Below are 72089 nucleotides of genomic sequence, written 5' to 3'. Positions count from 1 at the left end.
CTGACTGTCACCAGGAGTAATGAAGACATTTGTAACCTGAGTTGATGACACTTTGGAGTTGGGCTTCAAGGGAACATGCTGCAGGTTAGAGACAGTAACCAGTGGATTCTGGGCTCTGGTGATAGAACAAGTTCTTCATCAAAAGTCTGTGTTTTCTTTAATTTCAGTCTGTAGATCTTTAACTGTTATCTGCATGGGTCCATTTTTTCAGTGGTCCAGCCTGAAGTGCTTTAGTGGGGCTGGATTTTCTGAGCAGCAAAGGTGCTGCGGGTGGAGTAGTGCCCCGTTTATGGCACTAGCCCCACAGAGTTCGTGAGAGACGATTCACAGAGACGCTAATGTGGAATTGAAAAAGAGAAATACAGGGAGGAAATGAAAACCCAAAGGAGGGGAAATATACAGATGTAAGGATATTTTTCCCCCCACGGGCTCTTAATAACGGATAACCTAATTACTAAACGCTCGGGACATTGTTCTGAGAAATTGTCATATATAACATCTTTGAATCTTTACAACCAACTTTGAGGAAGGATTATTATCCTCATTTAATAGATAAGGAAACTGAGGCATAGGGAGGTGAAATAACATGCCTCAGACCATATAGTTAATAAATTGCAGAAGTGAAATTTACTCAGGCTAATTCATTCAAGATATCATGGTATGAAATATATCTTACCCATTTACACTCTTAGCTAAGACTGGTATCAACACTGGGGATGGGTTGTATTGGAGGGCTGGAGAAAGGTGGGTTATAGCAGTGGTTTTTGTAGGGAGCCTGTAGGCAAACTTAGTTTGAAGAATGTCCTTGTCACTAAAAAATGATTTACAGACCCTTGTTATATTGGTGGTGTAACAAACCTCAAAACATAAAATAGCTCAAATACAACAGAAATTTATTTCACACATAAATTTGTCCTGATGTCAGATTGCTCTCTAAGTGCCAGGCCATCTCGTGGCTCATTCATCTTCAACACATGATGGTTTCCAAAGCTGCTGTGTTCATCTCTGTCAAACCGGAGGAAGGGAAAAGAGCAAGAGCATGGGAGGGTCTTGTGGACCAGTTCTGGAAGTGGCGCACCTCACTTCACCTCACATCTTATTGGCTGGAACTCAGTCGCCCCACTGCATCTAACTGTAAGGGAGCCTGGGAAATGTCGTTTAGCTAATGCCCAGCCAGCCTGTCTGCCAAACTGATCTCATCCATGACATGATTTCTCTCAATTTTGCTCTCAGAAGAACTAAACTTTAGTTTGGGATAACCTTGTTTTCTTTCTTATGTAAAATTTACATTTAGGTCAAACAGACTGTGTGACTCAGTTTGCTTACAGAGAAGTTTTACATTCATTTCTAGAAGATTTTTAAGTAAATAACTCTTCTCTGATAATGTAATATATAACTTTTTCTATTACTTCCTTTTTCATGATTTTAACAGGGCATTACATCCTGTAGAAACTTGTAAAGATCTCACATTTATAAAGACTTCTCAGAACTTTAATTGACCAAACATTTACAATCTTGTTATGTTTGTCTCATTTATTGATACTTAAAATTTTAATGCCCTGATATGGGCAAATATATAAAAATGCCATTTTCACCTATTGCAGTTTGCATATTAATGAAGAAGATTAGGTGTTTGTAAAAGTAGTAAGGATAATATCCTTATAAATAACTAATTAGATTGTGCTTAAAATTTCAGGGATGTCCCTTTATCTTCTCCAAGTTCCAAACATTCCCTGTTATAACTCACATTTTTACTTTGTTTTTCACTCATGATTCTGCCTCCACTTCCAATCTGTGGGGATTTTCCTAACACTGTCAAGCAATTCTCTGACACCAACAGGGTGTCCTATAATTCAACTCAATTCTGACACTACCTACCTGGAGACAGCATCCGATCCCTCAGGTTAAGGAAGGGCTCAGTCCCAGAGGACTGTCTCTCCCCTCACTCTGATGCCAGTCACAAATTCAGGTTATCACCTATGCTTCCGACCAACAGGCTGTAAGTTGGAGCTTCCAGTGACACCTTCCTTGGGTTCAATTAATTTAATGGAGCAGCTCACAGAACTCAAAGAAACATTTTCTTTATTCGATCACCACTTTATTATAAAAGGAACAGCCAAGTAGGAGAGATACATAGCACAACCGACGGGGAAAGGGCTTAGAGCTAAAAAATCTACAAAAAGATCTTGAATCCAAATGGGAAATCTTCCATTCCAATAAACCCTCAAGTTTCCATATTTATTGAATGCCCACATAGGTAATCGGGTGTCGGTTCTCTGGTGATGAGAGACATCTGACCAGCAGCTGAAGACTCACCACATCCAAAACATTCCTTCTTTCTTCTTTCCAGCATGAATTCTCTGGTGTAACACAAAATATGAACTAGAATCAAAGGTTTACCTCTACACTCATTACATTCATAATATTTTACTCCTGTGTGGTTTCTATAATTAAGACCGGATTTTTCACTGAAAGATTTTTCCACCCTTGTTACTTGAATGTAGTTACTGTCCAGTATGAAGTCTTTGATATCTAATTTGAACCAAAAAAGAATGAATATCAAAAGAGGCATTTTGGGGAGGTTATGGTTGCCAGGGGATACATATTGTGATTCAAGATGTTTTTGGTTCTTTTGATGTTTTCTTTGTTCATCATGATGGTCTGATCCTAAAACTAGTCACGTGTACACAGGGGTCTACAGGAATCACAATGGTACCAAACTGAGGTTTAATACAGGACTCGAGAGGCTTCGGTAGCTCTTTCTCTTTGCCATTTCAGTCCTTTCCGGGGCATAGAGTTTGATGACCGGCACGCAGGTTTGTTGTCAGTGTACACTTGCTTCCTGCCAGGCCTGGAGTCCTCGTGCAGGGCACATCCTGTACATCCGTCCACTGGGTCCTTGCAAGCACATGGTGAAGGAGACCTTTCAGTTTCACCCAGCTCCACCCACCGTAGCTAATCCAATGATTTCTGAACTTGGTCATGAGGAAGGACTTTGCAAACTCAACCTCTCCCGAGTTAACTAAAAAAACAACACAAAACAGATGGGCATTGCTGACAGCAATACAGACAAACTGTTATCAAGAGACGTTGTAAGTGCATTCAGTCCACAATTTCCATTGTCCCTGTAATATTCTAGTCTTCCATACTAATCCTGCTTTCTAGATTCTAGGGTGTAGGACTTTAAAAACAAAACCAAAACAGGAAAATAATCACATGTGGAAGTTGATTGGAGAAAATGGAGACTCAGAAGTAATTTTGGCATATTAGGTGGATGAGGAAAAAAAGAAAATGAGACATTGGATAGTCAATACCATCTTTACGGACTAGGCTGCACTGAGCCAAGACACAGAACGCAAGCTTCTGATCTCCCTGCAATCAGCCAGTGTCTGCAGGCCACCCATTAGGGTGCTCAGTGCTGGAGTACTCATGGTGTACGACTCTCCAGTGTGAAGACACTTAGAGGAAACTTCCCACGTAGGCTGTGCTGCAGGCTTTTTCTCCCTGCTGTTAGCTACATGTTCGTGTGCAAACTTAAAAGAATAATGTCTCATGTTGGTGCCTCCTTGGTATACGTCTGATCGTAGGGTATCATCTCCAAGGAAGTTTTTACCTTAGAAGAGATACCAGATCCAACTTTTCAGGCTTCCTAAATCATGCGAACAACTGGACAAGATCTCTGGTTGCCCTTTATGTAACACTAAGTATGAAGGAATTTTCTGGCAAAGGAATCAATTGAAAAATACAAACTATTAGCAAGTAGTCCATAAACAATAAATACAGATTCTCGGATCCTTGCTTCAGGCCTAGGGAATCTCTAGGTGTAAGGCCCAGGAATCTGCATTTTTTAAATGTTCCCTGGTGATTCTAAGGTAGACAGGCCATGAGACCCACCAAGCAGATAAAAGCTGCCCCTAGTAACCCACTCTGGACATGTCCACATTGGTCATTTATCTTAGAAACATTTGCGCATGTCCTAATGGAGTTCACACCCTATTGAGGGGCAGGCAGTAACAAATAAGTAAAACAGCCATACAGCTAGTGTACAGAACACATGGTGTGAAGTTAGTTCTAGGTGCACAGATAGGGTAGGACATGAAGATAAAGTACAGTGTGAAGCAGCCACTGGCCCGCAGTGGATGAGACAAATTCACACGAACTACTGAGGCCTATGGAGGAAAAGGGACAGCACGGCCACTCTCTCAAGGGGAGAGCGCTCCAACCCCTGACTTGACAGGCTTTTATTGCTTTTCTGGGCACATTACATTGAGTATCGTTCTCATTTACTATGCACAGGTTCGCTTTAGGTGGTTACCTTTTACAGAAAACAAAGGAGGGTGTTGCTAATTATATCAAAAGGGAAGGATATTTGCAAATGAAAAGGGATAGGTGGTTGAATTGGTTACACTCACCCTTGGAAGGTTTAGCATAGATTTTAGGAAATTACTTTAAAGATACTCAGTAAACATTTGCTGTCTCAATTCAGGGTGAGGGTGTTTTAGCAAAAGCAAGTCTCAAAGCATCCCACGTGCAATGCAGGCCTGATTCCCCATGAGAGAACCTGTCCATGGGCGTGGTTCCTGTGTGCCGGACCTCGCTTCCCACTGGCTTCTCCAAGTGGGAGCTGGGCCCACGCCACGCAGACCGGTCTCCTATAACAACGGGCTGAGAGCAAGGCCATGTGGCCATTTTAGGTAGGGTGGTCGGGAAACCTCTCTGATGTGATGATATCCCAGCAGAGACTGAGAAGAAGTGAGAGACCAGCCATGTGTATCACTGAGAGATGAATATTCCTGTTTGAGAAAACAGAAAATGCAAAGGTCCCGAGGCCAGTGTGGCCTGACCAGAGTGAGGGGAGCCAGATTATGGGGGCCTTATGGCAGTGGTAAAAGTACCTTGGCTTTTATTACCAGGGAAGGTTTTGAGCAGAACAGTGATGTGACCTAACTTACTTTATTAAAAGGGCATCCAACTGAAACAAATTTATGAGTTAAAAAACTCATGAACTTGTCCTATTTATGACATGAAAATATGGAGAAAGTTGGGAGTTTTAAAAGTATTCATTTGACCACTGATTTAAGTGTTAGTAAAAAGCAGCAAATAATAAAATTTTTTAAATACTAAAAACAATACAAGTAAAATTGGTTCTACCATTGATTTATAGCCAAGCTTCTTAAAGTGGCAGGTTTGAGAGTAAGAAAAAAGGAGCTAGGCTGAATTTGCAGTTCTGCTATCATCTTTCTCACTAATAAAGTAGAATTATATGTACTTTCCAGGTCACTCTGAAGTTTAATGAAGGTTATATATTCCTAGCAAATAGCAGGCACTCACTGAAGGGTAGCTATTATGATTAGTATTATTTTGTCTACCTTGCCTGAATATTCCACAAAATGGAATAATATCGGTCAATACAAAAGGGAGCATTTGCTCATATACTGTATCGCATGTAATAACTGCTTATCATGTTCACTTAAACATGAAGCAAATCCAGGAAGTAACTCGGTGTGGTAAAATCCATAGGCTATGAATCAATGAATTTAAATTCTAGTGTCAGCGTTGCTACCAATGGTTAAATATTTTAACCTTTGTGGGCCGCAATTTTCTTGAGCTTAAACTGGAAGGTTACTGCATTGCTTTCCAGCTGTAGAACAATGCTCACGTTCAGATAAAACTCTGTTATGTGAAGCGTGGGCCCTTCCGTCTCCATCCCTTCTGCACCATATACTTCCAGAAGCACGGATGCACCACAACTTGGGAATCTTTCTGTAATTATGGCATTGTGAGATACTTATTTGATAGCCCAGCATTAGATTTTTTCCATAAAAATCTGTTGTCTGTGTAAAAGTTTTTGTCACATATAAAAGGGACAATTGTTACAATATGTCTTTTCTCAAAAATAACAAAAAACCCACTGCATTCTTCCCCCACAAATATAGCCAGTTTACCTCCCTATAAGTAGAAATAAGGGATAGAGTAATGGGATCCCCTGAAACATTACCAGAGATACAATTAAATATTAAAAAAGAAACTCAGAAGTCGAGTCTTTGAGTCAGAGAAGCTTTGAGGTAAGCTCATTATAATTTTCTATTTCATGTTCCTTGGAGGGCTGGCAATGAGTATTTCCTGATGGGTTTCTTTCTCCCTTTGTACATCTATGCCTATTTTTACCCACAATGAGTACATTTGTGCGTATTTTTCTAATTAAAAATGTTCCCTTTCCTTTAGCCAGCTTCTCCAACCAGGCTTCAGGCAGAACTTGAGTGTAGAAATGGCTCATCTTGAAGGTCTTTCTTGCCCCTTTTTACAGGGAGAAGAATCTCCTCTCTGGGGTAGCTCTCCAATCTTTACTTCCTTTTCCTTTCTTCAATGGAAAGGAAATGATTTAATAAAAACAGACAATAGGATGGCTGTTGCCAGGGGCTGCAGGGAGGGGGAAATGAGGTGATATAGGTCAAAGGCACGAATTTTCAGTGGTAAGAAAAACAAGTTCTGAGCATCTAATGCACAGCGTGGGGACTGTGGTTACAGTGCTGTGGTCCTGAAAGCTGCTGAGAGGGGGTCTTACACATTCTCACACACACGGTTAACTGACTACCTTAACTATGTGAGGCGATGGATGTCTTCATTATGTTCATCTTAGTGTCCTTCCTACAATGTGTATGTATGTCAGATCGTCATGTTATGCACTTTAAATATATACAGTTACATTTCTCAGTAAAGTTAAAAGACTGTAGCGGAAAGGATATAATTGCAGTCATTTGGCACTTTGGTGTGAGCTTCAGTGAATAGGTTACATTCCCTGAGACTGTCTGTATCTTCTTATCTGTAGCTTTCTCATTCACTGCAGAAATAAAGGCTTTATCTCTTTGGTGATGACATTTTCTGATGTGTTGAATTCCAGGCATCAGAAAAGCCTGTCTAGTGAGACTTTAAAATTTGTTCTGACCACTGTGGGGGTGGGAGGAGGAGGGTGGTCCCAACAGCACACCCGGTTACACGTGTGGCTCGTCACAGCCCTGCTCCTTCACGTGAGCAGAAGCTGACTGGCTCCAACATCTGGAGGGAGTTTACTTTTTCACTCCCTCCTGCATGTTTGGTGAGGACATTTTTACAAAGAAAAAGTCATTAGAACCTTAGAATTTGGGAAATGAAATTCATCAGAATGAGCGGCCATTTTTTCCCTCTTCGCTACACTATTCATAGTTACAAATCACCTTATCGATACAGCCTCTCCAGGGTGCAAAAATAAGTGTCCTCTCTGACACAACCAAGCTCCTCAGTATGCAGATGGGGAAAGAGGGCTGGCTGGGCTAGACCCATGCTTGTGGACAACTTTACACAACTAGGGGATCTTCTTTAAGTAAAAGAATTCACAATTATGAAAAAAACATTAGGCATACAAGCAAATATCTACTTATAATGAGAATTCATTTTGTCTTCCACTTTGGAAATGAAGGACGAAAGACTCTTTCTGTTGCCACTGGTTAAAATTTATCAAAAAGTTTTAAGCCCTGACCTGTGTGGCTCAGTTGGTTGGGTGTCATCCTGCAAAGTGAAAGGTCACTGGTTTGATTCCTGGTCAGGGCACATGCATGGGTTGCGGGTTCAGTCTCCTGTTGGGGTGCAGACAAGAGGCAACCCATCGATGTTTATCTCTCTCTAAAATTAATAAATAAAATCTTTTTTTTAAAGTTTTAAGAACAAAGATTTACATTTGATGTGACTGTTCATCTCTAACACTGAAACCTAGTTTACGGTATTGTGCCTTGGGTGAGTGAAACAGTGGATGACAGCTGTCAGAGGAAGGGGCAAATCGCGGGTAGGCAACTGCAGCTATTTCTCCAGCACTGGTCAGAAGAGAATCATCCTAGGTACAACAGACCCGATTATTCGATATAACAACCCATCATTAGAAACATGCAACTCGCTCCCTTCGTTCTGATTCCCCACTCAGAAAGTGTCTTCTCTGGCTTCCCCCACAGGTGTGCTCCCCTAAAGCACATCTGGTTCTCAGCCCAAATTGCCCATCAGAATCACCCAGGGAGGTTTTAAAAAATAATGGTATAGAGCCTCTCCTGAGGCCAATTGAATCAAAATCTCTGAGAGTGAGGCCCAAAAATAGCATAGTTATTTTTGAAAAGCTCCCCTGGTGATTGTGGCGGGGGGTGGGGGCTCTGCCTGCAGAGTAAGTCTACCAAGACATGATCTGCTTGGGGAAGAAAGGTGGCCGATCTCTCAAAGGAGAAGGACCAAGAGCCCGTTCCTCAATCAGCTTTTATTGGGTTCAATTTGCACAGGAATACAGGTAAAGCTCATCAATCATTGTCAGGCAGTACGGATCAAACAATAGATAACATACAAAGAACTCTAAGGGCTTATTCTGAGTCAGGGTCAGTTAGCTAAAGGGCCATAAAACTTTGGGAAACAAACTCATTTCATGCTGGGACCCTTATCAGAAAACTGAGGACATTCTTAGCAAAGCAGGTTTCACAGGATTTTATGCATTCTTTCTTAGGCCTGATAGCCCCAGGGAATCCGCCCTTTCCAGCACAGGGCTGCACCACCCTCTGTCATTGTTTCAGGCTTAAGGCAGGAAGGGGAAGTAAGGCAGCCAAGAGATTAGGAGACTTCTTGCAGACAGACTGAGGACTCAGGCTATGCCAAAGCCGAGGGGCGAGGGGGCGAGGGTCCATCACTCCCTTTTTCTATAGTCCCCCAAGTCCTTCCCTGAGGGCCCCTTTGTGACTGTGCCTGTCTTAGGTCATCCCTCTCTTGAGGAATCTTACCCATCATTGGCTAACCAGTCATCTACGAGGGGCCAAGCAGGGTGAAGTAAAGGGGGCAGAGGCAGCACCCCTACTGGGAAGATAAGCTTTGTCTCCTTAGTGGCTTATGGTCCCAAGGTCTCTCACTCAGCCTTAGCCATGGGAGGTTACAGTTTCTGAAACCAGGCGGGGCGGTTCCCAACAGGTGATTCTAGAAGTAGCCAAGGTAGAAAACCACTGGCCTACTGGAGACAACATGCTGATCAGATTTCACTACTCCAAATCCTCTAATGGAATAAAATCCCAAATCCTTACCGTAGACTACAGTGCCCTGTAGGATCTGAGCTCTGTCTACCTCTCTAAGGTCGTCACCACCTTCTCTTTGCTCCCTATACTCCAGCCATACTGGCTGGTTTGCATAACAAATCACCCCAAAATTTAAAGGCTAAATATAGCAAACATTTATTATGACAGTTTCAGTGGGCCAGGAATCCAAGTATAGCTTGGGTAGTACCTGAGGTTCAAGGTCTCTTACAAGCTTCAGTCAAGGTGTTGACCATGATTTCAGCCTCATCTGAAGGCTCATCTGGGGGAGGATTCGATTCCAAGGTCACTCACATGGACTTAGTGGCTGTTGGACTGAGGTCTCAGCTCCTCCTTGCTGGCTGTAGGCCAGAGGCCTCCTGCAGTGCTGGGCTACCTGATTAGCTCTCTAGTGGGCAGCTCATTGCAGCTTGCTTCATCAGAGCAAGTGTGTTGTGAGTTCCTAAGACCACCCCACATTCACAGATGAGCTAGAAGCACTCATGGAACTCACCATGTAGCTGTACTCACTCTAAGATTTAACAAAGCCACATAGAAAAGATACATAACCAGATCATAAAGGGAAAAGGCACAGGCAGAGCCTGCAGGAATCCATTAGCAGTCTTCTTTCTGCTCTCACACTCCCATGAGGGCTCACACAGATCACACTCTTCTCCCAGCAACACAATTTCAGCGACTTGTGTGCAGTGTGTCTGCCTAGGGTATCCCAGTAATGACTCTGCACCTGAAGACTTTATAGGGAGCTGGTCCCACAGGCAGCCTCTGCCGAGTGTGTACTAAAATTCCAGACTCTCAGCAGAAGGCAGGAGCTCGGCATTAGCATACTGTTTGCACGGTCTAGACATAGTGAGCCACACTTATCATTTAGGGCAAATTTTATATTAGTGCAGGGAACTGTTTACCAGCCTCCTTTTCAGATGCCAGCCACGAGCCAGTCTTATAAGCTGGCCTATCTAAGGATAGCATCCTCAGGCTTGCTATGTTAACTCTTTGCTGCAAAGCGAGAAAAGAAGAGAATGGGGGGGAAAAGCACTCAAGGTGGAGGCCGCCATCTTTTTGCAATCTCATATTGGCAGTGACAGCCCATCACCTGTGCCACATTCTATTCCTTAGATGCTAGTTACTAAATCTACTGGACAGTCAAGGGGAGGGTGTTTCATAAGGGTGTGAATACCAGTAGCCAGAGGTCACTGAGAGCCATCTGAGAGGCTGCGCATCACACTGGCCTGCTTTTTATCCCTGAGGCATCCCCAGGATTATTTCTACCTCATAGCCTTTGCATACAGTACTTCCCCTGCTGGTATATTCTTCTCCCGTTTCATTTAGGTTTTAGTTTAAATGTCCCTTCCTCAGGGACACCTTCCCTGATTATCCAATTTAAAATAATACGTACCCTTTCCTAACATTTTTTATCTTCTTATCCTGCTATGTTTTTCTTTGGAACAGTTATCACCACCTGCAACTTTATATTTGCTTGTTGACACAGGTGTGCAAACTGCGTGAGAGTGGCAATCTTGTCTGTGTTGTTCACGGTTTATACAAAGATATAGCAATATCTGATGCATAGGAAATGCTTAATCAGTATTCATTAAATGAATAAACAAGCAGAATTCCAGACCACCCAAAAGTTATATTTCTTAGTGGAAATAAATATGGCTGTACATGAGTTTGTTTAGGCTGAATCTACCTCCAAGAGAGTTGTCACCGTGGGCTAAGGTGCAAAATCTAGTTCCTAGGCCTAGAGAGCTGAGGGCCAGTCCTGGACCAAACTGCCTCACTGAGATAATGCCAACCAGCCACACACCTGAGATGGCATCTCTGTCTCATCAACAAGCTCACCAAGCTCTCCACAAATATTTGGTAAGGGCCCATCTGCGTCAGGCATTATGCCAGAAAATAATCCAACCGTGAACAAGGCAATTTCTGCCTTTAAGAAGCTTTCCATCTAGTAAAGAGTCTCAGATCAATCAAGATGTAGTTCAGAATATTAACAGATCATTTCCAAAAGATACACCAATAAAGGCAATATTAAATAGAGCTCCTAAATGTGGAGCAAAACACAACTCCGGACATGGGTGTTTTTCAAAAATCAGTATTGAAGAGATACTTCCCCCAAGATCACACAGTTAATGAATGGCAATGTTGGGCCTCTGCTGGGCCTCGAGCTCAAGTGTATTTATCTCCAAGGCCATATTCTTAACTAGAATTCTGTGCTCCCACTCCTTGGAAGAGAAGTTCTTTCCTGGAAATGAGACAGCTTTGCTTTATATAAACAGACTATTCCATCGGTAATTCCAAATGCAATCATCTCTAAAGCCTCTTTCTTAGTAGTAAAAATTCCCTAAACATATGTTATCTTCTTGTATGTGATGATAATGTTACTGAGAAACCAAACACAGTACATATTTTCTTGAAATTAATTTCTAGTAGGGGTGACAGATTCACACTGGATTGTGCACATACAATTATCCAGAGTCCACTATGGCAAAAGGCATGTGTAAAAAAAAAAAAAAAAAGATGAAGTCAGCACAATTGCTATGATTACAATGTAACCATGACTTGTGACCGTGCTACAGTCCCAACTATAACTGACCTATATTTGGTTGAGCTCACAGCTTAACGTTATTCCTAAACAAGCCAGTTACTGGCTGATGTTATCTAAGAACAGAATCCTTTGGCAGCCATTTGCTCACGCAAACATTTTTTGAATGTACATTTCATCTCCTTTTTATTCCAAGCACTGGGCTGCATTAGGAATTCTGCAATGAGCAAGCGGTACAGGAAGTGGCAGTCTAGGAAGGGGAGATAGGTCAGCGTGGATAGACCCCTCTGCCTGAGCTCGGGCCCTCTCATATCTTGCCCAGTCTACTAGTTTACACCACCTCTATCCTGGACATTTTTCAAAGAGCGGCCACATGAATGAACTTTTTAAAATGTAAGTCATATGATGCTCTCCCTGTCCTCCCTTGGCCCCTGCCACAGTTTCCAGTTGTACTGTGAACACTATCCAAACTCTTTACTGTGGCCTATAAGGACCTAGGTGGTCTGGTGCCTGCCTACTGCTCCAAACTCAACAAATACTCTGTAATCGTTTACGCTGTCTCAGGCACAGTGGTCTAATTCTTGAAGCACAAAACATAGGGTTGCACTTGACATTCCCTCTAAACGGAAATGTTGTGTCCCCCTGACTCGCCTGTGGGTGCCTCTGGCTTGTCATTCGGGTCTGGGTACATATGCTACCTCTTCAGAGAGGCCTTTCCTGGGTCACTGCCAGCCATCACCACCCACCAACCACCCTTAACTGTCTTGTTCTTGAGTATTTCCTTGGTGCCTAGGATGGTACCTGGCTTATCATAGGCAGTGTAAAAAAATTTTTAATAGATGAAACATGAACTGCAGAAATTGCCTAGGCTCTTTCTCTGCCTTCAGACTTGCTTGACTTGACCCATCCACCACTCTCCACCAGAGTCTTTGTAAAGCATAAGTTTAATTGAATTTCTTCTCCTATGAAAGGTTTATAATAACTTACACAATGAGCTAAAAACTATTGAATGTGGCATACAAGGCTGAGAAATACCTGTATGTGCTTTGATATGGTATTATTTATACATTCATGCATGTGTGTGCTATAGTGCTTTATTAAATTTGTTCTTTCGTTTTACTCCACTAAGTCTCGTAAGTAACTCAAGGGAAACAACTTTGGCAGATTCATCTTTGTATCTAGAAAAATGAGTAGAACACCTGGTATTGATGAACTTATTCATGAAATTCACTCATTCATTTACTAATTCATTTCAACGTTCAAGAAGTAGTCGTTAAGCTCTAGGTTCTACTATGAGCTAAGCACTGTGTTCTGGCCCCTGAAGGTACAGCAGTGAACCCAAGTCCCTGCTCCCAGGCAGTTTACATCCTGGTAGGGAGACTGGCCATAAAACAATACACAACTAATTATGTAATGTAATGCTGGATAATGCTAGGTGTCTTGAGTAAAATGAGAAAATTCAGTTATTCTGGGAGAACTTTCCTTTATAAAAATACACGATGCTGCATGAGAAACAGACCTCGCTGGGCTTACAGACAAGGGGCGGGGTGGGGGGGGAGACCAGGGGCTAAAATAAGATTGGCAAGCCAGAACACAGGAATGACAGATGGCTGTCCCAAAACCAAATGCCAACGACAGCGCTGCAGCACAGGAGCCCTGGACTAGCAGCAGTGTGGGGGAGGGGAGGCTGGGACTTTCAGGCTAAATTGAGATCCCAAAAGGGAACTCGTGTGGTGCCAAGTCAGTAACACACCTATTTCTCAGCAAAACATCATAAATCCTCTCTAAAGAAATTTATCCCCAATGTGCGGCCTCCTATCATTCACAGTAAAGTTCATCAAACCCCAACTTCACACACCACGAGAGTCCGCAGAAACAACAAACGAATTAAACCCAATGACTATATATAGCGGATATTAGACATTAGGATATAAAAGCCATATATAAAATACTTGAAAAAATAAGAAGAGAATCACAAAATTGAGCAATATATAAGACTACAAAAGTCATTTGAAAAAGAACCACATAGACAAGACACACATAATTATTGTAATAAGAACTGAATAGTTAAGTTAATTAGCAGATTATACATAGCAGAAAATAATGTACAAACTGGAAGATAAATTTGAAAAAGGCAGCGTAGTACATGGAAATAATGAAAAAAGGGTAAGAAATATGCGACACAGAATAAGCAGGTCTGATCGAAATTTTAGAAGATGAGAATAAAGAACATAAAGGAAGATGGCAGTTGAAGAGATAATGACTAAGAATTTCTCATAAAATGAAAGATGTAATTGTACAGACACAGAATGCACAGCGTAAAATAAACAGTATAAAATAAAAATCCATATATAAAGAGACTACAGAACATTAAGGACCATGAGAAGATCTTAAAAGCACTTAGAGGCAAAAGATAGATAACCTACAAATAAATGACAATTTAAAACTGACAGCATACGTCTCAACAATAAAACACAAGCCAGAGCACAGTAGAATATGATCTTTGAAGTACTGAGTCAATGACTACTAACATTTTCCCTGAGAAATGTGCACTCAGGAAAATGACCTTTCAAGAATGAGGAGGAAGTAAAGGCAAAGATAATGAAAACTGGGAGTTTATTTCCAACAGACCTACACCAAAGGAATTTTTAAAAGATGTTCCTTATAAAGAAGAAAATATTTCCAGAAGGCTGAGATGCCAGGCAAATCACAAGCAAAAAAAACCAAACCAAAACAAAACAAAAAACTTGTAAACGTCAAGAGAAATCTAAATATTGTCTATAAAAAAACAACTAGTATTATCTAATTTGCATAGTTTTTTCAAGGCAAAATAACGGATAAAAGATCATGAAAGGAGGCAGGTGATCGGAGTTATGACATTGCAAGGTTCTTGCATTTCCCCAAACGTTAATATTTTACACAATCACGGCACAACAATCAAAACCAGGAAATTAACAGTAATGCAATACCATCGACTAATTTACAGACTTTATTCAATTTTTAGCACTTGTCCTGCTGATGTCCTTTTTCTAGTCCAGGATCATACATTCCATGGGTGGGCTTGTGACTGCTTCAACCAATAGGGTTTAACAGAAGGGATTCTACGGCACAAAGGGAGGGAACACAGATCCCACCTTGAAATGGAAAGTGTTAAAGAATTTGCAGCCATATTTTTAAACTTTTGGAAAGAAAAAGGGCCCAAGAATTGCTAAGACACTCCTACAAAAAAGAATAATGCATTGAGAAAGCTTTTGTTGTCAGATATCAAGATTACTACAAAGCCATTCATTAAGACCATGGGATATCAATATTATTATAAAACCATTAATTAAAATGTGACAGTCGTATAGGAACAGGCAACCAAAGGAATGAAATGAACAACTAGGAGCAGGCCTGCATGTGTATGTCCTTGACACGCCACAAGGGTGGTATCGCGGTTCCGGGGGACAAGGATGAGATACTCGGTGAGTAATGCTCAGATAGTCGCTAATCCAAACGGAGAAAACGCTTTTGGATCACACCACACATGTAAGTCGATTGCAGATTAAACATTTTGAGGTTGAAACTCAAAATCTTAAGAGTGTTTAGGCACTCGATGAACATATTCTGGTGGCACCTCAGTCTCTGTCTCTTCAGCAGAGGCCTGTCATTACCATCTTTAGCTTGTCATGAATCGTCCCTACGTTCCTATAATAACCTCCACCACCCTTTTTGTTTGGGCTGCAGCTCGCTGTCCGTGGTTTCTGCCACTAACACAGGTGCCTAAGGTAAGCTGGCAGAAAAGAGAGGCCAAATGTTTTTCCAGTACTTCATGCCCTGCGTCATCTAAGTTCCTTATATATATATGAACTCATTCGATCCTCACAGGGTCAATGTGAAGACCAGAGTGTCACAGCTCTCTTTGTTGTACTGTTTTATTTTATCTGTGGCCAGGCCACTCCCAGCTCTGGGGGTACTGTAGAGCCTCCCAGGGAGGAGCCCTCTTTCGGCACAGACTTGACAAAAGGCTCGTTCTGGAAGCTGACGGTGCTACCCGATAACTCCTTCTCAGAGGCGCTTCCCATTCCGGGACAAGACCTCACCTCTGGGCTGCCTACGGTTTGGCTCCTAAGTCCCAGCACCAAAACCAGAAGGACATTTCTGCCCTGCCTCCTTCCTCTACCGCAAGCTCCCCCAGGCAAGTTTACTGCGGAGGAGAGGGAGACAATTTGTTTCCTGACTGGGTTCAGTCTCTCCCGTGCCAGAAGGACAGATGGCTTTGGGTGTCTAGTAGTCACAGTTAAGTGCCCTTAGGCACATTTGGGTCAAAGAAATCGATATTGGGAAAGTTCCTGATGCAAGTCTGGCTTTCTGCTAGGTGTGGCACACAGGCTTTCGTGCTTTCTGGATTTTACAGATCCTGTAAAAGTAAGACTATCCTAGAAAAATAAGCCACCTTCAGAGGCTTTGGTTTTTTGAAGGGCCAAACCACAGGCTTGTAACCACCTGTGATATTGTACCAGGTTTGGGTCGTCACAAGAAGCTGTTCCTGAAAGAACTAACTGAAGTTTAGCACAGAAATTGTTTGTTTTATTTCTAGGTGCGATATTTAGAATTTTGAATAAGGTAAAAATTCTAAATATGAATTAATAGTTTCTCTAAATTGTTTTGATTTTCTTTCTTTCTTTCTTTTTTTTTTTTGTCAGTGAAGGGACCTCTGCATCATCCCAGCTAGATAAAATCTCCTGCTTCTCCAGCTCCTACAGCGCACAGGCGCCCTGTTACCGAATAGGGAATAGGTACGGAGTGCTTCTCCCACCTCCCTACTGGACCAAACGCAGTGCTCCCGTTTGTTCCTCCCAAGCATGATCTCTGAAAGTGGCTCCTCTACAACAAAATGTTAAAGGTAAAATGTGGCTATGACATATGGATCACTTCCGTGTCATTCTTGCACCCCCCACCACACTTGGAACAAAACCTTGGCCATAATGGGTCATCTCATGAAGTACAAGGGGAACCAAAAAACCCCGAGAATTATCTTCTGGAGGGAGAATTATCTTCTAGGTGAGTGTTCTAGGGACCCATCTGCATCAGTGCACCACCTGGAGTTGTTGTGAGAGGCCATGTTTGGCTTCAGTGAGGTTTTTTTTGAAGACTCTTTCAATGCCTTTGCCCATTTCATGATGGGTGATTTAGGAGCGCACCTGCCCACACTGCGCTGAGTGTTCAGCAGTTTTTGACCAAAAACCACATGACCCCTGTGCCCCACCCTCCCTATTCACCCAATCTTGCCCTGAGTGACTTCATTTTTTGTTTCCCTGGATGAAAAAAGTTCTTAAAGGAAACGTTTTGCTGATGTGGAAGAGGTGAAACCAAAAATGGCAGAAGCATTAAAAGGCATCAAAGTTGAAGAATCAAAAACTGTTTTGAGCAGTGGAAAAATGTCTCAATAGGTATATTGCATCAAATGGAGAGTACTTTGAAGTTTAAGCATGGAAGAATAAATACCCAATTTTTTACAAATAAATTCTGTGTTTTGGGGGTCCCCCTTGTAGGTCACCCCAGCTTTAGAGCAGATGTGTCAAGAAATGATGTACCACATGGAGCTGAGTTGCACATCCTAGGATGTTTAATCCTTACATCTGGGCTATGCTAAAGTTTTTAACTGGAACGTAATCAACAAAAGAAAAAAGCAAACAAAATATAACCAGAGACATTGAAGTTAAGAACAATCTAACAATAGCCGGGCGGGGGGGGGGGGGGTTCAGGAACTACTATAAAGGACATGTGGACGAAACCGAGGGGGAGGGTGGAAGCAGGGAAGGGAGGTGGGTTTGGCTGGGGTGTGGGGGAAGGGGTGGGGAGAAAATGCAGGCAACTGTAATTGAACAACAATAAAGTAAGTTATTTAAAAAAATAAATAAAGTTAAGGAAAGAGGTATTATAAAAGAAAGACCCAAAACTTAGAAATAGGGCAAAGGAAAAAGGTAGCATATCCTTTCAAAGTTAAACATTTTAACAGGGCTGCCCAAGGATGACTTAAGTATCTGAGGGAATGCACTTTTGTTTGACTTACCATCTAACATTGATTAAAAACCCAGATGCTTTGAAGGCCCATCTAACTTATGCATTTTTTCTACTGAAAGAAATGTAAGTGGTTTTCTGTCTAGTAGAAGGATTATCTCGTGTTTACAGCTTTATTGCCTTGTAGGATATTAACCGTTTTTATAACTAACCTAAGGATCTTATTCTAATATTCTTTTCTCTGTCTTTAAATATCCATTAATTCAAATGCTACTTGAATCATCATTGCCATCTTACTGATTCCTTCATTAACGATGTGCGTAAATCTTTGACACATGTCTATTCTATATATGAGAGACATACAAATTTTTTAAAATAAAAAAAATAAAATTATGCTTTGCCCGAGCAAACGGACAAGAGTACTGGGTCTGGTTTAGGGGACACAACTTGGGCTCCCATCATTCTCCATCCAAATCCTAGCGTTCCACATTGAGGCCACGGGCAGCCCCACTCTCCTGTGATAGCAAAGAAGTCCCACCCCGCTGGTGTGATGCTACCGAAGTCAGTGGTGCACGTAGGAGGGGAGGGAAGCTGCAGGGGCAAGGAGCAGCGGGGGTAGCAGGAGACCACAATCCAGAGAATGGAGCAGAGGGGAGAGGGAGGGACTCAAAGGAAAAAAGAAGCAGGGAAAAAATAGAGAAGGAGGAAGAGGACAAAGCTAAGAAATAAAATGAGCTTCTCAAGGCCCACAGAAACTAGGAATGGTACAATTGACTGGATGTCAAGCCCTTTGGAGGGAATTTTGAAAAACTGTGGGAAAGGGCATAGTAAGGACTCAATACAAGAAAATACCCAGTTCCCTAAGGAGAGCCAACAAAGGCAAGGAGCAGCATGGAAAAAGTGGATTCTCAAGTGTCTGCATTCCCGCTCCCTCTGGTGAGCGACCCTCAGTCAGTCTCTGCTTACTAGTGGGGGCAAAGGGAAAGTGCACAGGAAAGAACTGATAAGCCCCAAAGGAAATGTTCCACTAGCTTCAAAAAACCTAAGGTATCAAACTCACCAAAAAAACCAACCAACAAAAAATAACCAACCAACCAAACAAACAAAAAACTGCACAGTACTTCAAAGGCATTTGAGTTAACAAAAGAATGGAAATCAAACCTGAGCAGAAGAACCTTTGTCTACAAAGGAATGCCCTTAAGTATCACTGAATTCAATACCCAAGTAATAAAATTTGCATTCAGTAAACATTTTTCTATACAGAAAGCTGTTCTAATTCTATGTGAGGAATATAGATCGTGAATGAAATTCAGAGACCATTAACTCTTCTGCCTATTTAAGGATTCAGTTTCTCCGTTCTGGTGAAGCACCCAGTGCAGTCCATGGGCCCGTGCGGACGGAGTGAGGGGTTGGGAGCAAAATTTCAGAACAAGCGATACTGCTTTTACTGTCCTTTGTTGTCATGAAGGGAATTAAGTATTCAGCTCCAAATGCTGCATTCACTAATACAATACTTTTCTTCCTCACCAGGAATAAGACAATTTAAATCATTCTCTACTTCCTTTCCAGTTAAGGGTCCTGGCCATCCTGATTAGCTAAATGAATCCTGGGATTCCTCCTTGGAAAGAATGTGAGGCTGAAGTGGAAGCGGTTAAATGCCCACAGATGCTGGGCCCTAAGAGCTCAGGGCTGATTGCAGTCACTGTTTGCATTTCACTGCAGGCATCTGCTGTCATTGGCACAATGCTAACGTCTGCCCTTGGGAGATAAAGTTGATGCTCTGTTGCAAGCACTGTAGTCTTTCCTACAAGCCAGTCTTGGGTCCCTGCTCGGATTGTCTGACGCAGGCCTTAAGAACTGAAAGCGCTGAGCTGCCTGTACCACCACAGGTCCTACAGGTGACACCGGCACTGGGAAATAACAGGGAGCCAACACAGGTGACTATGCAATTCACTCGGATTTTATTAAAGCAGGTTCACTCAGCTTTTATTAATGCAGATTTAATACAAACCTACACTAACCTTTGACAATACTAATCACTCAGAAACAATCAATAGTAACATCACATGAGAGAATTGGGGGATAACAAACCCGAGTCCCAGAGTCTCAGTTTGCGGGTCTGGGAGACAGCACAATGAGCAAGGGAGCTGTCAGTGTCTTGCGAGGAAGAATCTCTGTAGCCAGGTGGGCAGCAAGCCAGACGAAGTCCTCAGTCCAGTGGGGCAGAGCCTCTGATGGCCCATGCCGAGGGAGATCAGTGTGGCATGGAGCAGCACTCTGGTGTGTGGAGCTCGGCTGTCGCAGCAGTGGTCTGGGGCCTGCCTCAGTTATACCTTGAAAGTGGTGGGCTCCACCCCTCTGGGTCTCTTGATAAGTGTCTTGGCACCCCTGATGGCAAGTGGGGACTTTTCCCAGGAGCCTACCAATGGATAGTCCTACTCTGCAGACATGGCTCTTCTGGTCATGTGTGCAGATATCCTAGGTGTGTCTCCTTGCCACATGTGTCAAGCATGAGTTAGGTAGTTTCCTTCTTGAACCAAAGAGTTGTAGCTGACTGGCAGCCATCATGGTTGACATGAGTGACCCCATTTTGTTTTATATATTTTATGCTATTGTAACTGAAAGCAGGTCCAGCCACCTGCTGCTATGAAAGCCAATACTTGAGAGGCAGGTGCTGATGTAAAGGAAAGTGGTTTATTTGCAGATGCTGGCCAACAGGAAGATGGGGGACTCACGTTACAAAGCCCATCTCCACTTCTTAGTGGAGGCAGAGGGAGAGGAGAACAGCACAAAGAGATCAAGGGAGGGTGTTGCAAAATTCTCTATGTGCAGATGAGCACAGTTCATTGTGATAAGGCAAGTTATGGTTTATCTACAAGCTACATATTAGAGTCAGCAGTTATAGAAACAAAGTCAAAAGAATGGTGGGGTAGACATCCTAAATTTTTCTAATTTTCTGAAATGTTTTGGCTATACAACCATCTAACTTCCATTGAAATGGAAGATAAATTGACAGTGGGGACTTGTAACAGTGTAAAATTGTAATGGGAAATTGTAACCCACCCCACCATTCTTTTGACATTGTTTCTGTAAGTGCTGACTCTGGCTAATATGTGGCTTATAGATGAACAGCATGTTTGTATAAGAATCCTAGGAACTAGTTTCAAAAGATACAGACTCCGACCTTTAGGCATCCTAGCTCCAGGAGATTTGCTGACCTTCATCCATGGAGCCAGGATGATGTGAAGCCAGGATGACGTGAAGCCAGGATGACTAAACCAGGATGACGCACGCCAGGATGACGCACACCGGGCCATCACTTGTGTTATCGGCATAGACTGTGCTCATCTGCACAGAGAGAAATTTGCAACTCCCTCGCTTGATCTCTTTGTGCTGTTCCCCTCTCCCTCTGCTTCCCTCATCTTCCAGGTGGCCAGCATCTGCAAATAAGCCTCTTTCCTTTACATGAGCACCTGCCTCTCGAGTATCGGCTTTCATATCGGCAGGGCACCATACCTGCTTTTCATTACTCTATCTTGACCAGATCAATGCCATTTTATTTTATCCAGAGAGCTCTCCATATGCTCTCTGCATAAGTCACTTCTAATATCACCTAAGCAAGTGAAGTAATTTTTATTTGCCTGCCTGAATTATACAATTGGTGAAAGTCATGAAACCATGTTGTTAAACCAATGTGGATTCACTCTAACTTCTGCATCACTTAGATTAGAATCAGGGATAAAAGGGAAGGATGCTGTCAAGAGCCAGATACCAGCAGCCTACGATAGAATCAAGGTCAACAGGCAATCATCTCAGTGGAGGGCTGCCTAAATCAGTACCACCTACACAAAAGGCTCATTAGCATAAAAATGGCTTTTCTTTTTTTCTCTTCTTTTTTTTAAAAAAAAATCCACTTGTTTCCTGCCTCCTGGTCTTTGTTGACTCACCTAATCAAACAGTTTATTTTCTCTTATTGTTCCTGGATGCTTTCATTACAAAGTATAAGCTTTGCTTCCTTTTTCCTTCTCATTCAAAACAGCAGAGGGAGAGGCTTTCCGCTTCTCTTTCTTGTCCAACAGGATCTGTCCACATGTTACAGCTTCCTCTTTTGCCGAATGGCATTTACACCACACACACACACACACACACACACACACACACACACACCCCTAGAGTTAGAATGGCAAAGGAGCCATCCCCCAGGAAGGCAACCAGGCACTAAGGAAAACAGAGGCTCATCAGGAGCTATTTCGTAAATCTTTATTGCACTGAGAAATGTTCCTCCTCTAGATGATTGTTCTGTGCCCACACAGCACAGAGATGAGGGTTTCCAATGGAACTTGCTCTCTGCCCCAAGGGTAGAGGGAGGGAGTTGTGGCTCTGAGACAATATGCCCCTTCCTTCCTTAACTAGGTGTTGGGAGGTGTTCTGCTTTGCAACCAAGTGGAATTCAGACATTTCAGGGTTCTTCTAGTTGAACCACAGGGTGGGGCTTTAAAAAATCTATTTGCTTGAGTGAAGGAGGAGCCCTCTGGAGAGATCCCCTCCCCACATGGAGGAGCAGGTCTGAGTACTACACAGTGTCCTCAACTCAGCTTTGCTATCAGACCATGCCCCAGAGTCCCACACTCCACACAGGGCATGCAGATGGCTAGTAGAGAAAAACTGTAAGTAGAAATGAAGTGTTTGCTCACAGAAATTCAGAGAGACAGCAGCGCTGTACTGGTACGTTTCTAAAAAGAGAGACCATTTGCATACCTCATTGGCATAGCCAGGGCTTCACTGTGTTGGAAACATCAAGTGAGAAGAGTCAGTATTGCCCGACAGGCACAGCCGGTGGAGGAAGGGACAGCAGCGTCTCCCAGACCAGGTCTGTGTTGGTAGAGAAGGAGGCTGCCACAGTCAGTGGGGAAGGATTGGGGTAAAAAGATGAAAACAAAATGACTATTACTGTAGGTTAACAGACCATCCTTCATTGGGGAACATGTAGGAGAGACACCTGGGGACTATTATGAACACCTGCATTTGGGGAGGGCCTTTGCAGAACGCTGAAGTCCTCTATTAGCAGGTGGGAACAAGGGACGTAGTAGCCTCTTTTCCTAAGTATGGTTTTACTTATGAAGAGAACAGACTCTTGACTTCCTCTTTCAAAGCGCAGAAGGAAAGCCGTGTTACACAGGGCCAGCTCCTGAAATGCTCTGGTGCCTGGAGTAGCAAAACTAGAGTGTGCTGCTGCTTTGGGGAGCTGCTGACCCGCTGAAGTCATCACCGAGAACACTGCTGGGGCTACTGGTATCAATTCCCACTGAAGGAACTAAACTGTAGTTATTTTCTATGGCATATTGCAGACAAAACTGCTTTTTAAATTTCTTAGCTATTTATATGTTTATTCCTTTCAGACTTGGTTTGCTCTTGGTATTCAGTGAGGGCATATTTCAATAGCTCACATCTGGGTCAATCTTCCACGCTTGTCTTTCCATGGCATTTGTATATATGTCATTTTAAATCTTATATTATATTGAAATAATTGGCGTATACTCCTGTCCTTCTCAGTGAGGCTATAAGTTCCTCAAGGACAGGGATCATATCAGGCATTTAAATTATTTGAACTGAACTCTTCCTAGTCTTTATCATTTTGAGAATAAGCTATTATTACTGCCCTCAAAAAATCTCAGATCCAATCTTTTTATGAATATCCAGTGATGGCTACAACTGGTAGTTATCATCCAACATCTTGGATGTAGGTCTTTGCCTTTTATGACTTTGAACATTTCTTTCCAGCCCCTTCTTGCCTGCAAGGTTTCTTTGGAGAAATCAGCTGAAGTCTTATGGAAACTCCTTTGTAGGTAATTGTCTCCTTTTTTCTTGCTGCTTTTAAGATTCTCTCCTTATCTTTAATCTTGGGTAATGTAATTATGATGTGCCTTGGTGTGTGCTTCCTTGGGTCCAATTTCTTTGGGACTCTCTGGGAGCTTCTTGGACTTCCTAGAAGCCTATTTTCTTTGCCAGATTGGGAAAGTTCTCCTTCATTATTTTTTCAAATAAGTGTTCAATTTTTTGCTCTTCCTCTTCTTCTTCTGGCACCCCTGTGATTTGAATGTTGGAATGTTTAAAGATATCTTGGAGTTCCTAAGCCACTCCTCCTTTTTTTGAATTCTTGTTTCTTTATTCTATTCTAGCTGAATGTTTATTTCTTCCTTCTCCTCCAAATCATTGATTTGAGTCCTGGTTTCCTTCATTTCACTGTTGGTTCCCTGTACATTTTCCTTTATTTCATTTTTCATAGCCTTCACTCTTTCCTCTATTTTGTGACCATACTTAACCATTTCTGTGAGCATCCCGATTACCAGTGTTTTGAACTCTGCATCTGATAGGTTGGCTATCTCTTCATCACCTAGATGTATTTTTTCTCAAGCATTGATCTTTTCTTTGATTTGGGCCATATATATATATATATTTTTGTCTCAGCACACCTGTTACATAGGAAGGGGCAGAGCCTTAGGTATTCATCAGGGTGGGGCAACCCACCTTGCTGCGTTGTGACATTGTGTGTGGGGGAGGGGTCCGAGAGGGAACAGTGCCACTTACTCAGCTCTTTGTCAGCTTTCAGTCACTTCCCCCACTACCCACAAGCAAAGTGGGCCCTCCTGGTGCTGATTCCCAGGTGAGTGGGTTTGTGTGCATTCTAGGACCCTGTGGTTCTCTCCAACAAACTCTCCTGTGAGACTGGGAGTTTCTCCTGCTGCCTCAACCTCCACAGGTTTCTTCAGTCAGAGGTTTTGAGGCTTTATTTCTTTGCACTGGAACCCTGGGTTGCTCGGTCTGTCTCGCTTCCCAGTCATTCCTCCAGATTTATCCCTACATAAATGTGGGACCACCCAGTCCACCAGCTGCTCCCTGGCTCACCCCAGTCCTCCAGCCACCGCCTTGCTTCTCTACCCTGGCTGTCTGTCTCTGCCCCTCCTACTGGTCTGGATGAATGTTTCTTCTTTAACTCCTTGGTTGTCAGACTTCCATACAGTTTGATTTTCTGTCATTTCCATTTGTTTTTGTTTTTCAGTTTGTTGTTGTCCTTCTTTTGGTTGTGCAAGGAGGCACAGTGTGTCTACCTATGCCTCCATCTTGGCTGGAAGTCAGAATGTCATTCTGTTTCATTTAGTTTTCTGCTTTCATCCTCAATTCCTACCCTTATGGCCCTCTGCACTGTAAGGACCCATTTTAGTGTATAAGCAATATATGTTCTTGAATATGTCTATATTCTTGTATAATATGTGGTATTATTTTGTGTCTGTATTTGCAATTTGCAATCCCAAATTATGTGGAAGGAGTATATGGAGAGGACCCAGGGTTCCATGTGACGTAGGCACAGCCTCCATTGCCCTGAACTTTACAGCTTCATTGTTAATAGTGCATATGTCAAAATGAAGGGAGCATTGTGTGTTCCAGGGATAGGGAGGAGTTCCCAGAGCCCTGCAGTCTTCTGAAAAGATCTCTACTTTTAACTTGCTGTTGTTTTATGGATGTTGGTAGAAAACGAGACTCCTGGGTCAGAGACAAAGAATAGTTTATTACTTGCGGCAATAGAAGTAGCCAGAGTACCATCACTTTTATTTTACCAGTTCTCCAAAGCCTAACTCCCTAACAGAGATATTATTTTTTTTATCATAATGGAGGGTAAACAAACCTGCCCTTTGTTATTTCTACTTTCCAAAGCTGTTCCTTATACAAACATCCTTGAAAAGATCCTCCAGAACAAGGGCAGTCTACTCACAAGACCAGCAGAATCAAATGAGACCCTTGGAGATTGTATCCCAAGCCTCCCGTACAATTTTCTCTGTCTCCTCCCTAAACATGTCTATATGAAGCTTCTACTATCAGATAACCTTTCTTGTTGCAATCATCTTCAAATCTTATGTTATTCCTTCTCATTTTCTGAAGAAATTGGTGTATCAGTTATCTTCTTAACGCAATAGCCTTTTGGTTCCATGACGTCTCCTCCAACGACCTTCACCTCTGCTCTGTCTCCCATTACTTGTGAGGTTGAAAATCACTCCATGGGGTAGGTATTTGGGTCTCCCCTTATGTGAATGCCACGTTTACATCCTTTACTCATTTTCCTCTTAAATTGACCACTTTCTTGTTTAATAATGAAATGTCTTGTCTATTGTAGATATGTATCTCTTCTTGCTTTTAGCTGTTTCAAATATGTTTTTCCAGTCTGTGTTCTGTGTATGAACTTTTACTATATATATTTTGATGAAGAGAAGCCCTTAAATTTGATGTAATTTTTAGCTATTTGTCTTTTTTCTCTTAGAGAGTACTTTTGGGAGCTGATTTAAGTTCTTACACACTCCAAAGCCAGAAAAAGATATTGCATGTGTTTCTTTCTTTTTTTTTCCCATTAGCTTTGCAATTTAACCTTTTTCAATTGGGAGTTTAATTCAAATGCATTTTTTTAAAATATATTTTTATTGCATTTTTTCCATTACCATTTATCCCACTTATTCCCTTTTCCACTTCCACCCACCCCTCCCTCCTGTTTGAATGTGATATAAACATGCATTCTCAGTGAATATAATAACACTCCCAAGGGGGTGAATGTGTACTCAGCGGGGTAAAAGAACTTAGATATTGCGGCTCTCCTAAAAACCACAAACTCATAGATATGCACTCTGTCTGTGGTATTAAAATTTCATTGGGAAAGGAGGAAAATAAGAAAATGAATGTCTAAAAAGGTTTCTTGGGAAGATAATAATGAAACAGGATTGAGAAACACATGTATATGCTAAGACTCAAAATTACTTTTCTCTGTAAAATGACATTCCCTGATATCATCTATTAAGTGTTTTATCAATTCTTTCTCCACCTGCACACATCAGCTGTCTGATACCTGACAGTGAGGTGCCCCCTCTTCCCATCCTTTTTCAAAATCACTTTAATTATTCATATCATATGTAGTTTTCCTATTCACTTTAGAGTAAGTTATGTTGAATTAATTTTTTAAAGTTCTACCAGATTTTCATTGGGATTGAATTGAATTTAGACATTAATTTGGGAGAACTGACATCTTTACACTATTGCCATTCATTCCCTGAACATGGTGTAGCACTGCATTTATTTAGGCCTTTTTGCCCTTAAATAAATTTAAAATCTTTTCTCCATAAAGATCTTAGGTTTTGTTTATTTGGTTAAATTAATAGTTTATAAATTTGTTTGCTATTATGAATGGCATTATAAAATCTGTTGTATTTTTAGTTGACTATTGTCGATGCAGGGGAAGACTTGATTGTTTAAGTGGATCTTGTATCAGGTCATGTAGTAGATGTCTAGTGTTTTCTGTTGGTTCAGTTGGGATTGTCTCATCTGAAGAAAAGAAGAAAAGAGAGAGTGAAAAAAAAGGATAGAATAAAAAAGAAAAAGTTGTGTACTTTCTCTGATAAGGAAAAACCAATAACTAGTGGCCTACATACTCATACATATAGAAAGAGGGACAGTGCGTTATACCCTTGTGAAGTACAATGATAATCAGCTGGTCTAATTTAATGGCACATATAATTTCCAGTTTGCATTTTAATGATCAGATAATTCAATTCTGCCTTATAAATACCTATAATTACCTTTAGCTTCCTTATTCATTTGCTCAATTCCTCTTTATTATGTTATAAAAGGGTAGAACCACTTGAACGGTTTTATCTCAGCGAGCAGGGTAATAATCAATATTCTATGGCTTTCTTTGAATAACCTCTGAACATTCTCATTAGTACTCACAATGAGGAGAACTTCAAACACATGTATTAGAAGAGGAAAAAATCTCTTGAATAGCTTCCTAAATTATGATCTATCAAAACTGGCCAAGTCAAAGTGATCATTTTTGCCTGATGTTTCAAATATATTGCTTAATAAGAGCTTTGAGAGATTTAAAATATATACACCATTTCCAAATTAAACAAGATGTACTAAGTAAAATTATGTTCCACCATAATAAACTTGGACAAGGTTTCCATGCAAGTACATGACTATAGAAGCTGAAAATTTCCCAAAATGTTCACAAGAAATCTAGATGCCTTTAGGAACATGTTCCTGAAAATGATCAAGTCAATTGAATTGAACATTTCTTTACTACCTAAAAATTCCAAGAAACTTTTCCCACAATAAGTGTGACACTTGGAAAATTTTAAGCCTATGTACTTTAAACATAACCAAATAGATTTCTACATAAAGCTTTTTGTAAGCTAAAGGGAATTCAGAGCTAAGGCATACAAAGGAAATACTAAGATTAGCCTTATTCAAGACAACAGACTTCCCTGTGTGAGAGAAAAAAAGACAAACTTGTAACAATGGGATAATCTTAGCTGCCCTTAGTAGAGTAGGCAGGACTCAAAGTAAAATATAATGGCTTCCCAAGAAGGGAGAAAATCTTAATAGAAACATCTTCATGAAGGTGATCCTGTGTAATTCTATCAGAAAATATGAGAAGAACACGAGGTTTAAAGGAAATATTGTCAAACAAAACAACAGAACACTGCCCTGGCTGGGTGGCTCAGTTGGTTGGCATGTCATCCCGTCCACCAAAAGGTTGAGGGTTTGATCCCCAATCAGGGCATATACCTAGGTTTCAGGTTCAATCCCTGGTTGAGGTGCGTATGAGAGGCAACAGATCAATGTTTCTCTCTCCCCGTGCCCTTCCTCTCTCTCTAAAATCAATAAACATATCCTCAGGTAAGGATTAAAAAAAAAAAGAGCAGTGATTTAAAGTAGGTCATTATTAAAGACAGCAGACGTGTCAATGGTATTGTTAATTCACTGTACTTTGTTCATTTCTCTATGAAAACGCAAATTTATCGTATGTCATAATCATAAGCAATTGGCAGTCAGGAATTCTCCCTTCCTCTCCTGTTTTAATTTATTTTTTTAATCTGCTGCACCCATCATGGTGTATAGGTATGCAGCAGTTTTCAACCTTGGAAATTCTTTATGTATTAAAGTAATGTGCTTTAAGGCTGCACTATTTCTACATGTACTCATATCATTGAGTTTGTTTGCTTCACAGACATGACTTTTTCTGCTTGAGCCACAATGACCTGAATTAGTTTGGTCTAGACCAATTATTCTGACTCCAAAATTGGACCTTTAACTCTGTCAGATGCTATTTGACAGTAGATTCCCCAACACTGAAAATCTTGCCAAGCATACATTATGTCGTTGGATAATTACCACTTTCTAGCACTCTGTATGGTATTATTAGCTCCAGCTGTAGCTCATGTACTGTATATAATTACAGCACACTCAGCAGTGAGCATGGACCTGCCAAGGGGGCTTCCTGGTGCTATTTTAATCTATTCAATTGTTAGTATGTAGTTATTACCGGGACTCCAAATTCTGAGAAAGTTTGATATTCACACTGCATTTGCAAATACCTTTAAGATATCTAACATCAGGTATACTTCCAGCTAAAATGGAGGTATTGGTAGATACACTTTACCTCCTCACACAACCGAAAGAAGGACAACAACAAACTTAAAAACAAAAAACAACTAGAACTGCCAGAAAATCAAACTGTATGGAAGTCTGACAACCAAGGAGGTAAAGAAGAAACATTCATCCAGACTGTGCCACAAAATGCAGCACAGTGGGTTGCCTTGCCCTGGCGAATACCTAAGCCTCTGCCCCTTACAGCATAACATGTGCGCCGAGACAAAGAAATATGGCCCAAATGAGAGAATGAATCAGAACTCCAGAAAAAGAACTAAGCGATGAGGAGATAGCAAACCTACCAGATACAGATTTGAAAACACTGATAATCAGGATGCTCACAGAAATGAATGAGTACAGACACAAAATAGAGGAAGAAGTGAAAGTTAGGCAAAGTGAAATAAAGAAAAATATACAGAGAACCAACAGTGAAGGGAAGGAAACCCTGACTCAAATCAAGAATTTGGAACAGAAGGAAGAAATAAACATTCAACCAGAACAGAATGAAGAAGCAAGAATTTAGCCCTGGCTGGTGTGGCTCAGTGGATTGAGTGCTGACCTGTGAACCAAAGGGTTACCGGTGCAATTCCCAGTTAGGGCACATGCCTGGGTTGGGGGCCAGGTCCCCAGTAGGGGGCATTCAAGAGGCAACCACACACTGATGTTTCTCTCCCTCTCTTTCTCCCTCCCTTCCCGTCTGTCTAAAAATAAACAAATAAAATCTTAAAAAACAAAAGACCTCAAAAAATGAGGAGAGTCTTAGGAACCTCTGGGACAACTTTAAACATTCCAACATCTGAATCATAGGGGTGCCAGAAGGAGAAGAGGAAGAGCAAGAAATTGAACACTTATTTGAAAAAATAATGAAGGAGAACTTCCCCAATCTGGCAGAAGAAATAGACTTCCAGGAAGTCAAGGAAGCTCAGAGAGTCCCAAAGAAATTGGACCCAAGGAAGCACACACCAAGGCATATCATAATTACATTACCCAGGATTAAAGATAAGGAGAGAATCTTAAAAGTTGCAAGAGAAAAGGAGACAATTACCTACAAAGGAGTTCCCATAAGACTGTCAGCTGATTTCTCCAAAGAGACCTTACAGGCAAGAAGGGGCTAGAAAGAAATATTCAAAGTCATAAAAGGCAAAGACCTACATGCAAGATGACTCTATCCAGCAAAGCTATCATTTAGAATGGAAGGGCAGATAAAGTACTTCCCAGATAAGGTCAAGTTAAAGGAGTTCATCATCACCAAGCCCTTACCATATGAAATGTTAAAGGGACTTATCTAAGAAAAAGGAAATGATGAAAACTACAAACAGTAAAATGACAACAAACTCACAACTATCAACAACCAAACCTAAAAAAACAAAAACTGAAACAAACTAAGCAAAGAACTAGAACAGGAACAGAATCACAGAAATGGAGATCACATGGAGGGTTATCAGTAGGGAGGGGGAGGGAGAAGAATGGGGGAAAAGGTACAGGGAATAAAGCATAAATGGTAGGTACAAAACAGACAGAGAGAGGTTAAGAATAGTATGGGAATGGAGAAGCTAAAGAACTTATATATACAACCCATGCACATGAACTAAGGGGAGGAATGCAGATGGGAGGTGGATACAGGGCAGAGGGGAATTAAGTGGGGGGATGGGACAACTGTAACAGCATAATCAATAAAATATATTTAACAATATTTTTAAAAGAAGTTTGTCATGTAGCACTATACATAATGTTTTATTAACACAAAAATAACAAGATGTAGCAACAGGCCTTCCCCTTCCCCACCCCATATAAGGACTGTAAAGACCCTGTATTAGACTCAATCTGTGCTATTCAAGGGAGCAGAAATAGCTCAGTGGGTTCATAAACAGATTTCAGCTTACCACAATGAAGAAACTGAGAACTAAAAATCATAATAGGACACATATAGTAACGATTTTTTTTATCACTAAAAACTATTCAAAAAATGTTCACTGTGATTAAATAAGGATTTCTGTGCTGGAAATGAAATTGGGGTCCTTTAGATAAAATGTAGCATGAACACTGTTTCTCAGAGGCGTGCGATGCACCAGGCCTACTAACGCCTGCCATGGTACGAAGTGCTTTGTCTTCATGGACTCATCAATTCTAACAGAATCCTGGGAGATAGACATTATCTTCTGAATATTAGCGCAGGTCTGTCAGGTTCCAAAGGTTAGTAGTTTCAATCTATAAAACGGAGTTAATTATACCTACTCACAGGGTTGTGATGAAGAGTTTAAAAAATTATACATGCCAATTGCATATGTCAGATTATCAAGGATACCAATATTCTAAGAATTTTGTATGTGTTAACTCATTTTATCCTCACAGCAACTCTGCGAGGGAAATGATATTATCATCCCCATTTCACAGACGAGAAATCAGTGGTACTAAGATGTTGGCCAGCTTGCCAAAAGCTATACACCTAGTAACTGGATGTGAACCCACGTAGCCCGACTCCAAGTGATCCAAGCTGGGAACCACTGTGCTATGCTGCACCCAGACATGGTCCTACCAATTTGTTTTACGTATGTACAAGAGTTATGTCCCAAACAAGGCAGTTACAGTTCTAGGGGTAAAAAATAGAACTGCCGTAGTGAAACTAGGTTGTTTGAGGCATATCAATTCAAACTAGGCTGACAGTTTTGTTCATCACTTCACATTCCATAAATGATCTGTACTGAAGATCTCTGACTGTTATCCCAATCTACATTTACTTCACATTGGATATCTAAGCCAGGAAGAGAGAGAGTTTCTCACTTCTTGATTCTTATTCCCTTCATTCTAGCAGGGCTGTTGAATGAGTCAAAAACAAATGACTCTGAGCCAAAGGAAAAAAATAGACAGGTCTTCTCCTATTTGACTCTGTCTTTGAGGGAGATCAGCAATAAATATGCCTGCTTTACCTAAGTCCCTCTGCAAAACTAACAGTAATCATTGCAAAGAACCTTATAATTTCATTGGTAGGTTTCTCCCCCCGGCCCTGCTGCTTTATCTTTCTTTTCCCCTCACCCCTATCTGAGGGGCAGAGCAAGGAAGACCAGAAAAAGAATGTGAAAATGTAAAAATTGCAAAATAACAACAAAAAGGGTTTTTAGTATTCATCCCTGTCAGTTTGACTCAGAAGCAACTTGTTCTGCTTCTGTTGCTTGTTCCTTTTAATCATTAATATCATGGTTTCTTTTTTAATCTCTGAAAATTGTTCTCCACGGTTGGTCACTGACAGTGTACTCCAGGGAAAAAACGAGAGCCGCCCACTGTCAGGGAAGCTTGGTAAACTGCCACTTTGATTATTGCCAAGTGGGTTTTTCTGTCCGGCAGCGGAATCCAGGATGACGACTCACAAGCTGAGATTTATGACTTGCTATGTCCAAAAGAGACGAGCAAAATGTTTACTTCTGTCATTTCTCTGAAGAAGCCATCTGAGTCACTCACATGTCTCTCTTGGTATTTGAAATGCTACCATTTTGAGTAATTGTGTGACAGTCTTCATAAGTAGATAGAGACTAAAAGACATAATGAGTTAGATTTGGCCACGATAATTGTACCAAGCACTTAGTGAGCCCTTGAGCCCACTACTTTCAAGTCGGTGTGTTATTTTTTTAAAATGTTTAATAAAGGTTTTATTTATTTATATTTAAAGAGAGGTAAAGGGAGGGAAAAAGAGAAGGACATAAACCATCAATGTGTGGCTGCCTCTCACATGGCCCCTACTGGGGACCTGGCCCCCAACCCAGGCATGTGCCCTGACTGGGAATTGAACCAGCAACCCTTTGGTTCGCAGCATGCACTCAATCCAGTGAGCTGCACCAGCCAGGGCTCAAGTCTCTGTGTTAAAATCCACAAACATTCTCTCATTTAATCCTTGCAAAAGCTCTATGAGGTATTAATATCTATGGTTCCTATTTTATATGAATGAACAAAATAAATAAAGTGATGGAGTGATTTACCAAAGGGCCTGCCCTGGTAAGTGGTAGAACTGGAATTCAATCTGTCTGTTAGATTCCGGAGCTCGAAACCCTCTATTTTCAATTATCAGGGACCTTTCTCAGTAACCCAGGCAGGCCACTGGCACATACGGCTGAAGTACTTGGTTTATAGGTATGTGTCGAAGTCCTCTAGCCACCTATAAAAAATGTACCCCAAGCTACTTTTCCTGACACTCTCCATGCTTTAAATCCTTTTAGATGGAGCTGTTAATATTTATTGAGCACTTTCCATGTGCTGGTTCATTGAAAAAAAGTTGTTTTTAGCAAGAAGAAAAGATTTTTTCTGTGGGTCAGTTTCATAAATGCAGCTTCTTCTACTCCTTCCATAGGATCCATGTGAGTGAGCTGAAGTCACTGGGGTGATAAGCTGAATGGGGGCTCTGTGCCCGTGACACCTAAGCCACACCCTCCAATACCCATCTCCAGGATCTCCTAAGAGGAAGAAGACCAGTAGCCCAAGTCACGGCGGGGATATGTGGACGCCAGCACCCAAATTCAGATTGCTCACTGTTTTACAAAAACAGCATTCACCCATGGGGAAAATTCTCCTTAAAAACTCTCCTAAAAAAAATCATTTTAGTCTCTCCAGCTGCCAGAAGTTACTCAGGTAGTTTTTGCTAATTCAAGTCCAGCACTTGCTCCCTTTTACTTAAGCTGCCTGTGGTTGCTTTTCATCAGTAAACCTTAAGCTCTACGTAATAACTCTACTGGCAGCACAGAAGTCCAGAAGCTTTATAGGACATGTGTCGGTAGTTACCACAGTAAAACACACTTTATGGGAATTTATTCTCTTCTGTTAAAGAAATATAGTCTGTAAATACTGGAATCTGCTAGAAGAAAAGGGGAATCTTATGTTGGCTGAATTAGAAGATTTTTATGTTTTCATATATCACTATCATTTTGACTTCAGTTTGCAAAGCATTAGAAATAGATAAACAAACTTAAGGTAAAAAAACTTTTCTGTGAGCTAGAGAAGCATTTAGTATTTATTCTAGTTTATTTTTAATTTCTCATCTATAAAAAACTATGAAAGATATATTCTAAAACAAAAAGTACTAATGGCTGATAAACACCAAAAAATTGTTCTAATTATTGCAAAAGTTTTGAAAGGTAAATTTCAATTTCCTACCTGTGAATTAAAAATGAGAGAGAGAGAGAGAGAGAGGTCAATGGTTGCAATGGTTTGGTTCCTATGCCATCAGTAGGTTTAAATTGAAACTATCTTTGTGACAAATTATTTAGCAAATTTTATAAAACCCTTAAAAAGGTTATATCCCCATATTATATCCAAAATATAGCTTCTAAAAATCCACTAAAAAGAAACAGTTGTAAATGGAATCGAAGATTTATCTGACAAATGCACTGGACACAGCAGTGTCAGCAGAGGCAGGACCCCAGCTGCTCACATCCCTGAGTGCTTTAGATGTAAAGCACTGTAATTTTATTCTGGTATCTTAATGTACTTATAGAAAATGTTACATAATATAGAGCCATGATCAAAACAAAATATTCTTGGTGAATACTTTCTTTTCTTACATTTTGTAGCCAGTCATTTAGCAATTTTATTTCGAATTTTTTTTTGAGATTTAAAATAAAACTTATTGGGTTAAAATTTCTATAGTATTCTTTTCTCCATTAAAAGAAAAAGTGAACCCTGGCTGATGTGGCTCAGTTGGTTGGAGCATTGTCCTGTAAGCCAAAAGGTCATGGGTTCCATCCCCAGTCAGGACACATACCTAGGTTGTGGGTTCAATGCCCCATCGGAGCGTGCACGAGAGGCAACCAATTGATGTTTCTCTCTCACATCAATGTTTTTCTCCCTCTCTCGCTCCCTTTCCCTCACTCTAAAATCCATGAGTGTGCCCTCGGGTAAGGATAAAATCTAAATAAATTAAAAAAAAATTTAAAGTGAAATGTCTGGCTGTCACTATTCTTCTAGCTGTTTGGTATAAAGAGTGTGGGCTTTCAAGTGCCTGTCAGTAGAACACTAGTGGGCCCTAAAAAAGAGGGAAATCTTACCTTTTGTGACAGCATGGATGGACCTGGAGAACACTATGCTATGTGAGATAAGCCAGTCAGAGAAAGACAAATACCACATGGTTTCACTTATATGTAGAATCTAATGAGCAAAATAAATAAATAAACAAACAAAAGAGTGTGGGCATTGAGACAGAGGACCAGCATGAATACCGTGTGATCTGTGTGACCTTATGCAAGTTTTGTAAGTGCAAACAGGGTTCATGGTGGCTGCCCAGTCCCCCTTCCTTGGGCAGGATATGGAGAGGACCTAATGGAATACAAATGTTTGCATTCACCATGGATTACAGATAATGTCATATATGCACCTAGCCTGGGAATTGGTGATTTTTTTTTCATAAAAGACAAAACAGTAACTATTTTAGGCTTTTTGGGTCATATATTTCTGTCACAACTACCTGACTCTGTCCTTGTTTCATAAGTGCAGCCATAGAAAATACATAAATGGGCATGCCTGTGTTCTAATAAAACTTTATTTATGGACACTGAAATTTTATTTTTACATAATTTTCAGATGTCATGAATACTCTTTTTTTCTCCAAACTAATGAATTTACCATTCTTAGCACAAAAGTAGACAGCAGGCTGACATTGGCTTGTGGGCCATAATTTGTAGGCCCTGGTCTAGTACAATGCCTACCATGCAGCAGATAACAGTAGCTAGTATTAGGTATAAAAATTGCTTTATCGACTGTAAAAAGCATTAGAGATAATCAGCTGGCAACTTTCTTGATCTCCATCATGCCTGAAAGACCACCAGCTGTTGTCCCACCATCACTTCTGTCCCCCTTAGTAACTTAGGACATAATTTGTCAGGAACTGGGGACTTAGCATCACCTAAAGTAGAAGCATCAAACTCATTTTCACCAGGGGCCATACCAGCCTCGAGGTTGCCTTCAAAGGGCTGAAATAATTTTAGGACTGTATAAATGTAACTACTCCTTAACTGTTAAGGAGTTGAAATTACATTCAGCCCTTTGAAGGCAACCGTGAGGCTGATGTGGGCCTCAGTGAAAATGAGTTTGACACCCCTGATCTAAAGCATTGAGTTGAACTCTTACTAAATCTTTGTATATGTCAAATTTTAATTCCTTGTTTTCAATAAAATATTAAGAATTTTTAAAGTAAAAATGTACTGCTCTTAAAACTTTTAGCAAATAGATAAAAATTGAGATAATAAGGAAGATCTCATAATCATTATCATCGAAAACAGTTTCTGCTTATTTATGTTTTCAACCTCTCATTTTGATGGTCATTTTCTTTATTAAAAAAAAAAGAAGTAAAGCAATTTGTCATCTATAGGCATTACATCATTTTCTTTTTCCGAACAGTTGTTTTTTGACTGCAATTGTTTTGCTATCCTCAATTTCAGCTGGCTCTGCACTGTATCCTTCTTAGCTTTTTCTTCCATATGTGTTCTCGGCTGTGTATGTCTTCTTGTGTCATTAGTACGTATCGCAGTTCTCTTTAGCCACATGTGTTTCTTTAGTATTTTCTTCCTCATCTGCTTGATGTGATTGTAATTTCTTGTAACCCATGTTTCCTAGCCTCACCAACCAACCTAAGTATAAAATGGAACATATTAACAGTAATAAATAGTACTTCTGATTTTCACCCCAAACATTTATCATGGGACTTCTAGCAACCTGCAAAGTTTCATCTAGTTGTTTCCAGCAGGTTCTAAAGTGGCATGACACAGATGCTCATAAATGAGTCATCTCAGTCCTCACCTGTGTCTGCCATGATTCTCTCCTACCCCAGCACCCTTTGGTGCTCTCTGCTGCCCGAGCCTCTTGAAGTCACTAGATAGTGCCCGACCACTGCCACTACCACAGGTGATGTCCATGCTAAGGGTATGGCTCCTGAAGCTATGGACTATTAAAATCCCTCCCACTCTTGGAACAAGTTCCCACTGCTACAGGGTGATGGGGGGCTGGCCTCTATTGCTGCCACAACCGTCGGGGCTGGAGTCTGTTGCAGACTCATCGAATGTTAAAGTTGAGGGGAGGCAATTTTTAAAGTCATTATTATACTGAAGCCAAGCTGCCCTAAAGCAGGATCAAGGCTTTTCTCCTTTGTGTGTTAGCACCAATAGATGAGTAACAAGTAGGATTGTCTTGTGATCCTAGTATCTTGCACAGTTTATTGAAATAGAGCTTTCATTTCTTGTATTACACTCTCTCTAGTGATGCAGATTCTGGCCCATGGGATCCGTGTGTTGTGGCTGAGACAAGACAAATTCACACAGACTGCCGAGTCCTGTGGAGGAAAAGGGACTGCACATCCAGTCTCTCAAGAGGAAAGCGCTCCAATCCCTGCTTTAACAGGCTTTTATTGCTTTTCTGAGCACATTACATTGAGGATGGTCCTCATTTACTATTTACAGGTTCATTGTAGGTGGCTACCTTTTTCAGAAAACAAAGGAGAGGATGTTGCTAATTACATAAAAAAGGAAGGCTATTTGCAAATGAAAAGGGAAAAGTGGTTGAACTGGTTACATCCATCCTTGGAAGGTTTAGCATAGATTTTAGGAAGTTACTTTAAAGATATGCAGTAAACATTTGCTGCCTCAATTCAGGGTAGGGGAGTTTTAGCAAAAGCAAGCCTCATAGTGGCCTAGGTACAATGCAGGCCTGATTCCCCACAGAAAAACCTATCTGTGGGCGTGGGTCCTGTGTGCCGGACCTCGCTTCCCACTGGCCTCTCTGAGTGGGAGCTGGGCTCACGCCACGCAGAATGGTCTCCTATACTCTAGGACTCTAACATGGGTTTACAGAGTCTGGGCCAGAGGCTAAATCTGAGAGACAGGCATCATGCTATATTTACTAATTGCCCCTCCCCTTCGTCCAGTTATTGATCTAAACTTAAGAGCCCTATTTCTCTTCCTCAGGATGAATTCTTCCCCAGGAGACTCTTCTTCTCCTTAAGCACAATAATGGAGGGCGCCTGCGGTAACACTAACACTTGCCGGCATGTCTGAATGCCAAAGGTGGTTAAAAATTTAGATTCAAGCCAGAATCCTCTGCTCCATAAGAATTTCACTCCTTGTTTTCTCTCATTCTTCTTAATCTGTTGTTCATTTTTAATAATGTTAGTCATAAAACCATAGTTATCTATACTGTGGGCTGTTAGAAATCTGTTTTTCTAAAATCTCCCATATGTTCCTGCCGTGAGCATCTGTTGTTTTTGCCTGTCTTCTCAGGAACATTGCTTCATCAATGTTCAGTTCTGCCTTTACTCTCTCCTACATCAGCACTTTCCCCTCTCCATCGGGTCATTCTATCAATACATAAATTTTCCCATTAAAAAAAAATCTTCTCTTGACATCCCTCTTCTAGTTACTGCCCCATTTCTCTGCTCCCTTTTATTGCAAACACACAGAAACGAACTGTGTTGTTGTTCGTTAATATTTGTAGTCTTCAAGTTTCCTTCTCATTTTCTCTTGAACAGACTCCAATGGGGCTTTCTTCCCCTTCGTACCACTTAAACTGCCCCTGTCAAGGCCTCCACATAGTTAAACCCAAAATCAATCCTGATTTTCACTTGACCTCTCTTCATTTGTCAATATCTCACTTTCTTAGATTGCCTCCTGTCTCGTTGGCTGATTCTTCTCAGCCTCCAGGCTCCTTTGCTGATCCCGTGACATACGCTGACATGTAAACTCCGAAGAACCTCATTCTTGAACTCTTACCTTCTGTATTCTCTCTCCTTCAATAATCTCACCCAGGCTCATAGCTTTGAATGCCACTTACATATTTAGAACTCTCCAGCCAAGGAATATCACCTGAATTCCAGACTTGCCTGTAACATCTCCACTTTGAGTCATTATAATAGATAATTCAAATTTAATATTTCTAAAATGGAACTCTTAGTTTTTCCCCTACAAACCAGTTTCTCCCACAGTTTTCTCCATCTCAGTTAATAGCAACTCCATCCTTCCAATTCAATCATGGTACTAACTTCAAGTCCACTGTTATCACTTTGATCTGAACTGTTAACCTCTTTACTCTGGGTTATTGCACTAATCTCTTACCTCCTGTTTTCTTCCTTCAGTCTACTACATCTTTAAATGTCAGCTAGATTAAGCCACTACTCTGCTCAAGCTCTTCAATGGCTTCTCCACTCAGAGTAAAATCAAAGCCAATAGCTTATAAGACATTTTACACTCTGAATTCATCCCCTGCTTTCCTCTGGCTCACTGTGCAAGGTACCAACCCACATATGCATTGCCGTTTCCTCTCCCCACTTACCCAGATATCTAGAGTTCATTCCCTCATCTCTTCTGGATCAAATGTCCTCTTCCCCATACAGCCTTCTGATGACCTCACATAAAATTATAGCACTCCTTCTCCCCAACTGTCTCCATTCCCCTTTCCTGCTACTTTATTTCACACCACATATTGCCACCTGAAATATTACATATTTCATTAATGTAGCTGCTTATTATCTCTCTCTTACCCCAACTAGAATGCAAGGTCCAATAGAACAAGGATTTTTGTCTATATTATTCACTGTTTCATACCTGGCATCTACAATAGGTCTACATACAGTAGTCACTCAGTAAGTGTCGACTGAATGAATAAATGAGTAAACCCTCAGTACTTCTAACTCTTATAGTAGCCCCTTAATTTTCCTTTGTGGAACAATTCTTTCCTTTTTAGTCCATGTGGTTTGATTACTGTTGACTTTCTCTCCTCAGTCTCAGACCTAGTGTGTTCTTGGTATATTCCTACTCCCATCCCCCATACAGGTCACATAATTGGTTTAGGGATGGCCCCATAATGCAAGCCTGTCAAGGGACTCTCAAATCCCAGAGTTTTCTTAAAACTATATCGGGAAAGAGATGCTATCTTTTTGATGAGGTTCCTAACCTTGTAGAACATAAGCTTCAAGCTATTAGAAGTCATCTTGCCACTGTGAGAGGTGAACCTGTCTTGAGAATGAAGCCAGCACACAGCGACACAGTTAATACCAACACAGAAACACTGGTTCCTGATGACTCCATTCTAAAACCTGGATCCAACTGTGCCTGAGTCCATTCGAAATTGGATTCCTGCCACTTACAACTAGCAGAATACTAACAGACACAGATTCCTCTCCCAGTGTTCAACTCTAATATGACGCTGCCTCTTTTTCTTGCTGTCTTTGTAGCTCTTGTATTCTTCACCAACTAGTTTTTCCTTGTTAGTTAAAGTTAAGTCAATATATAAGTTCTCCTACTTGCTTCCTCAGTCTTCTGAGTGATCAAATCATCAAGAAGCCCATAAAGAATTTTTGAAATTCTCTTCTTTGAGTGGAATGGAACCTTTAACAGACGTTGAAAGAGTTGCAGTTCCTTCTCTATAGCTTGCCCCTGTGCCATTTTTGCAACTGGAATTAGAAAAGCAGCATCTAAAGCATCTGTCTGCTTAGGTAACACAGAGCAATAATATCACTTCATTTTCCTCTTCTTATCCTGGTTGAAATTGTTTTCATTATCTCTACTGTTGAGTTGCTATATCTCTGAATACGTGAACTTTATGAAGTCAGGAAGCATTTATTGAATGCAAATTCTGTACTTGGTACTTTTGTAGGTGCTAAAAATATAAAGATGAGATATTTTGTTATGTAGCTTTATCTTGTCACATAGTAGGTGTTCAGTAAACACTTGAATTAGTAAATAAGTGGATGTATTGATATGTAGAACTACTTGAATGTTCTTTGGATCTGTTTCTTTTGCACAAGTTTTACCTTTCCGTTGACATATTTTAGTCTAGTTTAACAAGTCTTAGTGGTGATTATTATCACTATATGTAATTCTGTTTAATAATATATATTATCATTTATAAAAGTCATTATTATCATTATTGTTATATATATTATTATCATTGTTACATATATAATGTTTTATTTGTATTATCACTATTCCAGTCAGTAATCTTTAGGTGGGTAGGAATAAAGACTCATTCAAGCTAACGTAAATAAAAAAGACTTGTATATAGCAATACATGTGTTGTCATATCAATTCAAGAATCCCCACGAGTAAGTGCTGTAATAGGAAGTGTAGTTTTGGATTCAAGGCCTAACAACTGTCAGGAATTCATGAACATGACCCTTTTGCTTTATTGTTAATTATCGTGACTGTGTGACATTCCACATGCCTGCTTCTTTCTCTCATCCTCTGGGCAGTTGGCCACTCCTGGCCCAAGAAGCCCTTAGCCAGCGTCACAGACGCATGACGTTAAATGGCAGTTGGTACTCAGTGCAGAAAAGACTATGGACAGTGGTGGAGACGGGGTGAATTTAAGGGAGTTTGCCTTATTTAAATGGAACTACCAATTGTTGTCATGTGGAAATATAGATCTGTTTTTGCCACAATATATGACTCTTCACAAGAAGCTGAAAATCCTGAATGGAATTTCTTCATTTTTTTTAAAAAGGATGACAACTAAATAAAAAAATAAAATAAATTAAAAAATCTGCATGGGCAAACATTGTGCAGCCCCATGCAAAAAAAAAAAAAAAAAAAAAAAAAGTTAACATAGCAGGCCTAACTGCTTATTCTTTTTTTTTTAATGGAATTTTTTGGGATGACACTGGTTAACAAAATTATACAGGTTTCAGGTGCACAACTCTGTAACATCACCTGTAGACTGTATGGTGTCTGACTGCTTATTCTTAAAAAGCCCTGCTTACGCGGTCGACCCTTGGCTGGTATCTGGAAACCTGAATTTGGAGAAGGTTCCCACCATTCCAGGAACTGATAAGAGTGACTCACGGGGCCTAAACTCTTTGCACAAACAACATGGTTTATACTGAGAACCTGCTTTCCTCTGGGAGTCTGGAGTTTCGGTATGTGCCTGGCAGAGGCTGCTCACATGGCCAGTTGCTGATAAAAACCTGGGTGCTGAGTTTCTAACACGCTTCTTGGTTGGCAGCATTCCACTTATGTTATCACCATTTATTGCTGGGGCAACTGACTCCACGGGACCCTGAAAGCTTGCACCTGGTGTACCCTGGACTTTGCCCCATGTGACTTTTCCTTTGATGATTTGGTTACTTATCATTTGCCAAAATAAATCATAGCCATGAGTACAACTACATGTGTGGTCTTATAATTCCTCCTCATGAATCATTGAACCTGGGGACCCGTGTTCACAGAGCCAAACAAAACTTATCTTTGAGCCAAGTGTTACAAATATCACAGGTATTACTTTTCAACTTCTAATCTAAGAATGGTCATGGGTGGCATAGGCACCACCCAAAATGGAGCACTTTTGTAAGCCTTATCTTATTTAATCCTCACAACAGCCCTAAAAAATAAACATTTTTATAATCCCATTTTGTACATGAGGAAATTGAGACTCAGAGAGCTTAGCTCGCTCAAAGTCCTATAACCTGTTCATGAGAGGCGGGGCTCAAACAGAGCTAGTCCCATTTTATTTCCACATTGCTTCTGTGACATTTTATTCCCCACCCCACCATGTTAAAATTTCAGAATCACTTTATTTTCTATTTCCTATGCATAGCATTTACATCTCTGGAGCTAGAATTGTTTTTGTTACTCCCCTCCTTTATACTATCTGCTTTTCTCTTATTCCATTCCAATCTTCCCTTTCTGTTAGCCACAAATGAGCCAGTAGGGGAAGAAGGAAAGGATGGCAGAAATGGACAAGGAAAGAATGACCCCGCAGCTCGGCCACATTTTGCTGACCTGGTCAGTAGTCCCAATAATAGGGTCTGTTGTGGGGAACTTGGGGTTAATCTGGGCTGGGGTCAGCATCAAAGAGCGATGCGATGATTGTGGCTGCCTCCCAAGACTATAGAAGTGTTTGTCTGAGAGGTGGTGACAGGTGTTCCAGGGGACCAACAGGGTTTGAAGCAGAAGCTTGTCCAGCACCTGAGAGGTAGTAGCAGAGTCCAGGTGTCAGGATAAGAGAATGAGAAATGGATAAGCAGGTTGTCAAGGTCCAAGACTGAGCTGCATTGTCAGAAGTTGACATGAAAACCAGGAAAGTGGGCAGAAGCCCAACTGCAAGACCTGAACTTCTAGAGTCAAAAGTTAGGAAGGCAAAATGCAGCTCAGTGGCTGCGCAAGTACTCCAGAGTTCCCCTCTAGTTCACTGATTATTAGAATAGGAAGACTAATTCTAGCCTCCCTCTAATTACATCCTGGTTACTTTAGTGACCATCTAGGTCAGGGGTGTCAAACTCAGTTTCACCAGGGGCCACATCAGCCTCACAGTTGCCTTCAAAGGGCCGAATGTAATTTCAATTCCTTAACAGTTAAGGAGCAGTTACGTTTATACAGTCCTAAAATTATTTCAGCCCTTTGAAGGCAACCGCGAGGCTGATAGGGTCCCCAGTGAAAATAAGTTGGACACCCCTGGTCTAAGTAATGATAGAACTGAGTTCACAAAGCAGAAGGTCCGTATTTCCTATGTCTGGTCAGAGCTGAACTTAGTAAGGACTGACACTTTCTAGCTTTGCAATATTCATATAATACTTCTCTGGAAAAACTCAATGAAGTATACATCTAAATGATAATCAGGGAGATACCATTTCAATGAGCTCTTGAGGTTTTTAAGGTAAAGAGTTACATCACCAATGTAAGTAATTTTTACCTTACCAATCGGTTCTATGGATATTTTAATGCCAGCTAGTCCCTGGGTGATAAATAATCTGGCTTGTGAGCATCCCGTCCGATTACGCAGCCACCAGTACCCGTAGACACTGCACACGCTAACTATGTGCATCGTGACCGTTGTGCAGAATTGTAATGACTGACATTTATTGAGCACTTACTCTGTAAGCTGCCCTCTTGCATTTACTGGGTTGGCCAAAAAGTTTGTTTAGTGTTTTCCAGAAAATAAAATACACATTTTTCATTTCCACCAATAACTTTATTGATTTGTGTACTTTGAATATGTATGCTATCTCCCACGTGGTATAACATTGATTGTTCTCAATGAATGTCTCAGTTACATCACTATCAATCTCAGCTGGTCCACCTGACCGTGGGGCATCATCGTCCATCGTCCAACAAGAAATCTCCAGCACGAAACTGCGCAAACCATTTTTGACACCTTCTCCATACACTGCACAAATCTTTATTTGCATTTCAGTTGAGTTTTACCTTTCTTTTACAATAATAAATCATAATATGCTAAAAATGTTTCATATGAGAGTAATGGGGGGGGAATGGGAACAACTGTAATGGAACAACAATGAAAAAAAAGAAATGTTGCATATTTTCTTCCATCTTCAATAATAAAATGGCTACACAAAAATTTGCTAATTTTGGTAAGGTTTTAAATGCTGCACACTGATATGATAGCTGTTACAATACAACCTAACAAAATTGTTTTGAATGAAATTAAAGACAGCTAAGCACTACTAGAGCCATCTTACAGAAAAAAAACGAATGAACTTTTTGGCCAAACCAATACATGCATTAACTCATTATTACTCACAATAACTCTATGAGGTAGGCGTCACTACTATATCCATTTTATAGGGAGCAAACTAGGGCACAGTAAAGTTGAGTACAACTTTTAGTTGTACCTGGAAGTGTTTCTCACTTCAAACACTTAACATTGTAGAAGAGAGATAAGGCATATTCAAATATAAACAACCAGTCTCATCTCCTCCCCACATATTCACCCAATGGCTACCTTTATCCTGAGTATTTATTTCCACCCTTTGTTCCAGTTGGCATCCAAGCTACTTTAATGCCACCTGTTGACCAGCACAGGGAATTGAATCAGTACCTTTGTTAAAATCTTATTTCTCCTTCTAGAGGAATTCTGTCCTGCGTCCCTTTTTCTCCCAGTTTAAAAATGTCCACTTTATTCCATATAACACTTAACACATATTATTTGCATCTGAAGAACAGGTTGTTTATGAGATTTATCTACAGTACAACACTTACTCTAAGAAATGTAGTCTATCCATTGTGAAATTTCTAACACTTGGTTCCATACACATGAATATGTTTCCTTCCTACAGAGAATCCAAGTGGAATGAAAAATGGAGATGTGTAAAAGGGTTCTTGAAAGAGAAAAGGATGACACCGTATATAATTTAGTTTTCTGTTCCTTCTGCCCCTCACGTTCATCTGCTGCATTGTCTGATGTTCACCATTTTGTTTTCTCTAAGCTGCTGCAGGACAAGGGCGCTGCCTTTGTATGAGTCTTCATTCAGTGCATAAAGTTCTGCGATGGCTTCATCAAAAGTGGTTTCGGCCAGTGTGCAGGTAAGCTCTGGGTCGTTAAAGATCTCATAGCAAAGTATAGAAAAACTAAGAGCCAGCCCAAAGTTGACTGGGTGTGTGGGTTGCATCTCTTTCATGGTTACAGCAAATGGTATTTGGGAAGCTCCATGGGAATGATCTATAGTTTGTTTTTGATCATCACCTCATGCAATGAAGGTACCAGAAGTAACCTCCATTTTTAGATAAAACTTTCTGGATTCTTTGCATTGGTTATCCAAAATCTCAGAACGGTGGTGCAGAAAGATCTCAGTTTAGACCCTACTTTCTCCATATAGTTCTTAATCAGATGTAACTCCTTGTTGGAGGTGTTGGTTTTCTGCTTGAAGCTCCAGATGACCCTCCAGGTGGACCTGTGGCCTCTGATGATGTTCCTGTAGGCCACCGAGAGCAGGCTGTGTTCTCATTGGACAATTCTAGTGGGTCTTCATCTTGGTTTCAGCCAGGGCTGTGGTTTCTTGAGAGATAAAACAACTTCAGCTGGGTGTCCAGAGGTCTCTGCCCAGAAAGAAGGTTGTGTCCATTTTCATTCACCACACAGCCATGGCTATAGCCAGAAACAGGAAAACAGCTCTGGTGTTGCTCACACCAGTTGCCAAAGGGGTAACACTAATGGGCTGGAATTCCAGCTTCACTCTTTGTCAGTCCCAGGAACAATTATTTGTTGAGCCATTCCAAAACCTGCAAAACTCTCCTATCTAGCCATTCAAGGGGGGGTTGACAATGAGGCAGGTTAAGTGCTAGGCTGTAGTGGTCCCAGTTCCCCACTCCTCTGTCACACTAGGGACACCAAGTGAGACAGAAAAGATGGCACATCTGTCAGCTGCTCTGAGCTGGGAGCTTCAGTATTTTCTCACTATCATCCTCCAAGCAGTTTCTAAGAAGAAAAAAAAGAGTTTCTCCTTTATTGAGGGCTGTATTTTCCTGTCCTATTATTTTTGACAATGGCAGAGCCAAGGGATACTTGGGGATTGCTCACCCAATAATTTCATCAGTGTTCCCTCCTCAATTCTTTGACAGTGACCTTTGACATTCCCTCCATCTAATGTAAAGTGGTTTGCAAAATCAGCATTATGGCTTCTCTTCTAACTAGTTTGAAGCCTCTAATTCATCCTAAATAGAATTTTTGGACATGCTCTTACCTCCTAGAGAAATTTAGCAGAAAAATGACTCAAAACAGGGGTTTTGCTGAAGCCCACCCATCCTTTAAAGCCTTCATTTCTCTAAAGTGAATAGAATTAGAGGTGCCTCAGTCTCATCTCCACACTTGGCACACGTCCAAGAGCAAGAGCACCCTGGTCAGAGCCTGGCTTCTCGGTTTGCTCACTTCCAGTGGTGTTCTTGCTGACGTTCTTCAGTGTGTAGTTTGAGGTTAGGGCCTTTCTTAGTTTCGGTATCTACTTTCCTTCTCTAGTGAGCTTCCTTCAGTTCCTCTTAGTGGGGACAGGAATGGGAAGGAATTTTTTATAATGTTTTTACCAAAACGTTTCCTGCCGTTTCCTTTTACAAATAAAGAAATTGAGGGCTAGAGAGGTAAATGATGTGGTCAGATCCATATAACGGAGTAGAGGACTGAACGCCGGGCTCCTGTCTCATAGACTAGTGCCTTATTTTTCCTATTTTGTTTAAAAAACAATATTGCAACAGTTTGAAACACGCTTTTACACTTAAAAGTATGTGATATTTAAACAGCATTATAGATTTAGTTAGTGGCTTCCCCTCGGAAGTAAATTATTATTTAAATCAGGTTTTCTATGAGAAATGTATTTCTAAATACAAATATTCAATTTCCTTATTGTCTTAGTCAATTTGGGCCATTAAAATACCACAGACTGAATAGCTTAAACAACAGACATTTATTTTTCATTGTTCTGGAAGCTGGGAAGTCCAAGATCAAGGTGCCAGCAGACTCGGTGTCCGGTTTGGACCCTCTGACTGGCAGATGGTTATTTTCTTACCACATCCTCATATGAGAGAGATTGAGGGACCGAAGCTTTATGGTCACTTCTTATGAGGGCTCTAATCCCACCATGAGAACCCCACCTCAGGACCTCATCTAAACCTATTACCTCCCAAAGGACACCTCTCCAAATATCATCACATTGGGAGTGAGGCCTTCAACACAGGAATTTTGGAGGGGCACAAACATTCAGTTCATAGCACTTACAAATCTTTCAGTCTGCAGGCCAGCACTCAGTCCACTGAGCCACACCAGCCAGGGCTCTAGCACTTACAAATCTTTGGAATAGCATGTAACACCTTGCAAAGATTTCAGGACAACAGTTGAATATTGTAAAATTCTTACATGGAAACAGCAGTTCCAGGCTTTCCTCTGAAGGGATAGTTCATGCATAACAGGTGAGGGAATGTGATGCAAGGAGAATGGCCCACTCTGTCATCAGCCCACAGCTTTTCTGTTTGTCTTTTTCAGCTCATGGTTTATTTATTTATTTATTTTTGTGCAAACACTTCTGCAGCATTTATTTTATTTTATTTTTATATTTCTCTCTCTCTTTTTAAAAAATTATTGTTCAAGTACAGTTATCTCCATTTTCACCCCACCACGCCCCCCACCACACCCATCCTCGCCTCTCACTCTCCAACCTACCTCTTTTGGCTTTGTCCATGGGTCCTTTACACATGTTCCTTGATGGCCTTTCCCCTATTTTCCTCCATTATCCCTTTATCCCATCACCTCTGGTTACTGTCAGTTTGTTCTTAATTTCAACATCTCTGGTTCTATTTTGCTTGCTTATTTGTTTTGTTTGTTTAGGTTACACTTATTGGTCAGATCATATGGTATTTGCCTTTCACCGCCTGGCTTATTTCACTTAGCATAATGCTCTCCAGTTCCATCCATGCTGTTGCAAAGGGTATAAGCTCCTTCTTTCTCTCTGCTGCGTAGAATTCCATTGTGTAAATATACCATAGTTTTTGGATCCACTCGTTTGCTGATGGGCACTTAGGTTGCTTCCAGTACTTGGCTATTGTAAATTGTGCTGCTATGAACATTGGGGTGCATAGGTTCTTTTGGAATGGTGTTTCAGGGTTCTTAGGGTATAATCCCAGCAGTGGAATTGCTGGGTAAAAAGGCAGTTCCATTTTTAGTTTTCTGAGGAAATTCCATACTGTTTTCCACAGTGGCCTCACCAGTCTGCATTCCCACCAACAGTGCACTAGGGTTCCCTTTTCTCTGCATCCTCTCCAACATTTGTTTGTTGATTTGTTTATGTTGGCCATTCTGACTGGTGTGAAGTGGTATCTCATTGTGGTTTTAATTTGCATCTTTCTGATGGCTAGTGATGCTGAGCATCTTTTCATATGTCTCTGGGCCCTCTGTATGTCCTCTTTGGAGAAGTGTCTGTTCAGGTCCTTTGCCCATTTTTTAATTGGGTTGTTTGTCTTCCTATTGTGGAGTCATGTGAGTTCTTTAGATATTTTGGAGGTCAAACCCTTTTCCAAGGTATAATGTGTAAATATGTTTTCCCATAAGGTTGGTTCCTTTTCATTTTACTGCTGTTTCTTTTGCCATGCAGAAGCTTTTTATTTTGATGGAGTCCCATTTGTTTAATCTTTTCTTTATATCCTTTGCTCTACGGGATTTATTAGTGAAAATATTGCTGTATGGAATGTCTGAGATTTTCCTGCCTATTCCCCTCTAGGACTTTTATGGTGTCATGACTTATATTTTAATCTTTTATCCACCTTGAATTTATTTTTGTGTATGGTGTAAGTTGGTGATTGAGTTTCATTTTTTTGCACGTAGCTGTCCATATCTTCCAACACCATTTGTTGAAGAGGCTAGTTCTACTCCATTTTATGCTTCTGTGCTCTTTGTCAAATATTAATTGACCATAGAGACTTGGGTTTATTTCTGGGCTCTCTATTCTGTTCCATTGGTCTGTGTGTCTGTTCTTACACCAGTACCATACTGTTTGATTACAGTGGCCTGGTAATATAGTTTGATATCAGGTATTGTGATCCCTCCTACTTTGCTCTTCTTTCTCAAAATTGCTGCAGCTATTAGGGTTCATTTATGGTTCCACATAAATCTTCGAAGTGTTCCTTATATATCTGTGAAATATGCCATTGGCACATATGCCTATTAAATACCATTTAATAGGAATTGCATTGAATCTATAAATCGCTTTGGGTAATATGGCCATTTGGTGATGTTAATTCTTCCAATCCAGGAGCACGGTATATGTTTCTATTTGTTTGTGTCTTCCTTGATTTCTTTCTTCAGCGTTGTGTAGTTTTCTGAGTACAGGTCTTTTACCTCCTTGGTAAGGTTTATTCCTAGGTATTTTATTTTTCTTGTTGCTATATCAAATGGGATTTTTTTTCCTGATTTTTGTCTCTGATATTTCATTGTTGGTGTACAAAATGCCTTTGATTTCTGAATATTAACTTTGTATCCTGCTGTATTGCCAAATTCACTTATTAGCTCAAGTAGTTTTTTGGTGGAGTCTATAGGATTCTCTATGTACAATATCATGTCATCTGCAAACAATGACAGTTTCATTTCCTCCTTTCCAATTTGGGTGCCTTTTATTTTCTTTTCTTATCTGACTGCTGTGGCTACAACTTCCAATACTATGCTGAATGGAAGTGGTGAAAGTGGACAACCTTGTCTTGTTCCTGATCTTAGTGGGAAAGCTCTAAGTTTTTGTCCATTGAGTATGATGTTGGCTGTATGTCTCTCATATATGGCCTTTATTATGTTGAAGAATGCTCCCTCTATTCCCACTTTGCTGAGTGTTTTTATCAGAAATGGGTGGTGTACCTTATCAAATGCTTTTTCCACATCTATTGATATGATCATGTGATTTTTGTCTTTGCTTTTATTTACATGATGTATTATGTTTATTGATTTGCAAATATTGTACTATCCTTGCATCCCTGGGATGAATCCCACTTGGTCATGGTGTATGATCTTTTTAATGTATTGCTGGATGTGGTTTGCCAATATTTTGTTGAGGATTTTAGTGTCTGTGTTCATCAGTGATATTGGCCTCTAGTTTTCTTTCTTTTTTGTGTCTTGATCTGGTTTTAGGATTAGGATGACGCTGGATCGTAAAAAGAATTTGGGAGTTTTCCCTTTTCTTGGATTTTTTGGAATAGTCTGTGAAGGATAGGGGTTAGCTCTTCCTTAAATGTTTTGTAAAATTCTCCTGTGAAACCATCCTGACCAGGGCTTTTGTTCCAGGAGTTTTTCAATTACTGCTTCATTTTTGTCAGCTGTTATTGGTCTGTTCAGGCTTTCTACTTTTTTTTTTCATTCACTTTTGGGAGACTATATTTTCTAGAAATGTGTCCATTTAACCCTGGTTTTCAAATTGTTTGGAATATGGTTTTTCATGATAATTTCTTACAATTGTTTGTAGTTCTGTGGTATCAGTTGTAATCTCTCCTCTTTCATTTCTGATTGTGTTTATTTGGGTCCTCTCTCTTTTTTTCTTGATCAGTCTGCTTACAGGCCTATTGATTTTGTTTATCTTTTCAAAGAACCAGCTCCTGGATTTATTGATCCTTTGGATTGTTCTTTTAGCCTATATTTTGATTAATTCTGCTCTGATCTTTGTTGTTTCCTGGCTTTTACTCGCCCTGGGCTTTGTTTGTTGTTGCTCTTCCAGTTCTTATAGATGTAGGGTTAGGTTGTTTATTTGAAATGTTTCTATCTTTTTTTAGGTAGGCCTGTATTGCTATGAACTTCCCTCTCAGGACTGCCTTCCCTGTGTCCCATAAGTTTTGGACTGTTGTGAGTTCATTTTCATTTGTTTGCAGAAACTTTTTGATTTCTTCCTTGATCTAATTCTTAATCCATTAGTTGTTTAATAGCATACTATTCAATCCATGAATTTGAATGTTTTTGGTTTTTTTCCTTGAGGTTGGTTTCTAGTTTTAGGCCCTTGTGGTCCAAGAAAATACTTGATATGATTTCAATTTTCTTGAATTTGTTGAGGCTTATTTTGTGTCCTATTATATGGTCTATCTTTGAAACTATTCCATGTGCATTTGAAAAGAATATGTTTCTTTGGGATGAAACGTTCTGTATATATATATGTTAAGTCTATTTGATCTAGGCATTGTTCAATGCCACAGTATCCTCGTTGATATTTTATTTAGAAGATCTATCCATGTTTGACAGTGGTGTGTTAAAATCCCGTAGTATAAGAGTGTTGCTGTTTATATCTTTTGTGAAGTCCTCCAAGATTTTCCTTATATATTTGGGTGCTCCTATGTTGGGTGTATATATGTTTACAATGTTTATGTCTTCTTGATGGATTCTTCCCTTGAGTATTATGAAGTGTCCCTCAGGGTCTCTTTTTATGGCTTTTGTTTTGAAGTCAATTTTGTCAGATAAGTATTGCTACCCCAGCTTTTTTTCCCTGTCTGTTTACTTGGAATATTTCTTTCCATCCCTTCACTTTCAATCTGTGTAGGTCTTTTGTTCTGAGGTGGGTCTCTTGTAGGCAGCATATGTGTGGGTCATATTTTCTTATCCATTCAGCTACCCTGTGTCTTTGGTTGGAGCATTTAATCCTTTTACATTTAAGGTTATATTTGATAGGTATTTATTAATTTTTCACCCTTTGTAACCTGTGTTCCTCACTCTCTCACCCTTTTGCTTCTTCTTCTTAAAGCAGTCCCTTTAACATGCAATGCTGGCTTGGAGGTGTATTCTTTCAGCCTTCATTTGTCTGGGAAGCTCTTCTTTGGCCTTCCATTTTAACTGAGAGCCTTGCTGGGTAGAGTAGTCTTGGTTGCAGGCCCTTGCTTTCCATTACTTGGAATGTTTCTTGCCATTCCCTTCTGTATTGTAATGTATCTGTTGGGAAATCAGCTCCTAGCTTTATTGGAGCTCCTTTGTCTGTTACTTCTTGTTTTTCTCTTGTTGCTTTTAAAATTCTCTCTTTGTCCTTAAAGCTTGTTGTTTTAATTAATTATGATGTGTCTTGGAGTGGGCCTCTTTGGGTTCATCTTGTCAGTCCATGGTTTTAGTTCAGCATTCAGATCTGTACTCTGAGTAACTCAAATTACTCAAATTACTCATCTCATTATATGCTCTTCTAATCATGCTCTCTTTATTTCTATTTTGCTGTAGCACCTACCTTCTATCAGGAGAGATATTGAAGTTACAAATAAATTATTATTCAGTCACTTGATACTATTAAATTATATGAATGCTAATTAATAATAACCAGGACAAAAGTTCACAAGTTGGGAGGCATTTCTCGAATGTGATGCTGTGGAGATGGGGAGGAAAGCTCATCTTCAAACACTTTGGGGTTTCCATGGGAACAATAATAATAAGAGCTACCAGATCTATCATTCACTAAGTACTTACTTTATGCCAGCTACTGCTCTACAATACTTCACAAACATGCTATTTAATCTTCCCAATGAGCTTATGAGGTAGGCATAATTTTACAGGTGAGGAAGCAGAATCTGAGAGAGGTTAGCATATTCCTGAGGTCACATAGCTAGTGGGAAGAAGTCCTTGAATTTAAATCCAGCTCAATCCAATGGCATAGCTGGAACATTTAACCATCATCTGTCCTAGAATTTGGTGCTTTCTAGTTTCTAAACCCCTGGTCCTTATACTTCTCATTCCTTGCAAATCTGTTTCTTAGTCTTCTGGGAAATTAGCAATTGGCTATTGGATCGCTGCCTCTTCTTCCAACTCAGAGTAATACAGATTTTGGTATGAGTCAATCCTATGTTTTCACCCTCAGTCTTTCATGATTTTCTTATTTCCACTCTGAGTCTGGGTCCCATTGTCCCATCTCTATGTGAAGTCCATTCTTCATTCCATCTCTCCAACTGAGCCACTCACTTAAAGGAAAGCTTAAAGACACCACCACCCAGCAGAGGTTCCCGACTAACTGTTCCCTAAACCGCCCTTCCCTTCAGCACTTACTCATCATGTGGGCCTCTGCTTTGTCTTTCCCTTGTGTGTTTCACTATCCTGTTTCTTTGAAACCATCAATGCCTTGAAAATAATTATTATTGTATTACTGGCTTTTTGGGTAGTTTTGGTAAAAACATATAATATTATTAAAAATAAAACAAAGTTTAAAACTTGTTACAATTTACATTTTAAAAAATTGATTGAAATTTGAAAAGAAAATCAATTTAAATAACAAACTTTGTTTTAGAGATTAATTAGCCATTGTATCAGGGGAGTGGACTATGTGACCTTTCCGTTTTTGTTTTTGGGGGTGTTGGTACCTAGTATTCCATCATTACTCTCGTACCAGCTGAGAGGCAGGAAACAGTGGGATTGCACATCTGAGCAGGCTTCAGACCTGCTTGTAACCAGTAGGATACCTCTGAGGCCAGGTCATTAAAGGCGATGTAGCCAATGTTTCCTTGGCTGGAAAGGAACGCTCTGCCTTACAGCCCTGAACTGCCACATGAGATATCTGAATATCCTGAGGCCATAATGCTCTGAGAACACCCAACCTAACTCATACAAAAAGGCCGCATGAGGAACCCTGAGACACCATGAAGAGGGAGAGATGCCCATCCAGCCCCCAGCTGCACCAGTGCTCCGCGCCCCTGGCCTGATCTGCTGCTACCGCCTCAGTCACCATCTGACATCACTAGTCTGAAGGTCCCAGGAACCTGCTCATACAATAGAAACCATAAGAATATTCAAATGATTGTTGTTGTTTTACTCCACTAAGTTGGAGGTAGTTTGTTACAGAGAGACTGTAACTGCAACAGGTACATGAGTATTATTAAAGGAAATAAGCAAGGACTGGGAAGAACTGGTAGGGAAAGATCTGAAAAGGAGAAAAGTTCGCGCTTTGGTAGTTTTTACAGAGCTAACTACAGCATGTCTCATATAGAAAATGGGTTTCTGTGTGTCTGTGTGTGTGTGTGTGTATGCGCACTTGCCAAACTGAGGAGGGGGCATTGATCTGCATGCTCTACTTTGGGAACTTGAGAAAAATAGGTTACCCAGGAATTCTAGTTTTACTAGAACTCAAAGGTCTAGAGGAAGCAAGTGTGAAAACAATTTGGCATTGACATTAAGGTTCGTAGTATACTATGTTTAATACTTACTACAAGATGGCAAGGAAACAAAAAATATCCACCCTGCCAGTGGCTTCGTTTCCTTAAAGCCAGCCTGACTGTATCGCCCACTCACTCTCAAAGAGGCCTTGAACCGGAGTTTTCAACCGCTGCTCTGGCACTGCCCTCACCCATAGGCCTAGGCCCCGTCCCTCCCCAGGTTCCTTCTTTAGAAATACACCGCGGGGAGTCGTGGTCCAGCCTCTAGAAAGAGACTGTCTGGTTTCGAATTCTTGCCACCTCATCCACTAGGGATGTGTCCTTGAGGATCTAACAACTGGGAGATTCTTTTTAAAAAGGAAAAATATAAAGAGAATTATGCAGCCCACAGGTCCAGGAAAATGAGGAAATGATTAAGAGGAACTTCAATGAGTGAGAGAGTAAAAGGATATAAATATACAGGAGGTTACAAGCTGTCATAAAATGAACTTCATTCTGAGCCCACAAGTTAACCTAGAAAAACAATGAAGGAAAGAAATCTCACTTCCTACGAAATCAGGAAAAGAGAGTTCTCTACCTGAGCTGGAGGGAAATGAGGGAACTAGAGTCTGTGAATCCGATTGCTCTTGTGTATGTAATGTGTGCGCCAAGATTCGCCCACATCCAACAGCTTTGTGCCTTCAATGCCTGGCTGAAATGTGATAGGTAGATGACCCAGCAGGGGTCAAGGGTGATGAAGAAAAGAGAAGGCAAAGCCCATTTTCAGACGAATATGACAAAAAAAAAAAGTAAGTGCTTGGGAAACCAAGGCAGCTTCAGCTGAAGGGACATGCCGGCCCAGTTTCATCGAAGGTGTGTGACCTCAGGCCACCAGCAGCAGGTCGGCACCCTTCTCCACTCTGTGTTGTCCAGGCCCGGACTGTGTGTCCAGTACCCACAGAACCAAGCAGGTCCCTCAGATTCAAGAGATACCGTTCAAGCACACAAGATAAGATAAACATTACTTGAAAATACATCCGAAAGTGAGCCTGCTTTTCTCACAAAACGATTTTACAGAGCGTTTTCTGCTCCCCTAAGAGACTACAGAAATCAAGTTATTTTTCTTCCCCCAGCACTCATGCTTAGGGCCCAGGGTTCTGATAAGCAGTGAGTTTATGCTACAGAAATGAAAACCCCCAACTTCTAATATCATTTGGGAAACAATAAAAATAAATACCCGTAGAATTAAAATACTTTTGCCAGTATTAGAGGATTGGTTCATTCGAATACACTGAGTGAGAGCAATGAGAAAGGGTTTGAGCCAGAAAGCAGTGGCAGCCCCAACTGGGCCCCATTAAGCAGACAGAAGCTCTTCCCTAGTTGTTTGAATAAAGAAACCAGAAGTGGTGGGTGTGCTGTTCACTTGTGTGCAAAGGGGGTAAAGAACACTCTAGAACTCTTCTTGACCTCACAAAGAAACCTCACAGTTAATTACCTTTTAAAAAGTAGAGCTGTCCATTTTAATACAATTACTAGGGAATCGCAGACTGTTGCAGCGAGCTTTTCAGAGTACACAGCAACAATCCCTCAAGTCTGGCTGTTTTTAAAAGACTCCTTTCTATACCTACCTTTCAAAGAGAGTTTTGTTGTATAATAATAGAAAGCAGTACAGGTTACAATATCTCTACAAGTGCATTAAAAACATCTTTATGCTGCTGCACACTGTCTGCTTCTCTGTGAGGGAAAAGAAAGCCTCCTCTGCTTTTCTGAAAATGTTCAGGGGCATCAGAGAGAAAAGGGCGGGCCTGAGAAGCCTAAACTTCTAAAGAAAAACATGCTTGTTAGAACCTCCAGTGGCAACTGATAGAGACCCAACACAGCTGCACGAAGAGAGAACAGGGGAATTCGGTAGGAGGAAGGAGACTCCCTCCCAGAACCCAAGGGCAGAGACGCAGCAGGACCTCGGCTGTCACCTGCGACCAGGTTCTGGAGCACCCCTGGGACATCAGGAGAGACTCTCTGCCCCGGTCTCTGCTTCCTCTCCAAGTGTCCATTCTCCTCCTCCTTGCTCACCGGCTGTCTCTGCTCTCCAGACCAAGGGCAGAAACCATCCCCTGCCAACAGCTCCCTTTTCAGGTTATCTCTCTCTCTCTGTTCTAGACTGTTGGAATCTTCCGTCCCTGATTCCACATCTCCAAGGGAGGAGCATCGTTGGTCCAGCCTGATCCCCAGGTTGAGTGTCTGTCCCTGAGAGAGGGGAAGAGCATCATGGTTTAGAAAGAATGTACCTTTGTATGGTGTGGGAAGGTGAGCCCCAGATTCCCAGAATGTGGAGGAAGAGTTCAGTTCCCAGGAAGCTGGAGGGCTGGGCACGGCAGATATGCTGTGGCTGCCTCTCCAACTCCTAGGCAGATTCTTGCAAAACGACCCTCTCCCAGGCGATGGCATTTCTACCGTTCGTGGGTAAAGTCACCCCAGCACATGTACATATGTATCGAAACATCTCAGGCTTGCTCTCAGTGCTTATTTGTGATGGTTTGGTTTTTAGCTCAGCATTGACAGCCCCACTCCAATAAATTAATGCTCACACTTCAACTGATGTATTTGGAAAATACAAGTTTATGAGCTAATGTGTAATTCTGACCCACATGAACTCTCACTAAAAAATTAAAAGTGTGTTTCAAGCTAATAAGCACTGGGAGGGAAGGGGCAGGGGAGGAGTAGAGGAGGGAAGGGGAGAGGGCAGAGGAAACACTTAATATCACTGTCTTCATATCTAACCATCATCCCAAAGTTCCTTTCACAATTCCTCTCAAGGGACTTTCACACCTTCAAAACAAAACCCTGAATCTGCCTTTAACCTCTTGGAGGTGAGCAAGCAGATGATTTCCCTGTGGGACGGGGACGGTAGATCATGACCTTGAGGACATTGAGTATCAACTTATTTCCTGTTGAAAGCATCCGCACTACCCTCATGAACCAAGTAGCTGTATCCAGTGGGCTAGTGAAGTCTATTGCTTTTGCTTTTATCTACTCACATTTGCTAGTTTATTCTGAGACTTTGCTACAAGAAATAACATGTTAATTACTTTAAAGAAAAAAAGTCAAAGAAAGCTATGAAGGATTTAAACAAAAGAATAACATGTTCTGCTTTACATTTTAAAATAATACTGTTTCTGTGGTGTATAAAATAGAAGAAGGGCGAGGAGTCGGGAGGCTATGGAGCAGTAATCCCAAGGAAAGATGGTAGACAAGAATCGATAATATCTGACGATGGATTAGCTATGAAAGGTAAGAACAGTAAAATCATCAAAGATGAGTTCCAGGTTTCTGGGATGAGCAGCTGGAAGTATAGGCTGCAAGAGAAGTGGAATTGGAGGGGAAGGAAAGATCAAAAGTTCAGTTTTAGCCATGTTCAAATGCAGAAGTTTCCTGATGAAAACATCGGGAAAGAGCAGCAGGATAAAGCCCTCTGGAACCCCAGAGAGAGAGGTGCGTGCTGAAGAGGGAAAAAATAAGAGTGCACTTTCGAGTTGTAACTGCGCTTCTGCCTTTGTTGTTGTTTAATCAGATGTGCTTTTATCTCCTTTCGCATCTTCAGACATTACTGTTAGCAGCAGAAGAGATGCGCCTTATTTTAAGGCTGCTGTGAATTGTCTGCCATCTGGTGGACAGTCATGGAAAGCACTGTGAATGTACCTCATCCAATGGACTGGAAATGTGGCGGCCGAGACGAGTAACGCAACTTTTATAATCTTTGTCTTACTGGCAAACACTTACCTCTTTATGTCTCTCATTGGGGAAAGTTGACTGCCACACCAAATGTGCAGCAGTGAAAAGGTTTATGAAAGGAATCTAGTTTTGTAGTTATAAAATCAAAAATTATAAGTATATTTTGAAATTATAAGTATAATTTCAAAAACTGCATTTTCGGGGAACTACATCAGAGAGGATGTAGCCTTCGGGCTCTTTGACAGGAACCCCCCACCCCCGCCCACCCCGGGTAGCAGCCAGCTTGCGCTGGAATTGGCTCAGGCTGCCTCATGGAGAGCACATCTCCTCCCAAGCCTGAGTTCAGAGATTGCAGGTTGATAGCTTGAAACTGGCCACGTAGAAGTATTTATACTAAAACAAATCAACAAAAATGTCAAACCAGAGTTTTTTGTTCAGAAGGTCAGTTTACCAGCACACCATGCACATATCTCTTTTCTCAAAATTCCACCGATTAAAAAAAATACATTCCATGAAATACTTGTTTAAAAAATTGTTTTGCTTAAACACACATTTCAAAATTTAGAAGACCACGAAATCTTTTAGGAAAAGCTATTTTAGTTTTCTATATTTTTTCTTTTAGTTGGGGGAGCCCAACTGAATGTTAAGAAGATTATTCATTATTAAAATTACTACAAAAAGTAAAATATCTCAAACTGTGGCACTCTTAGTAGAACCATTACCAGTCTTGGCTTTTGGATTTCTTGTAATAATGATTGTCAGCTAATAGGTTCAAAGAATGGCTATACAGCTCCAAAGTCAGGACCCAGGAATCTAAAAGCTTTATATATGCTTCAATGGAGAAATATGCTCTTTGAGACTTTCCTAGTCTGTGTTTAAAGGGGTGGACTGCCGAGCTGTAAGTTCTTGTTGTATTTGTCTGATGGCTCAGAAATAGTCCCTCTGATGTTTCTGAGGGCAGGGTGATGAGCCTACCTTTGCCTTCAGTTACACTGCCATAAAGAGGCCTAAAGGATAAATGTGAGGGAATTCGTGTTTTAAATCCAAATCTCTTGTTAACGCTGAAGGCTAAGTCCTAGACATAAAGCTCTCTACTGTGCCACATTCTAAAACAGGATTTTCAGATTGTATGGGTTCCATAACCCTCAGATCAAAGAACGTGCAGCCCTCTGCTTTCTGAAACAGGAATGGATTGGCCTGTTTCACATCAGCTGAGGTTCAGTATGGCAGAGAAATTCCGTTTAATGGAAGAATTCACAAGCTCCTTCGACTGACCTTCAGAGGTAAGAAGTGATAGTATTCCGTCATTGGTGCAAGTGGATCCAGATGGGGATTCCAACAGAAAGGGGGTTTGAGTTGAATCATGAGGAGGCGAAGGAGACGCATTATTAGGTATCAAGGGTGACAGCTGGAAACGTTTGATGCTGACGTAATACATGCACAGCCAGGGAGACTCAACTTGCACTTCTTGAGGATGGCTGTTTTTGTATCTCCTACACCTGGCATAATACCTCAAAAATATTCGTTCATTTTTTACACAGTTATACAGGTAAAAATGAATGCAGTTGTTTATTTAATGCTTGTTTTCCCTAGCAGACTACCAGTGCATAAAGAATTGTATCTGCCTTGTAAATACTGTATCCCCAAGTGCCTGGCATGGAGGAGGGAATTCATAAATATTTATTCAATGAGCAAGTATAATGTAGGTATTAGGTATGATATACAGATATTAATAGATATGAAATCCAATGCAGGTCCTTTTAAATTTGTTTTGTGGATCGTCCAGCTTACCTAGAATGCCATTCTGGTTTTTATCGGTAATCATGTCAAGGAAATTAGGATGCCTTATTCAACCATCTCATAATATTCAAGGTTTTGATTTTTCCTGGTTTCTGGGATTCTTGCCAGACACTAACTGAGGGAAGAACAATTCACCTCTACTGCTTAGGGTGTTATTCTCCCTACTCTTCTTTAGAGAACATGAGGTCTATGGTTCTCCTGAGTTACTTAGTCATTGATTTCCCCCCTGCCTTTCCTTTTCACAGAATGAAGGAGCCTGAAATAAAGGCAGAAAAATATGTTTTAGGCAAGGTTAATGGCAAGAGACTCTCCCAGACTAGTTGCAGTGTGTGTATTCGAGTGCTGAGGGTCTAGTGTTGTTCTTCTGACCATATCCTTTCTAGTTAATAAAACTACAAGTATCTCCACTATAGTTAGACATCAGATGGCCTAAACTCACAATCTACATCATTCACCAGAATGGGAGTAAAGAATATGCACTGCAGGAAACTGGGTGCTTTTTTTGCTTTAAAAGAGGAGACACTGGTGAAATATGGGACAGCAATAGAAAATGGGGAGGAGCTGTAGTTTTATGATTTTGATGGTGGGAAGGAGGCCCAAGAAGAGACTGGATGATCTTTAGAGCACAGGCAAACACAAGGCCCGTGGGCCGAATTCAGCTCTCCACCTTGTTTTATCCAGCCCTGCACCTTGTTTCTGTCCAGCGGCAGCACCGAGCTCCTTGCCCCTAGTTGAGGAGTGTTACATTTACACAGTCCTAAAATTACATTCAGCCCTTTGAAGGCAACCACGAGGCTGATGAGGCCACCGGTGAAAATGAGTTTGACACCCCTGCTTTAGAGGGTATTCGGAATGAGAGGTAATAAAGAGCCCCAAACTTAGTGTCCTGTCTGCAAGAGTTTCCCATATTTAAGTTGGATTAGACCCTGGGGCCTGCTTCATTTGATGACTGAGCATTTGTACATCGGTTCGAATGGTTCATAGCTCCCCAAATTAGTCCTGCACGGCAAAGTGCAGTGACGGGATGAAGGACGGGGAAAATGAAAAACGTGGCCTATGGGAAAGGGAGGTCTGGCATTGGAAGGTCCACAGCTCTGTGGTTGGTATAAGGGGGCTCAGTAGTGAAAGGAAAAACGGTCTAGTTATTTGTCTTGATGATAGGCGATGGGCCTCTCAACGAGACAAAGTTAATAAAGGAAAAGCAAGTGATGGTTGACGAAAGAAGCAAAAGGACACCGAAAAGAAATGGATCGAAATGGGGAGGAGGGATCAATCTTTCTGAAGAGACATAAATCAAATCAGGGCTGAGTTGCACCAAATTTCTAGGTGTCAAAAGCGTTCTAAGTTCAGACTGTGGTGGTCACTAGCCGATTTGCTGTGAGATCCATTATTCCAAGCCCTTTCCTTGCTCTACTCGGAATCACAGCACATGTCTAGGCTAAACTATATTTCTCACTATGCTTTGCCAGTTGGCTTCTGTTTAGGTTCAGGCAACAGGAAGTACAGGTGGGGACTGGAGGGGAGAATGAAAGGAAAAGCGTCCTGCCACTACGAAGGCACAGTGATCCACCACGTACAACACTTCGAGTGACTTGGAAGGCTGCCAGTTTTGACTGAATTCAGAAAAAGAGATTGCTCCTGGGTACAATTACTCTTCATCTCTAGACCTGAGAAAATAAGAAAACAAGTTATCTGCCTCTGACATACCTGGAATTCAATGGTGAGACCGATGCAGGATAACAGCTATAGACATTCCAGTTCAAAAGGGAGGAAAGGGAGGTAAAGCCCTGACTGGTGTGGCTCAGTGGGCTGGGTGTTGTCCCACTAACTGAAAGGTCAGGGGTTCGATTCCTGGTCAGGGCACGTGCCTGGGTTGCAGCTCAGGTCCCCGGTTGGGGGTGTGCAAGAGGCAACCAACTGATGTTTCTCTCCCTCTCTTTCTCCCTCCCTTCCCCTCTCTCTAAAAATACATAAACAGACTCTTTTAAAATGAAGGTAAAAGGAGTCTCTGGTCCACAACAGTTTTGAAATACAATTGGGTGAATGTTGGAAGTTCCTCAATTAGGTTCTTTGACTTGGGAGTAATCCTCCATCGATCTTGGCTCTGCCCTCTGGGTTCCTGGCTCAGTGCTCGGAGTCACGGAGTCATCCTTCCTTTTCACGGAGGGTGGCGCGGATTCAAAGATGAGCGGGTTTACCAGCCTGCTTCCTGCGGGTGAAACTGGGGGGGTCCGACAGCCTTCTTTTGTTTTGTATCTCTCTGTGCTTCCAATTCCAAGTTGGCATCATTTCTGCTAATAAATTTCTTTAGAACTTTAGGATCCTCATATATTTCAACTACCTGCACACAAGTTACCGTCTCAGACTCTAATTTCTTGTGGAGTTCAGATTAAGATAGAAGGAGCGCATAAACCTGCATAAATGGGATGCTACAAAATAGGAGGGATGGTAAGCAGGAAGTTCTCCCCACAGAATGATGCCCCCAATCCCATTTCCCATATAAATTCCTTAGACTATTTTTAACAAAGCACACAAAAGCATTCCAAGATATAGTATCTTAACTCTCTCGTTCATAAAGCCAGAACTTCCACTGGACACTAGATTGGACTAAGCTGGCAAGTGGAGCTCACTTAGTTTCTGTTGCAGAGAGAGAACTTTATAAAATATCAACCTGGCAGAGCTGGAAAGCTCAAAGAAAGCAACAGAAATATTTAAACATGAAGGAGAAGACCATTAAGGAACATTTATCACAAAACAGCAGTTCCTTCAGTTATCTCTGCCTTCATGTCACCTCAAGTAGTGACTACCATTCACTCTGCTCTGGTGGAGTAACTATCATTGACTCTGTTCTGGCCAAGGCATTTGTCAAATCATGAAGCTGAAATGACAGTCAGGTCATATGTTTGGGGGCGGGGTAGGGATGGAAACACAAAGGAAGGAAAATCTGACAATTGGGAGAAGAGTTACGAGGAAAACCACGTGTGGCTAGGACGGAGAACTAATGGGAGCTTACGAAAGGGACTCGAGTCAGAGTCATCTAGCACAGTGAATGTTTCAATCCTCACGTACAACTTCTACAATGATCGCCTTAAGATTAACCTGGCCGCATGGTCAGGGCCATCATTCCCTTTCTCTGACATTGCCCGGGTGCTCTTTGAAATGTCTAGAGACAGGCTATCGTTTGGTTGGGTGTATTTTATGTGCAAGCCCAGCACCGAGCTAATTGCTCTGCATACAATTTCACAACATCTTTACGAGGATAGATGCTATTATTATCCTTTCCTCTAATTATGAGGAAACTGTTAACCCCAGTTAGGAGGTTGAGCAATTTGCCCAAGGTCATGCAGCTAGTAAATGACAGAGCCCACACTCAGTTCATGGCTGCTGACTCTAAAGTTATGGTCTTTAAACATAGCATCACATTGCTGCCTCAGGCTTCAAGACAGGAGATCTCAAAAAATGTTTTTGTAATATTTAAACATATTTTAAGTTTTTCCATATCTTATTTTAGTCTCTTAAACTAGTTAGCCTAAAATTTATGTTCTTCTCTGTAAATGCAAACGAATTTATAGTGACAGAAAGCACACCAGTGGCTACCTGAGGATAAGAGAGGGTAGGGGGGATGGGGGGCAAGAGGAAGGAGAAAGAAAATGACACACAAAAACTTTAGGGAAAGATAAATATTTTTATGATCTTGATTGCAGTGACAGTTTCACTATTGTATATATCTATGTCAAAACTTATCAAATTACCTTTTAAATGTGTGCAGTTTATTGAATGTCAATTATACTTCACACTACAGACGAGGATGTAGTTACCAACAAGTGAGAGTGTCTTGTCCAAGATCAGCCAGAGAGGTGGTAGCAGAGACAGAATAAAAATACAACTCTACGGCGGAGAGGGGATTACAGGAACTACTATAAAGGACACATGGACAAAATCAAGGGGGAGGGTGGAGATGGGGGAGGGAGGGGGGTTCAGCTGGGGTGGGGTGGAGGGATGGGGAGAAAAGGCACACAACTGTAATTGAATAACAATAAAAAATTTTAAAAAAAGAATGAAAACAAGAAAAATACAATTCTAAAGATTTTTGAATATCATTTTTTCCCTTCAGTTTTATAAAGTATCCCCACATGGTTTCAAAAGGATTCGAAGAGACATAAAACACCACAGAGGACTGTGTTTGAGAACACTTCCAGGTGAACATACGTCAACTGAGCACTGGAAACCCACTGTGCATCCTCCGATGAAAAAGTCCAGTGCTTCTTTCTAGAAATTTGTCGTCACATGCAATCTGAGAACTGCGTATTTTTAAGAATTCTAAAATTGTGTAACCAGCAGGGGGCAACTAAATACTTTAGAAATAGCGTCTTGCGCAGAAGAACGTATTAAAATCGGAGACTTGGCATTCCCAGGTGTGCAGAAGAACCGAATTCCTTCCACAACGGCAACTGATGCCCTGCCTCACCTTTCACAGCGTTGAGTTGGAGACGACAATTGGAGCACGGTCCTCAGCAGACACACTGTGAAACCGCAGTCGAAGGCCTATGCGCGGCAGATTATTCCGGTTGTTTTTTCAGTCTACAAAGTTCTTTGTAAAACTCTATGATTTTGTAACCAATGAGTTTTTTGGAAAAGTTCTCATATTATAGAAAATATTGTAAACATTGACTTTTTCTGTGGGTTATTCTAGGATTCTGCAATTTCACTCGACATTCTAAGATCAAAGTAAATAAGGTTTACACAGGATCTTGTTCTTAACCTAAAATTTCATAACGTATCATTTACTAATCTTCTTTTATAGAGACTAATTTTAAGGTTGTTATATTAGTCATGGTTCTCCGGGAAAAAAACCCCAAAACACCTAAATATATACATATATTCTTCCCTTTTACTTCAACCTCAAAATGAAGCCAATATCAAAACTTACTAATTCTTTCTCCAACACATAGCTCCATCCTAGCTGAAGCCACATTTAGCTCTTGTCTGGACTTCAGCCCTAATATCTGGTCTCTCTGCTTCCCCTTTACCCTCATCAAGTCCTTAAGGAGAAGCTACAGTGATCTTTTTAAAAAGCACATTTGGTCAGGTCACTTACCTGCTAAAAACAACCTGGTGTGCGTGCACTCTGAATAGAATTAAGACTCTAACCATGCCCCGCAGCCTCCTGCAGGGTCTGGCCTCTATTAACTGCTTCAATTTAATTACCAGCCATGCCCGTTTTACTCAGTATAGCGTATATTCAGTTCCTAGCATAATGTGATTCTCAAAAGTCACTCAGTGACTATTGAAAAATTAATGGATAGCGATGGTGACTTAAGTTTCAGATATTCAATGTATTTGTGGCGAAGCACCTAGCGGGGCGCCACAGTCATTAGTGAGTAAACGTGCGACCACGCCGCTCAGGGGAGCAGACTTGGCTAGAGACAGAGTTGGTAGATTAAAAAAATAAGAACACAAGATTCATTTCCCTCCTTTTTCTAGGAAGATATACAGAGTGGAAGGAGAAAGGGGCTGAGTATGGAATTTGGAGCAAAAAAAATACAGAAAGATAAACTAGCAAAGGAGACTGAGGAGCAGCCAGAAAGGTAAGAGGGAAGCTAAGAGAGTACGATGACAAAAAAAAAAAAAAAAAAAAAAAAAAAAAAAAAAAAAAACTAAAGAAAAAGAGAATTTCTGCCCCAAAGCAGACAAGAGGCATACAAAGGAGCTGCCAGTTGGCGACCACTCCTAGAATGAAAGGCTATGCGGATCTAGTTCTAAGGCAGCCCTTAAGGGCCATGGTTAAGACGCAGAGACAAAGTCAGTCAGAAGGCGGAAAGAGGCTTTGCAGAAGTAACCAGCTAGGCTGGTGCTCTGGCAGGGCCCCCCCCACCCCCCGTGCTGAAACACACATGCTTGTGCTGATAATGATTCAGAAACTATGTGTAGGCTCAGTAGAAAATAGTGATTTTTTTGAAAATCACCGTTTGTTATTATAAACATAGTATATGCATGGTAGGTCAGAAACTAAATATAAGCAAAATAGGAAAATAAAAACAATCGTATTCCTTATCCAGAGATTACCACTGTTAACAGCTTATTGTGTACCTTTAATTGTCCCTATATTTGCATACAAATAAATAAATATGTATTTTAAACCAAAATGGCATCATATTCAATGTGCAGTTTTGTAACCTATTTACTTTTTTAAAATCAACAATCTCTACCTTCCCAAGTCAATAAATTTTCATCTAACCTAAAAGCCAAATTCAGATTTTCCCATTAGTTCCCAAAATATCCTTACTATAAAAATTAGTAACTAAAAATAAACAATTACTATTTATTTTTCCTTCCCTGTAGGAACCATAGGTGAGGGTAACCAAATAGCTCCAGGTAATAAAGACAAGCTCTAGTTTACTGAAGAAAGTCAGAATATAGAAAGAATGATGGAATTAGAATTATTTTGCAATTCTTACTGAGATTATTGACTTGTGTAAGGGTTTTCAACAGGTGTTAAAGCTTAAAATTTATGTTTGAAGGGGAACCAGACATCTGCAAAGTATCAAAGTAATGTTAAACAAATTATTTTTTGGCCACTAATTTATAAAGTAGGAATGAGACTATCATATCATTAATTCAGTTATCAGCCTAAGCATCAAGCAAATAGCATGAAAGATGCCATATAAAAATATAATACATCAACCATAAGTATTCTAGCCCAAAATGTTTAACTTGAGTTCATTAAGTCTTTACCTGTAACATCTTTCAACGACATTAGCTTTCAAAAAGCCATTTTTGCACTTATAAAAAACCACAGATAAGATGTTCTGGGTTGCTAAGCAATACTGCGAAGGCAGAAGAATAAGGACATGCATGCATTTCTGTATTGTGCTTAGAGACATATTTTGTTTTACTTTGATCTATTGTACTGAGTAAGTTTGGCGAGAGTGGATTGGCTTAGATTGTTGACTCCATGCACTGTAAGAGGAGGTCTGCTTGAGAGTCTTAGGTGAGTGGAAGACACAGCTCTGGCTCCTGGTTGCTGAAGAAGTGGCTTTCATTCTCACATCCCATGGGACATCCTGCTACTTGAGTTGGGATTGTGCAGATTCTTAAATATATCAGCTTTCATGACCTGACGTTGCGCCCATGTCTTCTGTAATTCTCAGAACGAGGGCGGTTCTGCAAAAGTCTTAGTAGGAGGTTGGTAGAGTGTACGGTCTGTGTGTAATTTTCTTACAACTGCGTGGAGTGATAACACAGTGATATTGTGTAGAATGTAATATTCCCCCAAACAGGAATCATAATAGTGTATATTCCATGAGTTATTTAATTCTTATAACAGCATTGTAAAATTGGCTTTTTAAAAAACTCCACGGATGAGGAAAAGAGCGTTGGTGAGGTTTACACAGCTAGTCGGCGATGGGGCCAGGATGAGAACTGAGGCCTGACTTTACAGTTGAGCTCAACCCGTCTACATTACACTACTTCAGTGAGTCAAATCTGTGCTGATGAACCTTGCAATATCAATTGAAGTGATTTTGAGATTTTCTTTGGATCTGATAGTAGCACTAACTGGTAACAGTTTCTGGATTATCAGTGCTAACCTGGTGGGAACATCTGTGCATGAAATGAAAGTGCTTAGTTCTTGTCAAATATTAGCACTGGAAAAATAAAACATTAACCGAACACTTTCGATTTTTTTCAGGTAACAGTCAGTGCTATTCAAGGCAAAGCCTAAATTATTTTTACTTGAGATTTTTTGCTATTTTTTATGAATTCGACAGTTGTGCATTTGGAATCTGTTCAAATTCTACTTGTAGCTGAATCATTTGAATGCCAGAGAAATCAGTACATCTGCTTCTTAGCATCTCTAGGGTAATCTGTATTTGCAGAAAGCTTTATGTAAATTTGGACATGTTAACATGCTCAATCTGATTTATTTACCGTAGGTCACGTGATGTTAGCGTTTCTCTGGGGCTTAAAGAAGTTTGCAGCGAGTAGCAAGTAACATGAGTTGCTTTTGAATTGAATACTTTTACTAACAAAAAGCATTGACATGAAGGAGGGAAAGACAACTATACAGGGTCTGGCAGAAGTGACGCCATTGAGTGTGGTTGGTTAGGGTACGTGAATGTCTCTCACAAGGTGAACAGCAATTTGAACATTTCACCTAAAATGTCATATGCTGTGCTTCAGTGTGATGTTGTTATGTTACAGGATTGCATGCTTATGATTTTGTAATACAAGACTTTTTATGTAACAAAAAGGGGCATTATTTGCACCAGACCGTGTATTTGAGTCGAAAGTAGCAAGTAGTAGTGGTGGAGTACGTTCCCACCACCCAGCCTACAGGTGGGGAAAAGAAAGCAATGTATTTGCAAGTTTTTTTTCTGAAGCAGAGGCCCAGTTATAGTTTAGAGTTGTGGGTCTCTAAGAAATGAGACATTTAAAAAACAACCTAATCACAAATTATTATCATATCTAAGATAATTACCAATAATTCTTTAATATCATGTAATACCCAGTCAGTATTAAAATTCCCCTCATTGTCTCACTAATGTATTTTTATAAAAGTGATTTGTTTGAACCAGAATCTTAAAAAAGCCCATGCATTGCATTTAGTTGGTGTCTACTGAGTGTATTTTAATCTATAAACAGTACCCTCCTTTGTGTTCCTTGCCTTTATTTGTTGAATAAAAGTCGTTTTCTTCTAGAATTTTCCCTGTCCTTAGTTTAGATCATTGTATTCATATGGTGTACTACGGTTTGTAATGATTTAAGGAAGGACTGTTAGGATGTAAATGACGTCAGGTCCAAGGCTACTGTATTTGGCTGACAGAAAAAGGAAGTCAGTGGGGAGTAATCAACAAGGTGGGACCACCAGAGCAGAAGTTTCTGGCCATCTCGGGAAAGGAGCTGACATTCAAAGATGAAGTCTCAGGGAAAGGTGTGCCGACTCCAGTGCACTTCCAGAAGGGTGTTAACAGGGACTAAGGGTGAAAGAAAACGACTGAGGAAGTCTGGTAGGGACAGCCTGGTCTCAGCTGTGCACGTAAGAATACTGGACAAAAGTACGGCTCCCACAGGAAGTGCCTGAAAAACAACTGGGGAGAATATCAGGAGGGCCCGGATGAGAGAGATGAATCTGGCAGGAGCGCAGTAGACAGCTGTTTTTGGAACATAGGGTACGTGCCTTCTTTCGCCATCGTGTCATGGTGGGTCAGCAGTGTTCTGGAGTGGTAAGAGATAGGAAATACCCAGGAAATTTGGAGGCAGGCACCTAGGCAGGGTTTGTCGTTGTTTGGGAGGGGTGGTGCTAGACAGGGCTACCTGACGATGCTGTGGGTATGGATGGCACCTTCACTCCCAGCAGAGAACAGCAGAACTGACAGTTCTGAAACACACTAGTTTGTAGGTTGGACAAGGCCTTTGCTGATATTGCATCCATTTCAGGAAAGAGGTGGAGAAACCTACAGATACTTGATAATGCTTTTGTAAATGGGATGGGCCTTTAACCCAGTAAAAACTAGTAGCTTATTAAATTGAAAGACAATGTACAATCTGGTCTATATAAATTGAATTACTTGTGACTTCTCAGAAAGTCTGTAGATGTGTAAATACGGGTTGAACAAAGCTAACTGGATAATCTACACTAGTAAAATGAGTACATAATCTTTTATATGTTTAAAGATACAGACATGAAAGTCATTTGGACATTCTGCAGTGAAATGATAGATTTGGTTTTATCAAGAAAGTACTACAGAAGTATATTTTGAATAATCTCATGTGGTTGAGGGAAAGAGAGAGAGTAAAGCTTGGTAAAATAAAAGTAAGACATAGTTTCTTTGCATTATAGTTAAAACTTTGGAAGCGTAAGGGCTTATTTATTTGTTCTATGTTTCCTACATTTACATCATTGTGATAAACAGCTTTTTATACATTTTCATGAAACTGAAATGAAGAACATATTTACACTGGAAATGGGTAGGTATCAGAAAGACATGGGCTCTTCTTTTTAAATTTTACTTGGAGTTTAGGATGCCCTCTGAGTTGAATTAAAACTCAGGAGCCAATTCTTACATCCTGAGCATAAATTTCTAACTATTTCCAGAGATGGCGTTGAAAGTCATAGCACCTAATTTTGAATAGGCAAGGTGGGTGGAAGGAGTAGGCAGAGCTTTTCAGTAAGACTTAATTGTCCTTTATCTGTGAAGACATGATTATATAATTCATTATGATGAACTTTCATTTTTAGACCTCTATGGTGGGAATCATTAACGCTTCGTAGATCTGTGAACATTGTATATTATTCTACCTTTTGTTCCTCTAAATCATGGTCTCCTAAATATACGCTAATTTCTTAGTCTGATTATTAATAAGTCATCTTCACTGGTACATTATGCAAATTTAAATTAAAAAGTCATTATCAAGAAAAACTTGAAATGCTGTACCAGTACACCTACTTAAAAGAAAATACCAGTAAAACATTAATACAGTTCTACCTATATTAATGAGAAAAGGAAAAAAAAGGAAATGCTCGATGTTGTTGCTTCTAAAGGCGTGTACTAGGTGGAGATAATTATACGAATGGGTATAACACTTGATCTGATGAGGTCAATAGGTATAAAGCAAGAATTTTATTGGACTTATTTGGGTGTTACGCATATGAGAGATTGTTATTTTTTCCTTTAAAACATTATCAGAATAATTTAAGAGCCCGTGTTGTAGAATCACTGGGTTTACACTTATGTGAATATTTCCCACTTTCAGTGCTCTTCCTCTCGTCTCACCTCAGACCTTCCACTTGAGATCATTTTATTTCTGTCTAAAGAAGGAAGTTTCATTAGAATTTGTGTTAGTGAGACTGTATTAGCAGCAAACTATGCTTTTGATTGCCTGAAAATGCCTTTATTTTGGCCTCATCCTTGAAAGATCTTTCCACTGGGTATTGACAGTCATTTTCTTTTGGCTCAGAGAAGACGTCGTCCAGTCTTCTGGTTTCCACTGTTACTGACGTAAGTCAGTTACCGGACACTTGGAGGATAATCTGTGTTTTTTCTCTGCTACTTTAAAGGTGTTCTTTTTTGGTTTTGGTGTTCTATGTAGTTTCACTACGGTGTATCTAAGTGTGGATTTATTATTCTTTAGCTTGCTTGGGATTTGGGAGACTTAAGTCTGTGGGTTGGAGGCTTTCATCAGTTCTGGAAAGTTCTCAGTCATTATCTTGTCAAATATTGCCTCTGCCCTATATTCTCTTTCTTATTTTCCTGGAGCTAATTAGATTAATTTTGGGTCTCACAATGTCTTCCATGTCACTTAAAGTATATTTTACATTTTTCATTTCTTTTTCTCTTGTGTTTGCGATAATTTCCCCAACTGTACTTCCCAGTTCACTAGATTGTACATTTGCTGTGTCAAACAGACTGTTAAACCTGCCCTGAGTTTTAAATTTTAATAATAATTTTTATATATTATTATATATATCATTTTATTTTTTTCAGTTCTCTAAGTACTCTTTTTTCAAATATCTCCAGTCATATTTTATAGCTTATTGTTCTCTGTTCACATTTTCCCAAACTTGCCTTTTATCCCTTCATCCATATTTTCCATAATTACCTCATAGTCTGCGCCTGGTGATTTCAGTGTCTGGTGTCCTCTTGAGTCTGTTTCTTCAGTCTTATGTTTACATCATTTCTCACTAATGGGGTCTTATTATTTCTGGTTATTTTTTGAAATGTGAGCTGCTAATTTTCCTCAGAATTTTATTTATAATCATTCTGTAACTCTTAAGATGAAGATGAGTTCTTCCGGAGATGATTGACATTCGCTTCTGCCAGATACTGAAAGCACTACCAGTTAAAAATGATCAGATTGAGATGTTTGGAATCACCCAGGCAGTAAGAATTCAAGTTACATTTTTGAGGGAGAGCTGGATTGTGACTCCAAGTTCTCAGATATGATTTTGTTTTCTCCCCTGTCCACTAGCTGACAAGGTTTAAGACAGTTAAATTTTCTTTGTAGAGAGTGGTGTGTATGCTAGTAAGGGGCAAGTTTATTTCTAGCACATCTCTACACTGAAGGAATAATCCTTGGAATCACAGCCCTGAGTGTGTGTGTGTGTGTGTGTGTGTGTGTGTGTGTGTAGGGCTGGTCATGAGTCTTTTCTCT

The 72089-nt window shown here is 40.6% G+C and overlaps 1 pseudogene; it reads right to left on the bottom strand.

Annotated features, from left to right (window-relative positions):
* Window positions 1-45244: 45244 nt before the first annotated feature.
* On the bottom strand, window positions 45245-48028 carry LOC123478636 (14-3-3 protein theta pseudogene; annotated as a pseudogene).
* Between the last annotated feature and the right edge of the window lie 24061 nt (window positions 48029-72089).

This window comes from Desmodus rotundus, chromosome 3 (assembly GCF_022682495.2).
Source record: "Desmodus rotundus isolate HL8 chromosome 3, HLdesRot8A.1, whole genome shotgun sequence".
Taxonomy (NCBI): Eukaryota; Metazoa; Chordata; class Mammalia; order Chiroptera; family Phyllostomidae; genus Desmodus; species Desmodus rotundus.
Note: the sequence above shows the minus strand (reverse complement) of the source record. Positions and strands in the feature narration are given on the sequence as shown.